We start from the raw sequence: 60948 nt of genomic DNA, 5'->3' as shown, positions 1-60948 counted from the left end.
ACCCTTCCACTGCTACCCTCTGTCTTCATTGACCAAGCCAGTTCTGTATCCAAATTTTGTACGGAGTTGATCTTTCTCTACGCCCTAGCTATTACTGTAACACTACATTCTGAACTCTCCTTTCTTTCCCTCAGAACGGTATGCTTTGTCTGTATAGCGTGCAAGAAGCAATACTTTTCACTGCATACTAATACATGCGTCAATAATAAATCAGATCAAATCAAAGAGTCACACAATGATTACAGCACTGAGGTGACCCTTCAGAATATCAACTCTGGGCTGGCTGTCTGCAAGAATAAGTTAGATTATCCAACTGTCCCCACTTTGTCCCCCATCGCTGTGAAAATGTTCTCCTCCTGGTTTGCTTTTCTGATTTGGAAAGTCACTGATAATATCCTTGTATCCTGTGAATAAAGCCAAAACAATCCATATGCTTTCACAGCTTTCCTGACTTATCCTACAGATCTGTGCATGTAGACTCCTGTTCCTGCACCACATGTACAATTGTACCAATTAGTTTCTAATGTCACTCTTCATTCTTCAATTAAGTGATCACTTCAATTTGTTAAACGGAATCTGGAAAGTCTCTTTCTTTATCAGCAGTCTAAGACCTTCTGGAATCCAATACTATCCTCCTCAGTGTTCGATATATCTCCAAGTGCTGTGACATTGACAAGCTTTGAAATGAGGCCCTGTGTAATATGCCTAATACCAATTCCTGTGGGTCAGAGTCTGCATGCTTCCTATTACTCCAACTGTCTGATTTCTGTCTCTTGGTGAACGTTGAATCCACATTAACCTACTCAGCTTAAACGTTGCTGACAATTTGATTTTGCAGTGTTTCATCAGATGCCTTTATCAGTCCCAATGCTCAAGATTAAAGGTTGGGAATGGGACAAACTGGATTATACTGCAGTGAGCTAACATGAACTCAGTGGGCTGAATGGTCTCCTTCTGTGCCACATTGGCCCCATGGCCAGAGTTTTCCAGCACCCGCCCCAGCCCCCCCCAGTCCATGTTGGGTTTCCTGTCTGTGGTTTTTGTGGTTCGCCAATCTCACTACCAGCAAACCCACAGTGGGAGTTGACAGCAACAGGACTGGAAGATTGCACAGGTGGGGAGGACTGGAAATCCCACCCATTATAACCCTGTGACAACGTGAACTGGGCATCGGTGCCCCAGCAGTCAGTCTCCTGCCGAACATGTTAAGAGTGATCACCTGTGTAAGGTGTGGTACTCCAGCTTGTCCCCACACCTGGAACTGGACAAAGGTGGATAGTGAGATTAATATTCATTTCACTAAACTGTCTGTCACTGTGCAGTCATTCTCAGCAATACCAAGCGTGGGAAGGTAGAATACACATTTCTATAGAAGAGAACTGTACGATATAAATCAGATTTAGCAACTGCAGAGACTTTGAGGTGGGATTAGAATTCAGAAATTCTGATGACATTCAGACAAACACCGTGGGTCAGTGTGAAGGGAGCATTACAGATAGATTTCACTCTGACAGCAAGGTCAAGAAACTTTGAATCATCTTCTTTCCGGAGGCTTGGGTTTATTAAACTTATTCTGATTAAGCTTGGTTTGTTCCTTAATTCTAGAAGAACCCTTTTTATTATTTTCTTTGTAGAAAAAGTCATGGATTTTCACTAAGGTCTCAGTGACAGGCTTGGCAGCCAGAGAACAGCTCGATTCTGGCTCAGCTCTGATTGGTAACCGGGATAAAGTTACACAACTAAAGTGTAATTCCCCTCCTGCTCCTTGTGGAGACGCATTCCCAGAAGTCAGCAACTTGTTATGAGTATCTGCCTATAGACTGTTCCTTCACTGTGAGGACTACTTTCTAAAAGGTAAGTTATACTTTTAGTGAACTGTCCATCATCTTCGATTTGCTTAGAAAGTTCGGAGCTGTGAGCAGAAATGTTCTTAGTCATGTCTCTCCATGTTCAGCTGTTTCTGCTGTGTTTTAGATGAGTTCTGTCTCAGCCAGGCAATTTCAATGCATTTCATTCCCTTATCCTGCTGTAACTTCTACTGCTCTGCGTTTCTCCCTCACACGCTGAAATTATATTACTTAGAAGCATTGGTAATGAAATGGATTTCATTCAATCTATATTTAAACAGTATGAATGAAGTAACTATCAATAATTTACATTAGATTAAAGCTCTCTTTTTACTAAAGCGCGCCAGAAGCAGCCAGAGCATTAGTCTTGTGTATAATTTAACCCCTTATTTAAACTGTTAGAAATCAGTGTAAAGACAAGAAGAGCAGTCAGAATCTGATGATTCAATTCGACAGAATCTTCCTGGATAGAAGTTTGTCATTGCACAGGGTGAGATGTGTGGGTACATGTTACCTGCCCACTGTAATAATGACCCGAGGGTCGGAGGATTAGCAGGCTGAATAAATGGGGTTACAGGGATAGGGCCTGGGTGGGATAGTGCAGGCTCAATGGGCCAAATGGCCTCCTTCTGCACTGTAGGGATTCTATGATTCTATAATATTCAGTGGAGATCAATATTGGGTGTGGCATGTGACAGACAGTTGCATATTTTCCACGACTACTCAAGTCAAATTAACCCTATAAAATCATAGAATTCCCACAGTGCAGAAAATTCATTCGGCCCATTGACTCTGCAGAGTATCTTATCTAGCCCCTGTTTTATTCCCATAATTATGGGAATTTAACCCACCAATCCATTGAACCTACATGCTTTGGTGTACTAGGGGGCAATTTATGTGCAAGAATGTGCAAACTCCACACAAAGTGTCACCCAAGGCCAGAATTGAACCCAGGTCTCTGGCGCTGTGTGGTTTAATGCTAAGCATTGTTCCACCATGTAAGCCCTCACCATCATCAGGTCAGAAGGAGGGGTGTTTGCTGATGTTCCAATCACATTTCCTCAGATATTAATGTCCAAATGCAGCAAATCTGGACAACATCCAGACTTAGATTGATAAAACTAACAAGTAACATTGGTGCCACACAAGTGCCAGTCAATGACCATCTCCCACAAGAGAATCTAATCATCACTAACAGTTTTAGCACTGCTGCCTCACAGTGCCAGGGACTGGGCTCAATTCCAGAATGGGTAACTGACTCCCTGCGTCTGTGTGGGTTTCCTCCCACACTCCAAAGATGTGCAAGTTGGGTGGATTGGCCATGGTAAATGTGTGGGATTGCAGAGACTGGGCAGAGGGGAGGGGAGACCCTGGGTGGGATGTTCTTTTAGAGAGTCAGTGCAACCAAACAGTCTCTTCCAGTGCTGTGGGCTTTCTATGGTTTTATGGTATTACCATCACTGAATCCCCACCATCAACACCCTGGTGGTCACAATTGTCCAGAAACTCAACTGGACCCAGGACCAGGTATGTAAATACTATGGCTTCTAAACAATGGAAATTCCATTGTGAGTTGTTTATCTCTTGACCCCCAAAGTCCATCCACCATCTACAAGGCATAAGTCAGGAGTGTGATGGATTACTCCCCACTTGCCTGGATGGGTACAGCTCCAACACTCAACAAGCTCAACACCATCCAAGACAAAGCAACACCTTTGATCAGCATTCCCTCTATCATCTTAAACATTCACTCCCCCACCTCCAGTGCACAGTGGCAGTAGTGTACACCAGAGATAAGGTGCATTGTAGCAATCACCACAAGCCCTTCAACAGCACCTTCCAGGCCTGTGATCTCTGTCACCAAGAAACACATGATAAGACAATGGGAGGCCACCACATGCAAATTCCTCTCCAATTCATAAATCATTCAAATTGGAATGTTTTTGCCACTGGATCAAAATCCTGGAACTCCGACTTAACAGAGAACATTAACCATATAGAACCCTACAGTGCAGAAAGAGACCCTTTGGCCCATCAAATCCGCAGCAACCACAATCCCACCCAGGCCCTACCCCCATATCCCTACATATTATACACACTAATCCCTCTAACCTACACATCCCTGGACACTAAGGGGCAATTTCTTAGCTTGGCCAATCAACCTAACCCGCACATCTTTGGACTGTGGGAGGAAACCGGAGCACCTGGAGGAAACGCACGCAGACACGAGGAGAATGTGCAAACTCCACACAGTCGGTGACCCGAGCCGGGAATTGAACCCAGGACCCTGGAGCTGTGAAGTAGCAGTGCTAACCCACTGTGCTACCGTGCTGCCCAAACTGTGGACTGTAATAGCTCAGGAGGAAGGCTCACAATCACCTTTTCAAGGACAAGAATGAATGGGCGACAAATGTTTTAGCAATGTTCACATCACATGAAGGAATATTGATAAAAAATCAGGAATCTCCAATTCCACAAGAAATTTAATAAGTATTTTATTTTATTCATGAAACATATTTGTAGTGTGACTTACATCAAAATATTAATACATCAATATATGTCTTTGAATTATTTTGATTGTTGTAAATATTCCCAGACCTGCACACAACCCATGTGTAAAATATTTCACTGCAAAACTGTGTTTTTCCATCACAGAAACAGAAAACGCTGGAAATACTCACAGGTCTGGCTGTATCTGTGGAGAGAGAAATATTAATGTTTCTGATTGATGATCGATAATCAGAACTGGAAAGTATTAGAGCCACAGAAGCAAATACAGAGAAAGAGGGAAGGGGTGAAGACCGGGTCTGTGAGGGGGAGAAGGCAGGTGATAAGGGACAATGAAACAAGACAAACCCGGGTGATAAGGGGTCAGGAAAACCAGGACAGGATTCTCCAGTCTCCAGACAGAGGTCAGAGTGCGAGTGGGGCTGTGATTGGTGACAGAGGGTGAGGGCAGAGGTCAGAGTGCGAGTGGGGCTGTGATTGGTGACAGAGGGTGAGGGCAGAGGTCAGAGTGTGAGTGGGGCTGTGATTGGTGTCAGAGGATGAGGGCAAAGGTCAGAGTGCGAGTGGGGCTGTGAATAGCGTCAGAGGGTGAGGGCAGAGGTCAGAGTGCGAGTGGGGCTGTGATTGGTGTCAGAGGGTGAGGGCAGAGGTCAGAGTGCGAGTGGGGCTGTGATTGGTGTCAGAGGGTGAGGGCAGAGGTCAGAGTGCAAGTGGGGCTGTGATTGGTGTCAGAGGGTGAGGGCAGAGGTCAGAGTGCAAGTGGGGCTGTGATTGGTGTCAGAGGGTGAGGGCAGAGGTCAGAGTGCGAGTGGGGCTGTGAATAGTGTCAGAGGGTGAGGGCAGAGGTCAGAGTGCGAGTGGGGCTGTGATTGGTGTCAGAGGGTGAGGGCAGAGGTCAGAGTGCGAGTGGGGCTGTGAATAGCGTCAGAGGGTGAGGGCAGAGGTCAGAGTGCAAGTGGGGCTGTGAATAGTGTCAGAGGGTGAGGGCAGAGGTCAGAGTGCAAGTGGGGCTGTGATTGGTGTCAGAGGGTGAGGGCAGAGGTCAGAGTGCGAGTGGGGCTGTGAATAGTGTCAGAGGGTGAGGGCAGAGGTCAGAGTGCAAGTGGGGCTGTGAATAGTGTCAGAGGGTGAGGGCAGAGGTCAGAGTGTGAGTGGGGCTGTGATTGGTGTCAGAGGGTGAGGGCAGAGGTCAGAGTGTGAGTGGGGCTGTGATTGGTGTCAGAGGGTGAGGGCAAAGGTCAGAGTGCGAGTGGGGCTGTGAATAGCGTCAGAGGGTGAGGGCAGAGGTCAGAGTGCGAGTGGGGCTGTGAATAGTGTCAGAGGGTGAGGGCAGAGGTCAGAGTGCGAGTGGGGCTGTGAATAGCGTCAGAGGGTGAGGGCAGAGGTCAGAGTGCGAGTGGGGCTGTGACTGGTGTCAGAGGGTGAGGACAGAGGTCAGAGTGCGAGTGGGGCTGTGAATAGCGTCAGAGGGTGAGGGCAGAGGTCAGAGTGCAAGTGGGGCTGTGATTGGTGTCAGAGGGTGAGGGCAGAGGTCAGAGTGCGAGTGGGGCTGTGAATAGTGTCAGAGGGTGAGGGCAGAGGTCAGAGTGCGAGTGGGGCTGTGATTGGTGTCAGAGGGTGAGGGCAGAGGTCAGAGTGCGAGTGGGGCTGTGAATAGTGTCAGAGGGTGAGGGCAGAGGTCAGAGTGCAAGTGGGGCTGTGATTGGTGTCAGAGGGTGAGGGCAGAGGTCAGAGTGCGAGTGGGGCTGTGATTGGTGTCAGAGGGTGAGGGCAGAGGTCAGAGTGCGAGTGGGGCTGTGATTGGTGTCAGAGGGTGAGGGCAGAGGTCAGAGTGCGAGTGGGGCTGTGAATAGCGTCAGAGGGTGAGGGCAGAGGTCAGAGTGCGAGTGGGGCTGTGATTGGTGTCAGAGGGTGAGGGCAGAGGTCAGAGTGTGAGTGGGGCTGTGATTGGTGTCAGAGGGTGAGGGCAAAGGTCAGAGTGCGAGTGGGGCTGTGAATAGCGTCAGAGGGTGAGGGCAGAGGTCAGAGTGCGAGTGGGGCTGTGATTGGTGTCAGAGGGTGAGGGCAGAGGTCAGAGTGCGAGTGGGGCTGTGAATAGTGTCAGAGGGTGAGGGCAGAGGTCAGAGTGCGAGTGGGGCTGTGATTGGTGTCAGAGGGTGAGGGCAGAGGTCAGAGTGCAAGTGGGGCTGTGATTGGTGTCAGAGGGTGAGGGCAGAGGTCAGAGTGCGAGTGGGGCTGTGATTGGTGTCAGAGGGTGAGGGCAGAGGTCAGAGTGCGAGTGGGGCTGTGATTGGTGTCAGAGGGTGAGGGCAGAGGTCAGAGTGCGAGTGGGGCTGTGAATAGCGTCAGAGGGTGAGGGCAGAGGTCAGAGTGCGAGTGGGGCTGTGAATAGTGTCAGAGGGTGAGGGCAGAGGTCAGAGTGCGAGTGGGGCTGTGATTGGTGTCAGAGGGTGAGGTCAGAGTGCGAGTGAGACTGTGAGTAGCGTCAGAGGGTGAGGGCAGAGGTCAGAGTGCGAGTGAGACTGTGAGTAGCGTCAGAGGGTGAGGGCAGAGGTCAGAGTGTGAGTGGGGCTGTGAATAGTGTCAGAGGGTGAGGGCAGAGGTCAGAGTGCGAGTGGGGCTGTGATTGGTGTCAGAGGGTGAGGGCAGAGGTCAGAGTGCGAGTGGGGCTGTGACTGGTGTCAGAGGGTGAGGACAGAGGTCAGAGTGCGAGTGGGGCTGTGATTGGTGTCAGAGGGTGAGGGCAGAGGTCAGAGTGCGAGTGGGGCTGTGATTGGTGTCAGAGGGTGAGGGCAGAGGTCAGAGTGCGAGTGGGGCTGTGAATAGTGTCAGAGGGTGAGGGCAGAGGTCAGAGTGCGAGTGGGGCTGTGAATAGTGTCAGAGGGCAAGGACAGTGAGGTCAGAGTGCGAGTGGGGCTGAGAGTTAAAATTGTAAATGACCAGAAGGTTAAGGAAATGTTGTGCTTGATGGAAAGGTACAATAGGAGGTGGAGGGGGGGGTTTCTCCAGGTGATTGCCGAGTAGATCAGGGTGTTGTGGATGGTATGAGCTCTATCGTCACTCGATACGCTGCTTAAAAATTCTGGATGTCTTTTCTTCCTTTACATTCAGCCGATTGTTCTCTGTGTTTGTATTGGTGGTGCTGTGGAGACAGAGAGGATCAGTTTTGCTCTCTCTGTATATGAGGGTTCTGCTGAGGTTTATCTGACAGCAACACCCTATAGCACAGTCTGTTCTTCACTTCTCCAATCATTTCAGCAAAATATGACTTTCTCAACAAGACCTAATTTCATGTTTGGAAGTGAAACACTAAAATGAACTGAAAGAGCACAGCTAAATATCCATTTCCTGATCATTTATTCAGGGATTTTCAGAGTGTAAGTGCTGAAAGTGACAATTAGGTCAGGGATTCTGTTTGGCCATTTCATTGGCTGGGTCAAGCCCTGAAACTTTAAATACCAGAAAAATCTACAAGACTAAATACATTGGCTTCATATTAAATTATAAAATCATTCATGTCAAAATAATTTCGATAAATATCCTTGTTCTTTGTTTTACAGTAGGTGCCCCTGAGCCATTATTCCTGAGACAGAGAAAGTTGAGGAAAACTTGGGCTGTAAGCTCTGCTAATGTACTGGCATCCGGGACAAAAAAACATTGATATAGTTATAATTATAGTGAAACATCAGGAACATGAAGACAAAACTGTTGAAAGAGGACAACTAGAATGATTCAAATTTTTAACTGTTCATAACTGAGGCAAGTTCTCCTCTTTGTTAATAACTAAACCCAGTAAGAAGTCTCACAACACCAGGTTACAGTCCAACAGGTTTATTTGGCAACACAAGCTTTCGGAGCGCTGTTCCTTCAGCGGGTGAGGAAGGAGTTCCTCACCTGCTGAAGGAGTAGTGCTCCGAAAGCTTGGCTCCTTCTCTCTTACCACGATGTTGCCTGGTATGGAGGGGAGGTCCTATGAGGAGAGACTGAGGGATTTGAGGTTGTTTTCGTTAGAAAGAAGGCGGACCTTATTGAAACATATAAGATGATTAGAGGTTTAGATAGGGTGGATAGTGATAGCCTTTTTCCTCGGATGGAGAAAGCTAGCACGAGGGGGCATGGCTTTAAATTAAGGGGTGGTAGTTATAGGACGGATGTCAGGGGTAGGTTCTTTACCCAGAGGGTGGTGAGGGATTGGAATGCCCTGCCTGCTGCAGTTGTAAATGCGCCTAGTTTGGGGGCGTTTAAGAGATCCGTGGATAGGTTTATGGACGGAAAGGGATTGGTTTAGGCTAGAGGGTCATTGTTTTTTAACTGGTCGGTGCAACATCGTGGGCCGAAGGGCCTGTTCTGCGCTGTAATGTTCTATGTTCTATGTTCCTGATGAAGGAGCGAGACTCCGAAAGCTGCCCAGGTATTGTGAGACTTCTTACTGTGCCCACCCCAGTCCAATACCAGCATCTCCACATCATAGTAACTAAAACCCCAGATTTCATTTTATGAAGGGGTTGATGTTGGATGATCGATAATCCTAGAGGCACAATATGTCTTCCTCAATCAAGTAGCATTTCTCTAATGATTGAACGAGGCCGTTATTCCATTCGTTAATAAATGGGTAAAGTATTGAGCTCGAGGTGTGTCAGAGCGAGAAATCCCCAAAGGTTGTTTTTGCATTATTGCATGGAGCAGAGCCAACACTAGTGCAATGCCCCTGCCTTAATTCTCAGCAAGCACTGGAATCATTGGAGGTGGGTTCCCACATCTACCCCACTGGCTTGAAACTGCCTCAGAACTGCTCCCCTCTCACTCCGAGGAAAGCTAAGGTAAAACCAAAGATTAACTAGCGACACAAAACGAAAGAATGTTGGATACACTCAGCAGGTCTGGCAGTATCTGTGAAGAGAAATAGAGTTAACATTTTGCATCCAGCAGTTGGACAGTCCTGTCGAAGGATTATTTAGACTGGGAACTTTAACGTTCTCCACAGGTGCTGCCGGACTTGCTGAGTTTATCCATCATTTTCTATTTTTATTTCAGATTTCCAGCAGCTGCAGTATTTTGCTTTTATGAAATAGTGGCTGAGTTTCTAAACTTCCCCACTGCTAAGTTCACTCCTGTTAGTTAGAATCATAAGCCCTGACATCAGTTAGAACATGGAACACTACAGCACAAACAGGCCCTTCGGCCCACGAGTTGCGCCGATCACATCAACACCTACCAATCTACAGACCTATCTATAACCCTCAATCTCATTAAACCCCATATACTCATCCAGAAGTCTTTTAAAAGACCCCAGCGAGTTCGCCTCCACCACCACTGACGGCAGCCGATTCCATTCACTCACCACCCTCTGAGTGAAAAACTTACCCCTAACATCACTTCTGTACTTGCCTCCCCGCACCTTAAATCTGTGTCCTCTCGTAGCAACCATTTCAACCCGGGGAAATAGCCTCTGAGAATCCACCCTATCTATTCCTCTCAACATTCTGTAAACTTCTATCAGGTCGCCTCTCAACCTTCGTCTCTCCAGGGAAAAGAGTCCCAGCTCCCTCAACCTAACTTCATAAGGCATGCCTCCCAGTCCAGGCAACATCCTTGTAAATCTCCTCTGTACCCTCTCAATAGCTTCTACATCCTTCCTATAGTGAGGCGACCAGAACTGCGCACAGTACTCTAAATGAGGCCTGACAAGGGTCTTATAAAGTTGCAAAGTTGTTACTCTATTCCACAAACATTGATCAGGAACACATCCATTGTGATTCCCAGGATAACACAGGGAGCACCATCTTCATCTAGACACCCCGCAGAATTCCCGCTGGGATCATGGGGGGATAGAAGGCGTGCAACCTCGGATGTAGATTCCCTGCTTAGTTTAGATTGGATAGAAATCTGTTGGGTCTAAGAAGTGTGCCTAATCCTGAGCTTTGTCCCCGTAAGCCCACCAGAATTCCATGCAGCTTAAGGATTGGAATTCTCAACCTCTCGTGAATAAGTTTGGAAAAGACTTCTTCCGCTGAAATATAATGTACAATCCAATAAGTCAGTTAACATGAGTGCACCGACTGTGTATAGTTACGAAGGGAATAATGAATTTAACATTATGGTGTCACTGTTACCTTGTGGTGTCACTGTTCGTGCTCCCTTGTTCTGTATAGACACAATGATGCACGTGGGGCTGGTGCTGTTTCTCCTGATAACGCGAGCTGCTGCAGGTACACCTGAATGTCGAGCGCCGAATGGAGAGGATGGATTGCCTGGTGAGCCCGGGCAACCAGGAAGAAATGGGAGACCTGGAGAAAATGGTGACACAGGCGATCCAGGTAACACATGGCAGTTTAGTTATCACAAACCTCCAAATGCACTGCCGCGATTAATTGATAAAATATTTAACAAATAGAAGTAAACTAGGAACATAATTTGAATCCATGTCCATAGACATAAGTAAGAACATAAGAAATAGGAGCAGGAGTAGGCCATCTAGCCCTTCGAGCCTGCCCCGCCATTCAATAAGATCATGGCTGATCTGAAGTGGATCAGTTCCACTTTCCCGCTCTCTCCCCATAACCCTTAATTCCCCTGTCTGTCAGAAATCTATCTACCCGTGACTTAAATATATTTAGCGAGGTAGCCTCCACCACTTCAATGGGCAGAGAATTCCAGAGATTCACTATCTTCTGAGAGAAGAAGTTCTTCCTCAACTCTGCACATCAACAATGATGTAACATTGTCTAACTGAGGCAATGTAAAAGATTTTGTGATATTGAACTTCCGTTTTCTGAGCTAACATTGCCCCCACAATGGGGTAGTAGGGAATATGACGTATGGAATTTTACCAACATGTCTGCCCAATTTTACCGGTATGATCCCACCCAAGAGCAACAGAGAATGCCGTTCTCCGAGCCTCCCCCGCCCCCAGAGCTGGGATGGGCGTGCCGGTAAAATTCCAACCAACATATTTTTCAACAGGAGTCCTTCCAGGACTGAGCAGGTATAGGCCACTCAACCCCTTCACCCTTCTCCAGCATTCAATAAAATCACGGCTGATGTTACAGATGGAATTCTTTGCTCTGTTACTGCCTGTAATCAGCATGTTCTCCATTAAAGAGTTATTTTCTTACCCTTGTATTTCAATTGAATAATTCAGTAGCAAGATTTTGTGAGTTTAAAAGTAAAGATGGTTATTTATCCTCAAACATTCACCTAGCAATTAATGCAAAGTCACACACTTTGTTTTTTACATGCATGTGCATATACTCATGTGCACAAACATGTATGCACTCATGGATGTACACACATGGCCATCTAGAGGGACAAGGGCAGCAGGTACATGGAGACATCACACCTGCTAGTTCCCCTCCGAGTCACTCACCATCCTGATGTTGAACTATATCGCTATTCACTCACTGTCACTGGGTCAAAATCCTGCAACTCCTTCCCTAATAGCACAGTGGAGGTACCTATACGATGTGGACTGCACTGGTTCCTGAAGGCAGCTCACCACCACTTTCTCAATTAGGTAGAGATGAGGAAATGGCTGAGGCCTTAAGTAAGTTTTTTGCCTCAGTCTTCATGGAGGAGAATGCGAATAGTTTGCTGGATATTAAAGATAGAAGGATAGCAGGAGTTGAGGGTCTGAATGCGATTACTGTCACTGGAGAGGTAGTGCTTGATCGACTAACGGGACTGATGGTGGACAAGTCCCCAGGACTGGATGGAATGCATCCCAGGGTTCTGAAGGAAATGGCAGAGGTGATAGTGGATGCCTTAGTGATTATTTTCCAAACCTCGCAGGATTCCGGGGAAGTGCCGGAAGATTGGAAAACGGCTAACGTTACGCCACTGTTTAAAAAAAGGTAGCAGACAAAAGGCAGGGAATTATAGGCTGGTTAGTTTAACGTCTGTTGTTGGAAAAATGCTTGAATCCATCATCAAAGAAGAAATAGTGAGGCACCTCCAAAGGATTTGTTTGATAGAGCAGACGCAGCACAGATTTGTTAAGGGGAAGTTGTGTTTGACGAACTTATTGGATTTCTATGAGGACGTGACTAGTGCGGTAGACAGAGGGGAACCGGTGGATGTGGTGTTTTTAGATTTTCAAAAGGCGTTTGATAAGGTGCCTCACAAAAGGTTGCTTCAGAAGGTTAGGGGGCATGGAGTTGGGGGTAAGGTGTTAGCGTGGATAGAGGATTGGCTGTCTAATAGGAGACAGAGAGTTGGTATCAATGGGTGCTATTCTGATTGGCGGTTGGTGACTAGTGGAGTGCCGCAGGGATTGGTGCTGGGGCCTCAGCTATTTACAATTTATAGAGATGATCTGGAGGAGGGGGCTGAGGGTAGGGTGACGAAATTTGCTGATGACACGAAGATGAGTGGAAAAGCAAATTGTGCGGAGGGTGTGGAAAGTCTGCAGAGGGATCTGGATAGGCTGAGCGAGTGGGCAAGGACCTGGCAGATGGAGTACAATGTTAGCAAGTGTGAGGTTATCCACTTTGGCAGGAATAATAGTAGGAGGGATTATTATTTAAAGGGCAAAAAGCTGCAGCATGCTACTGTGCAGAGGGACCTCGGGGTCCTTGCGCATGAGTTGCAAAAACCCAGTCTGCAGGTGCAGCAGGTGATCAAGAAGGCGAATGGGATGTTGGCCTTTATAGCGAGGGGGATAGAATATAAAAGCAGGGAGGCCTTGCTGCAGCTGTATAGGGCATTGGTGAGGCCGCAGCTGGAGTACTGTGTGCAGTTTTGGTTGCCGCACTTGCACAAGGATATTTTGGTCTTGGAGGGAGTGCAGAGGAGGTTCACTAGGCTGATACCGGAGATGAGGGGGTTGGACTATGAAGAGAGACTGAATAGACTGGGTCTGTACTCGTTGGAGTTTAGAAGGATGAGGGGGGATCTTATAGAGACATATAAGTTAATGAAAGGGATGGATAGGGTAGAGGTAGAGAGATTCTTCCCGCTTAGAAAGGACAGCAGGACTAGAGGGCACAGCCTCAAGATAAGGGGGGGGGGCAGTTTAGAACGGAGTTGAGGAGGAACTTCTTCACTCAAAGGGTGGTGAATCTCTGGAATTCTCTGCCCGTTGAAGTGGTGGAGGCTGCCTCGCTAAATATATTTAAGTCACGGGTAGATAGGTTTCTGATAGACAGGGGAATTAAGGGTTATGGGGAGAAAGCGGGAAAGTGGAACTGATCCACTTCAGATCAGCCATGATCTTATTGAATGGCGGGGCAGGCTCGAAGGGCTAGATGGCCTACTCCTGCTCCTATTTCTTACGTTCTTATGTACGGAGAATAAATACTGCCCTAACCAGTGATACCCACATCTCATAAAAGAATAAAATAAACAAAACCCCTGCATTTGTTCAAGCCTAAAACTGGGTGAACTTGGTTCAATTTCCACCAGAGCCCAGGATCCCTTCTGACATAACCCTTTTGTATTAAATTGAATGGGTGGGGAATTAGCACAAATGAAAAGTCTGTTCAAACACGTTCTCCTCCCACCCACCCCCCCAGACCCCCACCACCTCCCCCCCCCAACCCCCCCCCGCCACCCCCGCTCCCCCCACCTCCCACCCCGCCCCCCTGGACAGCCTCCACCTCTCCTGCCACAGGATTTCCCACACTCCAAGCCTCTCCTTCGCTGAAAATCAATAACTTCCTGATTTCAAGTGTCGCTAGTCTTCCTGTTCTCCATCCAACCCCGAAATGAGTGCATTTCTTAGCAGATACCTAGCTGTCAGGGGGCAACAGACCACATCTAAATGCTGATCTGATCATTTGGATTGTCACACACCCCGGACACTCTCTCTTCCACCTTCTTCTGTCATAAGAACATAAGAACATAAGAAATAGGAGCAGGAGTAGGCCATCCAGCCCTTCGAGCCTGCCCCGCCATTCAATAAGATCATGGCTGATCTGTCGCTGCTCAGTTCCACATTCCCGCCCTCTCCCCATAACCCTTAATCCCCCCCTCTTATCAAAAACCCATCAACCCGCGTCTTAAAAATATTTAGCGAGGCAGCCTCCACCACTTCAACGGGCAGAGAATTCCAGAGATTCACCACCCTTTGAGTGAAGAAGTTCCTCCTCAACTCCGTTCTAAACCGCCCCCCTTTTATCTTGAGGCTGTGCCCTCTAGTCCTACTGTCTTTTTTGAGCGGGAAGAGTCTTTCCACCTCTATCCTATCCATCCCATTCATCATCTTGTACGTCTCAATGAGATCTCCCCTCATTCTAACGAGTTTAGATACAAAAGTCTGAGGTCACGTACCAACCAACTCAAGAACAGCTTCTTCCCTGCTGCTGTCAGACTTTCAAATGGATCTATATCGCATTAAGTTGATCTTTTTTCACACCCTAGTAACATTACACTCTGCATTCTCTTGTTTCCTTCCCTGTGAATGTCATGCTTATTTTTTGTATCGCGTGCAAGAAACAATACTTTTCACTGTGTACTAATGTATGTGACAGTCATAAATCAAATCAGTGAGCAGAAACAATGAGAAAAGGCTTTTCTGAGTTATTCTCGCTCATTCCTTTTCTTCACAGGCATGCACACCGGGACCCCTCGTATGGCAGGAGTGAAAGGACAGCAGGGGGATGCAGGACCACCAGGCTCACCTGGCCCCAGAGGGTTTGTTGGCCCAGCAGGGCAAAAAGGTCCACCTGGACCACCTGGACAGAAAGGAGAAAAGGGACAATCTGGACGAGGGAGTGGTCTACATGGCAGAGAGAGACCAGCTTTCTCTGTTGTTAAAGTCACCACTCGCGACCCTGCCCCTGGAAGGCCAGTGATATTTGACAGGGCCATCACCAATGAGGGAAATTGCTTTAATATTGGAGAAGGAAAATTTGAAACTTATAAAGCTGGCTGGTATTTTTTTACCTACAACATGGTGTCAGAAGGGAACCTATGTGTAAGCATAATCAAAAATGGCCAGAAAAAAGCTGGATTCTGTGACACTCATGGTAGCAAAGACGCCTGGCATAAATATCAGGTGAATTCAGGTGGAACAGTATTACAGCTGTATAAAAATGATAAGGTGTGGCTTGAAACCAAACAGGGACACAACAATGTTTTTGGCTCAGATGATCTCAACAGTGTCTTTTCTGGCTTCCTTTTGTTTCCAGCTGAATAATGTTTCAAAAGCCGATCGGAGGGACTCAGTAATGTTTAGTTTATATGATCCACAGTTTATGGGAGATGTGTTCTTTCCCCAGTAATTATCCATCTAGCCCTGTCATAGAAATCATACAAACCCTACAGTGCAGAAAGAGGCCATTCAGCCCATCGAGTCTGCACCGACAACTATCCCATTCCCGTGACCCCACATATTTACCCTGCTACTCCTTCTAACCTAGGCATCCCAGGACGCTCAGGGGCAATTTAGCATGGCCAGTCAACCTAACCCTCACACCTTTGGACTGTGGGAGGAAACTGGAGCACCCGGAGGAAACCCACACAGATATGGGGAGAATGTGCAAACTCCACACAGAGACTGACCCAAGCTGGGAATCGAACCCAGGTCCCTAGGGCTGTAAAGCAGCAGTGCTAACCACTGTGCTGCCCTAACCTGTTGGGTTGCACTTTATCCATCAGCATGGTCCCAAAAGTGACTCCCTCCCAATACCGGTCTCCCTCGAATATCCATCCTTTCCCATACTTTCTTATCCAATATTTCCCAAAGTTCTTCAATTCCAGCCTGCTGATGTTTCTTACACATTGGCACTTGGGTATTGACACAACTCAGTACAAACTCTATGGTCATTTCAATCTATTCTTCCCACAGTTGACATCTAATCGTTGGGGCAATTTTAATCCCCTACTTACCTGTCCAGCCTTTTCATATTGTTAGTTGGACTATTTTGGGAGGAATAAGGGAGAATGCATTGAAGAACCTTATATTATATTCAGAAAACCATGATGCAGTTTCAATAAATAAAATATCCAAACCAGTGATCAAGTGTTAATATGACAGCACACTCTCAAATGGGTCAAAAAATTATATTCTTAAGCCCCGTACACAGGTTTGGCACTGGTGCAGCCTTAGAGCTCAGTGTGGTGCTGAGGGAGTCCTGCACCATGTTTCCAATGAGACCTTAAATTGAGGTACCCTCACTGCCACCACACCCCCACCACCCCCCACCCCGCCCCCCCCCCCCCCCCCAAACAACCCCCATTTGAAGAAGGGGCCTGGAATTCTCCCTGGATCCAAAGACAAGATTTATCGCTCAATCAGCACTGCAGATTCAGATGATCACATTGCCATTTGTGGGATCTTGCTGTGCACAAACAATCTTGCCACGTTTCCTACATTTCAAAAACTTGCAGGTTATGAAGTGCCTGGGATGTCATACAGTTGCGAAACTATATAAATGTCTGGTTTACTTTCTGTAAAGCTCAATGGAAAGCGTAGTTGGAGAAATGCAGGTATAGCATTTCTTCAACGAAATATTATGGTAAAATTTAGAGGAATTTCTGGATATTCTGCTTATTCATCGGTAATCACTGTTGTTATTATGGCTTGTTAACTTGCTAATCACAATGATTTATGAGCAATTAGCTGGACCATCACTTTCAATTCACAGAGACCCCATCCTCCCTACCCCAGAGACCCTGTTCCTCTCCCCCCACCTGAAGACTCCATTATCTTTCCTCCAAGACCCCGTTCCCCTCCCCCCACAGGTCTTGTTCCCTCCCCACTCTGAGGCACTGTTCCCCTCTCCTCCATTCTTCTCTCCTCCCACCTCGAGACCCTGTTCCCCTTTCCTCCGAGATCCTATTCCCTCTTCCCCAGAGACCCCATTCACAAGACCCTATTGCTCTCTCCCACCGTCATTGACACAACATTGTCTCTATCCCTCTTAGTTTTCTCCCTCCCACCGGATTTCTCGTTCACTTTCGGAATGTGTTTTTCTTTTTACAAACAGCCCCCCCCGCCTCTCCGTCAGGGGAGCATCATTCTGGAGTTGACAAACTTTATTCAGTTTATCACTGTTTATCCAGTCTCCTGTGTGATTCCCAGCGTATACACAGATCTATGGCGGATATTGCTGGTAAACTCTGATTTTTGTGTCACGTCTGTCTAATGAACAACAAAAGCATATTCGATCGTGCAGGAAACGGAACAACAATGTAAAACAGCAAACTTTGATTTGACATTATCTCCCGAAGTGTACATTTTTAGATCAACACTTCAAAAATTACAAGTGAATTTACAATGCAGCCAAGGAATTGTGCAGACACAAAGGTTGAGTGGCCTCCTCCCGAGCTATAACAATTCTGTGTTCTCCCTGTTTGTACTTTTCAATCTGTGTTAATGATCCTTGCTGTAAAATGGCTGATATTATTAATATAACCATTCGCTAACATATCCTCATCATTCTTCATCATGCTAAATCACTGGATTAACCTTTCATTGTGTAAAAATCAATAATCAGAACCTCATGTTAATTTCTGTTGGTTATATTGGGCTGTTTGACATGGTTTTATTCATAATGCAATGGAAGCATCAAACTATTGTAATAAATGTGTGTTGCCCCAACAAATTGCAAGCGGATGTCTCTTCCATCACAAAGAACAAACACAAATCCTCACTTTATATCTTTACATTAAAACATGGAATATACATCTCTGCTGCAAGCAATAAGGATCAGCAGTTCAAAGATTCATTCAGTCAGAACAATTATGTCAGATTGAGTCTCCACCCAGATATAAAAAAACATTAAAATAGCCCAGGATTAGACAGGAACAGGAATATACAGACCCTGGAATATACAGACCCTGGAATATACAGACCCGGTGTTTGATAGAAACAGGAATATGCAGACCCAGGAGTATGCAGTCCCAGGGTTATGCAGACCCAGGGATTTACAGACCCAGGAATATGCAGACCCAGGAATATGCAGACCCAGGAATATTCAGACCCAGGGATATACAGACCCAGGAATGTTCAGACCCAGGGATATACAGACCCTGGAATATGCAGACTCAGGGTTAGATAGAAACAGGAATATGCAGACCCAGGAATATGCAGACCCAGGAATATACAGACCTAGGGATATGCAGACCCAGGAATATACAGACCCCGGAATATGCAGACACAGGGTTTGATAGAAACAGGAATATGCAGACCCAGGAATATGCAGTCCCAGGGTTATGCAGACCCAGGAATATACAGACCCAGGAATATTCAGGCCCAGGGATATACAGACCCTGGAATATGCAGACCCAGGGTTAGATAGAAACAGGAATATGCAGACCCAGGAATATACAGACCCAGGAATATACAGACCCTGGAATATGCAGACCCAGGGTTAGATAAAAACAGGAATATACAGACCCGGGATATACAGACCCAGGAATATACAGACCCTGGAATATGCAGACCCAGGGTTAGATAGAAACAGGAATATGCAGACCCAGGAATATGCAGACCCAGGAATATACAGACCCAGGAATATGCAGACCCAGGAATATGCAGACCCAGGGTTAGATAGAAACAGGAATATACAGACCCAGGAATATACAGACCCAGGAATATGCAGACCCAGGAATATACAGACCCTGGAATATGCAGACCCAGGGTTAGATAGAAACAGGAATATACAGACCCAGGAATATGCAGACCCAGGAATATACAGACCCAGGAATATACAGACCCAGGAATATGCAGACCCAGGAATATACAGACCCTGGAATATGCAGACCCAGGGTTAGATGGAAACAGGAATATGCAGACCCAGGACAAACAATCCAGGGTTAGTCAGAGACAGAAACATGCAGATTGAGGAACATGCAGACCCTGGAATGTGTGGACCCAAGGTTAGATAGGTCCAGGAACACGCAGATTAAAGGCAAAATACTGTGCCTGTTGGAAACTGATACCAAACAGAAAACGCTAGAAAATCTCAGCAGGTCTGATAGTGTCTGTGGAGAGAGAATAGAGCCAATGTTTTGAGTCTGGATGACCCTTCAACAGAGCTGAATATAAGGAAAATTGGACAGGGTTCATACCATGGGGGGTGGGGGGGTGGGGGGGGGGGTTGTAATAAAATGTCATGGACAAAGGGAACGCAAATGGTGATGATAAAGAACAAAAACAGCCCTTTGTTCAGAGTACACTTTACAGACGCTTTTCAAATAAATATCGAGCAAATCCAATACATGTTCCCTGTGCTCCTTCACTTGGAGAGAAACCACATCCTTGGTTGCTTCTGCCCTCAGCTGATGGATGGCATCAGAGCACGTCCTCATAAAAATCTGGGCATCGTGATCAATCTGGTCACGTTCTAGAATATTCTGACATTACAAAACAAATCCAAACTGAGCATCAGTAAGCAGGTTATTGCTACGTGCTCCTTGATTACACTATCAACAACTCCTTCCGTCACTTTTTTGATGATTGAGACGAGATCTATGGTGACAGAGCGATAACTATTCTTCTAGATAGAAGTAGTCATGGGTTTGGAAGGTGTTCTCCTTGGAGAACTCTTGGAGAGAAAAACCTAGTGAATCTCCTCTGCACCCCCTCCAGTATATCCTTTCTCAAGTAAGGAGACCAAAACTGTACACAGTACTCCAGGTGTGGCCTCACCAGTACCTTATACAGCTGCAACATAACCTCACTACTGATCCTGCTAACAGGCTGTTCTCCTTATGGAATGGACTGAAATTGCAATATTGGACTTTTTTTCCAGAAATTCCTTGGCTGCATTGTTAGTTTCAGGGTGATTCCCCCTTGTTTTCACCACGTTAAGATTAATGAAAGCAAAAGGCAATCACGGATGTTGAAATATTCAGCCTGTAATACGTAATACGTAAACACTCAGAACACTATCAAGGGCAGAAGTCTGAGTAGTGTTGAGGAGCAGAAGGATCTTGGGGTCCGAGTCCACAGGACTCTTAAATCGGCCTCGCAGGTGGAGGAGGTGGTCAAGAAGGCGTATGGTGTACTGGCCTTCATTAATCGAGGGATTGAGTTTAGGAGTCGGAAGGTAATGCTGGAACTTTATAAGACCCTTGTCAGGCCTCATTTGGAGTATTGTGCACAGTTCTGGTCGCCTCACTATAGGAAGGATGTAGAAGCTATTGAAAGGGTGCAGAGGAGATTTACAAGGATGTTGCCTGGACTGGGAGGCATGCCTTATGAAGTTAGGTTGAGGGAGCTGGGACTCTTTTCCCTGGAGAGACGAAGGTTGAGAGGCGACCTGATAGAAGTTTACAAAATGTTGAGAGGAATAGATAGGGTGGACTCTCAGAGGCTATTTCCCCGGTTTGAAGTGGTCGCTACGAGAGGACACAGATTTAAGGTGCGGGGAGGGAGGTTCAGAAGTGATGTTAGGGGTAAGTTTTTCACTCAGAGGGTGGTGAGTGAATGGAATCGGCTGCCGTCAGTGGTGGTGGAGGCAAACTCGCTGGGGTCTTTTAAAAGACTTCTGGATGAGTATATGGGGTTTAATGAGATTGAGGGTTATAGATAGGTCTGTAGGTTGGTAGGTGATGATGTGATCGGCGCAACTTGTGGGCCGAAGGGCCTGTTTGTGCTGTAGTGTTCTATGTTCTATGTTCTATGTTAACAGATGATAGAGCTGGAAATAACCCTATGTGTGGAGCGGGTGAAAATGACAAGGACAAAGGGTATATAAATGGTGATGATAAAGGCTGAGAATGGTGCTAATAACGTCCATTAAGAGATCGGAATGTGTGAATGGCAGAACCAAGGCGCAGATTGTCAACCTGAGGAATGTGGCAGTCCCTCCACAAGGGCCAACTGCCTCATCCCTCAGGTTGACAATCTGCGCCTTGGTTCAGCCATTCACACATTTCGATCTCTTAATGGACGCTATTAGCACCATTCTCAGTGGCAAGCCGGTCAAAGAGGAGATCCTGAGGAAGGGGAGGAGCAGGACCGAATTCATAACCCGGGTACGAGAAGTGTTTTGCCCCTCGTTGGACAACAAGGAGGACTGACTTAATTAAACAAAATGGGGTGAAGAAACCTCTTCTCCACCGTCACCCCAATTCCATTTATTTAATTTCATTCTTTCTTTTTATCTTATTCATCCATTTCTATTACTTTATATTCTCGCTCCCTCCCTCCCCCTGCCACCACCACCAAAAGTCAACTGCCACATTCCTCAGGTTGACAATCTGCGCCTTGGTTCTGCCATTCACACATTCCGATCTCTTAATGGACGCTATTAGCACCATTCTCAGCCTTTATCATCACCATTTATATACCCCTTGTCCTTGTCATTTTCACCCCCTCCACACATAGGGTTATTTCCAGCTCTATCAGCTGTTCTGAGCGTTTACGTATTACAGGCTGAATATTTCAACATCCGTGATTGCCTTTTGCTTTCATTAATCTTAACGTGGTGAAAACAAGGGGGAATCACCCTGAAAATAACAATGCAGCCAAGGAATTTCTGGAAAAAAAGTCCAATATTGCAATTTCAGTCCATTCCATAAGGAGAACAGTCTGTTAGCAGGATCAGTAGTGAGGTTATGTTGCAGCTGTATAAGGTGCTGGTGAGGCCGCACCTGGAGTACTGTGTACAGTTTTGGTCTCCTGACTTGAGCAAGGATATACTGGAGGGGGTGCAAAGGAGATTCACTAGGTTTTTCTCTCAAGGAGCCGTTATCTTTGGAATCCCTCTTCTACAGAGAGTAGCGGAGGCTGGATCATTGAATATATTCAAGGATGAGTTTGGCAGTACTTTGATCAACCAGAGGGTTAATGGTTATGGGGAACAGGCAGAAAAGTGGCTTTGAGGCTGTAATCAGATCACACTGACTGGCAGTGCAGACCTGCGTGGGGTGGGGAGGGGGTGGTTAATGATCTAATCTTGCTCCTAGTTCTTACATTTCAACATGTGCTTCTACATGGTTCCCCCGCTGCATTTGCAGCTGTGGTGGAGGCAAGCTGCTGACCTTACTGCCCTATAGCATGGGATATCTATGGTGGTGGTCCCCCGGTAGTCTGAGGCCTGGAGGCCCCTGACTTACTGGGGTGTGTTTACACCCTCCTGTGTTGTTAGGGCAACCTGTGACACCGATATCACTGTAAGAAGTCTTACAAAACCAGGTTAAAGTCCAACAGGTTTATTTGGCAGTAAAAGCCACTAGCTTTCGGAGCACTGCCCCTTCATCAGGTGAGAGATGCCCTGATGAAGGGGCAGCCAGTGCTCCAAAAGCTTTTACTACCAAATAAACCTGTTGGACTTTGACCTGGTGTTGTGAGACTTCTTACCACGTTAATCCCAGTCCAACGCCAGCATCTCCATATCATGACCGGTATCACTGGCAGAGGAGCTGAGAAGGTACTGCCCCTACTGAGAGAAAGCCCCCTACTCTGAACCAGAAGCACATTTGAACCTACCTGCTCTCCTGCAAACTCCTGGTTTTCGGTTCCCATTTCACCTGCTCACTGCATATAGAAATCATGGGCAGAGAAATGTGTGTCGGTATACAGTGGATCATCTGTCTGATCTGTCACTCCATTAGGATCACCAATCTCTTGATGGTGGAGGCCACATGTGTAAGAGACCTGGTGGCACTCACAGCCTTGGTGGACGTTGGTAGCAGGATGGCACCATTTCTTGTAACTCCTCCAGATGTTCCCTTGTCTCCTGCTGCCTCTGGAACATCTGCTGCTTTGCTGAACACTCCTAGACAGGACCCTCAGCATCAAATGACCTTATCCCTGTTCTCTGAGCCTTGGCTGCTACAGTCACGCTTGGTGGTACTTATTTTAAACATTAGATGGAAATTAATCTCAGCCGGGTCATTTCAGGCTGGGTGTCTCAGTTACAGATCCAGTTACAGCAATGGCTGTGTGCCCAAAGGTATGGATCTAGAGTATTCTACACAGTGAGAGATCTCTGAACCCACTGCAGCCTCAGGTGGTGAGATGTTTGCTGTTTAATTGGGGAAAGATGCAGGGAATCGTGTCATTCACTTTCTCAGATATTTGTGGCAGTGAGCCATTAGACACAACACAAAGCTAAGCGCTGATTTCCACATCTTATACAGAACCATTCGCACAGGCTTGTTTCCAGCTCGATAGCTGGATTTCCTTAAAGAACTAAGTGGGAACTGAGCAATTCAGGCATCCTTGCTGTCAGGGTCATTCTCAGAGGATAGTCACCTTCTCCACTCAGAATTACAAGCAGTCAGTCCTGCCACATGTTAAATGCTGACCGCTCGTTCACACTGACTGAACGTCAGCCCTTTCTGCTCAGACCCAGACTGGCTTAGCTTGTCAGTGTGCTTGGGCACTCAAACCATCATTCCCACCAGTGAAAGTTCTTCGTCCTGTCCTCACACTTGCCATAAGGAAGTTTGGCATGTCCACTGTGACTCTCACCAACTTTTACAGATGCGCCATAGAAAGCATTCTTCCTGGTTGTATCACAGCTTGGTATGGGCTCCTGCTCTGCCTAAGGCTGCAAGAAACTACAAAGGGCGAGAACGAAGCCCAGTCCATCAGTCAAACCAGCCTCCCATCCACTGACTCTGTCTACAGTTCCCGCTGCCTCAATCCAATAGTGTGCAGATTAGGTACATTGGCCATGCTAAATTATCCCTTCGTGTCCTGGGATGCATAAATTTGAACAAAGAACAGCACAGCACAGGAAACAGGCCCTTTGGCCCGACAAGCCCACACCGCCCATTTTAACACTCAGTGAGTGCCTTATTCAAGTCTTTCATCGACCGATGACGTTTTTGTCTATCGCTAGACTCCACAATAAAGGGGTGCAAATTTAGGGAATTATATATGCGTCAGATTAAGGGAGGCCTAATTTAGGGGCAATTTATTAACACTAATCAGCCTAAAAAGTACGTTTTTGGGATGTGGGAGGAAACCGGAGCACCCGGAGAAAACCCACGCAAGCACGGGGAGAATGTGCAAACTCCCACAGACACCGGCCCAAGTCAGAGATCTGACCCGGGTCCTTATAACTGCACAGCAAACAGTGATAGTCACTGAGCTGTCGTGTTGCCCGTCAGTTGGTCCAGTTTAAGCGTACACTAACGACGTGAAGCAACTCTCAAAGCAACATCCAAGAGCAGCCCTCGCACGACCCACCGCGTGTATGCCCCTTGTTGGCCAACAAGGTGGACTGAAGCACCTTGATTAGGGGGATTAGCAGGATATTTATGGGAGGTTACAGAGATAGGGCCTGCGTGAGATTGTTCTTGGTGCAGACCCAATGGACTAAATGGCCTCCTTCTGCAGTGTTGGGATTCTATGAAAGCAGCTAGGATAATCAAGGACCCCACACACCCCAGACATTCTCTCTTCCACCTTCTTCCATCAGGGAAAAGGTACAAAAGTCTGAGATCACATAACAACCAATTCAAGAACAGCTTTTTCTCTGCTTTCATCAGACTTTTGAATGGACTTATCTTATAGTCAGACAGGCCCTTCCACCCAACCTGTCCATGCTGCCCTTTTTTTAACTGCTAAGCTAGTCCCAATTGCCCAGATTTTGTCCCATATCCCTCTAAAACCATCTTACCCATGTAACTGTCCAAACACTTTTTAAAAAGAAAAAATTGTACTTGCCTCTGTTACTACCTCTGGCAGCTTGTTCCAGACGCTCACACCCTCTGTGTGAAAAAAAATTGTCCTTCTGGACCCTTTCCACCTTAAACCTCTGCTTTCTAGTTTTAGACTCCCCTAACTTTGGGGAAAGATGTTTACTATCTAGCTGATCTGTGCCCCTCATTATTTTATAGACCTCTATAAGGTCACCCCTAAGCTTCCTGTGCTCTAGAGAAAAGTGTCCCAGTCCATCCAGCCTGTCCTTATAACTCAAACCATCAAGTCCCAGTAGCTTCCTAGAAAATCTTTTCTGCACTCTTTCTAGTTTAATAATATCCTTTCTATAATAGGGTGATCAGAACTGGACACAACATTCCAAGTGTGGCCTTATCAACTTAATAAGTTGTACAACTTCAACAAGACGCCCCAACTCCTGTATGCAATATTCTGACCAATGAAACCAAGCATGCAGAATGCCTTCTTCACCACCCAGTCCACCTGTGACTCCACTTTCAAGGAGCTATGAACATGTACCCCGAGATCTCGTGGTTCTATAACTCTCCCCAATGACCTGTCATTAACTGAGTAGATCCTGCTCTGGTTCAATCTATCAAAATGCATCACCTCGCACTTACTGAAATAAACTCCATCTGCCATTCGTCAGCCCACTGGCCCAATTGATCAAGATCGCTATGCAATCCTAAAAATACCTTCTTCATTGCCCACTATGCCACCAATCTTGGTGCCATCTGCAAACTTATTAATCATGCCTCCTAAAGTCTCAAATTATTAATATAAATGTCAAATAACAGTAGACCTAGTGCCGATTCCTGAGGCACACTGCAGTCCATAGGCCTCTGAAAAACAACCCTCTACAACCCCCAAGTCAACCATCACAACCACCACGTCATCAAGCCAATTTTGTATCCATTTGGCTACCTCATCCTGGATCCAGTGAGATTTAACCTTGCACAACAACCTACCATGCGGTACCTTGTCAAAAACCTTGCTAAAGTCCATGTAGACAACATCAACTGCACTACCCTCTTGGTTATGCCTTCAAAAGTTAAATATTAAGTTGATCTTTCTTTGCACTCTAGCTATGACTGTGACACAATATTCTGCACCTTCTCCTTTCCTTCTCCCCTATGTACTCTATGAACGGCATGTTTTGTCTGTATAGTGCACAAGAAACAGTACTTTTCACTGTATCCCAATACATATGACAATAATAAATCAAATCAAAACTAGATTTTTTGGAGCCAGTTGTAAATGCTGCAGTTGTAAATGCGTCTAGTTTGGGGGCGTTTAAGAGATCTCTGGATAGGTTTATGGACGAAAAGGGATTGGTATAGGCTAGTGGGTCATTGTTTTTGTAACTGGTCGGCGCAACATCGTGGGCCGAAGGGCCTGTTCTGCGCTGTAATGTTCTATGTTCTATGTTCTATGTTCTAAAACGAGGCCAATGACAATTTTTTAAAAAGTACTAACACTCTGTATCCCACCCCATTCCCAATCCAGTTGAATTCTGTAAGAATGAATGGAGATCAAGGGAAAGAGGGGGACATGGGGCAGCCGGGAGTGAGGAAAGTTGGGTGAGAATGAAGTTTCTTACATGTGGATAATTAAACAGTTTAAGAACTCACCTTCTAAGGAGGTGAGTTTTCACAGCAGTGGGCAGTCACTGGGAGCTACACAAAGACAAAACCCTCAGCCTATCAGAAATAGGTTAGTCATGTGGAAAAATATCCATTTGATTGAAAATAAATGAAGGTTTAAAAGGTTTATAGCGCAGTAATGATATTTTAATAACATGAACATCTCCCACTCCCCTATCCTGGATTCCAGCTCTCCATCTGCTCCAACCTACTGTGAAGATTGCCATTCTTTCATTCTTTAAAGCTATGTACAGGCACTGGCCACAGGAGTGACCACCAGAACCGGCCAGTACGTGACCATTTCCCTAATGATCCACTTCCATTGCCAGCAAGCCCCCCTCCCCCTGTGCTGGTGACAAACTGGCCACCACCTCTGACCTCTCAACTACCCCCCAAGGAAACAGAAGCTTTGCCTGCTTCCTGCTGGGAGGAATTCCTGAGCTGAAAAAGAACCTGCCTTCCGCATCCGGAATCTCAAATCCCACCTCCTGAGTCAAGTCCTCCTGTCCCCTGCTCGCCACAGGTTGAACAATGATGAGATCACCCCATAAAATGGTGTCACTTGTGATGTGGTAGATGCCCCCAGGGGTAACCTGACCCGAAGTGTGAACAATTCTCTCTGAGGACACCAGGCCTTCCACAGATAGGGTGGTTCCAGTTGCAGCTGTGGTGTTCTGCTGAGGCTTTGACAGATGCTGGAGCTGGACGGCAGACTGGTTTCTGTGGACTGAAGGCGGGTCAGTGATGACAAATGGCTCCCAGAGTCATTAATACAATTTTATCGAAATGTTCTCCTTGCTTCAATTCTCCTCTGTTGACGGCTGGTGTGGATTTGAAAATCAGCCGCAACTTCAGAGAGAGAGTCATCGAATCATAGAATCCCTACAGTGCAGAATGAGGCCATTCAGCCCACTGAGCCCACCAGGCCCTACCCCCAAAGCCCCATTACCCTAGCTAATCCCTCTGACACTATTTTGCATGGCAAATTGACCTAACCCGCACATCTTTGGACTGTGGGAGGAAACCGGAGCACCCAGAGGAAACCCACGCAGACACAGGGACAATGTGCAAACTCCACGCAGATAGTGACCCAAGCCAGGAATGGAAGCGGGGTCCCTGGCACTGCGAGGCGGCAGTGCCAACCACTGTGCCACCATGCTGTTTCATTCGCTAAATCTCAACACCTGCTTTCTATCTATGGACTTGGAGAGAAATATTGCAACACACGGGCTAAGAAATGTGAATTGGTGATGAGGCAGGGGATGGGGTTAGCCCAGTGCACAGCGGGTGTGCTGAGGCCTGTGATGGTGGAATCCACAAGTCTAGGGTAGAGTAAAGGATCAGGACAGCCAATGAGGTTAAACTGAGGCTTTACTGATGCAATTTTTTGTCTTGGCCTTTTAGCATGATAGAAGTGTTAGATCGAGCCTGGGAAGGGGTGCAACGCATCATCCTGTCAGCTTGGGTCTTGTTTGATTGCACCTAAGGTGGATTGTCTTCTCAGCTTGGATCTGGTTTGTCCCTCATGTGGAGACCATGATCAGATTTAATTTCAATTGGCTGTTTTGATTGGAATTAAAGTAGCGAAAGGTAAAAGGCACCAATAAAAAAGAAAGAACTTTCATTTATATAGCGCCTTTCCTATTTTGTCTCATGAATGAAACTCAGCGGTGGTCTCATTCTGACTTGTGAGCAAAGTTAAAGTGTACGGGATAAACAGCATAGTGGCAGCATGAATACATCGTTCGCTAAGCGATGGGAAATGTATTTTGGTGAGCAGTTGTTTTTCAGACTGGAGAAAGTTGGAGTTCCTCTGGGGTCAGTACTGGGACACTGCTTTCTTCATCAACATTAATCATCCAGATCTGAGTGGACAGGGACCAATTTCAACATTTGCAACTACCACAAAGTTCAGAAGTTAACTGTGAGGACGGTAGTGATAAACTATAAACCAGAGAATATATTACTGGAGTTCAGATGAATGAGGAAGGATCTCATACAGACTTACAGAATTCTAAGACGTCTGGACAGGGTAGATGCAGGGGGGATGTTCCCAAGCGGGGGGGGGAGTCCAGAACCAGGGAACAGTCTGAGGATTCAGGGTAGACCATTTAGGGCGGAGGTGTGGAGATATTTCTTCACCCAAAGAGTGGTGAGCCCGTGGAATTCAGTACCAGCCAGGAACTGGCAAATGGAATTTAATGTTGGTAAATGTGAGGTTGTCCACTTTGGTAGGAATAATGGTAGGAAGGACTATTACTTACATGGCGAAAAACTGCAGCAGGCGATGGTGCAGAGGGACCTCGGGGTCCTCGTGCATGAGTCGCAAAAACCCAGCTTGCAGGTGCAGCAGGTGGTCAGGAAGGCGAATGGGATGCTGGCCTTCATAGCGAGGGGGATTGAATATAAAAGTAGGGAGGTCTTGCTGCAGCTATATAGGGCACTGGTGAGGCCGCAGCTGGAGTACTGTGTGCAGTTTTGGGCGCCGTACTTACGCAAGGATATTTTGGCCTTGGAGGGAGTGCAGAGGAGGTTTACTAGGCTCATACCGGAGTTGAGGGGGTTGAGCTATGAGGAGAGGCTGAATAAACTAGGCTTGTACTTGTTATCGTTTAGAAGAATGAGGGGAGATCTCATTGAGACGTATAAGATGATGAATGGGATGGATAGGATAGAGGTGGAGAGGCTCTTCCCGCTCAGAAAGGACAGTAGGACTAGGGGGCACAGCCTCAAGATAAAAGGGGGGCGGTTTAGAACGGAGTTGAGAGGAACTTCTTCACTCAAAGGGTGGTGAATCTCTGGAATTCTCTGCCCGTTGAGGTGGTGGAGGCTGCCTCGCTCAATATATTTAAGACGCGGGTTGATAGGTTTTTGATAGGCAAGGGGATTAAGGGTTATGGGGAGAGGGCGGGAATGTGGAACTGAGACACGACAGATCAGCCATGATCTTATTGAATGGCGGGGCAGGCTTGAGGGGCTAGATGGCCTACTCCTGCTCCTGTTTCTTATGTTCTTATGTTCTCAAGTAGTTGATGCCAAAACATTGAATGTATTCAAGAGGCAGCTGGGTATAGCACCTGGGACGAATGGGATCAAAGGTTATGGGGAGAAAGCAGGATTTGGCTATTGAGTTGGATGATCGTAATGAAGGTAGAAGAAGCTCAAAGGGCCAAATGGCCTCCTCCTGCTCCTATCTTCTATTACAGAATGGCTAGTGGCATGAAATTTAATGTAGAGAAGTATGAAGTAATTGACTTGGGTTGGAAGAATGTGGAGGGAAAATGTTATCTCAAGGATATATGTGCTCCTTGGTGGTCTAGTGGTTAGGATTGGTGCTCTCACCGCTGCGGCCCAGGTTCGATTCCCAGTCAGAGAAGGTATATTTAGGGTGGCATGGTGGCACAGTGGTTAGCACCGCTGCCTCACAGCACCAGATACCCAGGTTTGATTCTGTGTGTCTGTGTGGAGTTTGCATGTTCTCCCCATGTCTGCATGGGTTTTGTCCAGGTGGTCTGGTTTCCTCCCGCGCTCCAAAGATGTGCAGGTTAGCTACTTATTAAAAGTAAGGGGTCTCCATTTAAGACAGAAATAAGGAGAGCTTTTCCCTTCCAAGGTGCATTGGACGATGGAATTTTCCACATCGGGGAGCAGCACAGGCAGTGTCACTGAGGCGGAGTTTGATAAATTCTCCACTGACAAGGAGTATTTGGGTTTTGCGGTTAATGTGGGAACAGGAAAACAACTCCAACCGTATTGTCATAGTACAGAATCCCATGGAGCCTGGACTGACAATAATCCCACTCAGACCCCCATGTCCGTAACTCCATGTATTTACCCTGCCAATCCTCCTGACACTAAGGGGCAATTTAGCACGGCCAATCAATCTAATATATGGGAGGAAACCGGAGCACCGGGATGAAACCCATGCAGACATGGGAAGAATGTGCAAATTCCACACAGACAGTGACCCGAGGCTGGAATTGAACTCGGATCTCTGGCACTGTGAGGCAGCAGTGTTAACCACTGTGGCACCGTGCTGCCCTTTATGATGTAGAAAGCACACGGGGATAAAAGCTGGCATTAGTAGTTCACAGATTCGGGGTTCACAGAAACAGAATTTGAAGTTTTCTCTTCCCTCGCTGCTCCTTAAAGCCGATGCTCCGAAGATTGTGAATGAACAAAACTGGCTGACCAAATGCCCCTGTACGCTCTCCTCCACCATTTCCCAGCTTTCAACTTCCTCCCACAGAGGCTCTATGGATTACTGAACGCATCTGTTCTTCAGCACGGAGCAACATTACAACTATCAAAGTGTTTCACTGTTAATGTTTGACCTCCTGTATGTGAACAATACTCACCTTCCACATTCATAACCAGTCTCAATACTAGGGGTGGCACAGTGGGTTAGCACTGCTGTCTCATGACACCAGGGATCTGGGTTCAATTCCCGGCTTGGATCGTTGTCTGTGTGGAGTTTGCACATTCTCCCCGTGTCTGCGTGGGTTTCCTTTGGGTACTTCTGTTTCTTCCTACAGTCCAAAGATGTGCGGGTTAGGGTGATTGGTCATGATAAATTACCACTTAGTGTCAGGGGAACTAAGTTTGGTAAATACATGGGTTGATGGGGATAGGGTCTGGATGAGATTGTGGTAGGTGCAGACTCGATGGGCCGAATGGACCCCTTCTACACCGTACTACTGGAATCTGACAATTGAATGAACTGTCATCCTGAATGTGAACAAATACGAACTGGAGCGTTAACTCTGGATTTATCATCCTTTCTCATTGCCATTCTCTGCTCCAAATGGAAACCAGGATTGACCATAAACAGAGCAACATAGAACTTAACAGGAGGGTTAGACCATTCAGCCCGTCATCCCTGCTGCTCCATTTGATAGTATCAGGTTGATTTGAGTGTGGTCTCAACTCCACATTCCTGTCTCACCAACACCCCCACCCCCAGCCCACAACCCTGAGTCTATCGAAATTCTACCTGAAGCTACCTTGCGGAGTTTGAGAAAGTCACGTGTTGAATCCTCTGAATTGCCAATCTTGGTGGAGCCATTCACACAGTGCAATGTTTAATATAAAGTCTCTGAATCAAAAAAACAAGGAAAGAGAGTAACAGACATCAAACCTGCGATTATAATAATCACTCAATTTATTCAATGAAGAGTGAAAGCACAATTACAGAATTGTTACAGTGCAGAAAGAGGCCATTCAGCCCATCATATCTGCACCGCCTTTCCAAACAAGCATCATGACTTAGTGCCATTCCCCTGTCTTTCCCTCACACCCCTGAACATTGTTTCAATCGCATCACATCGCTTTCACTTCTTATGCAAATCTGTGCCCTCTCATTGTTGAGAATTTTCCAAGCGGGCTCAGTTTCTCCCAATCTATTTTGAACATCTCTATCAAAGTTCCTCTTAAGTTCCTTCTCTTCAAAGAGAACAGTCCCAAGCTCTCCGATCTATCCTCATGTCTGTCGTTTCTCATCCCTAGAATCACTCTCTCCAATGTGTTCACATCCTTCCTATAGTGTGACACTCAGAACTGTACCCAATATTCCAGCTGAGGTTCAACTAGTGTCTTGTATAACGTCAGCATAATCTCCTTGTTCTTGTACTCTATGGTCCTGTAAATAAAGCCCAGGATAGTAAATACTTTGTTAACTATTCTCTCCACCTGTCCTGTCCCTCAATGGTGCACCAATACACCCAGGTCCCTCAGCTCCTGCATCCCTTTTAGAATTTTACCCCACATTTTATCTTGTCCCTCCATGTTCTCCCTACCAAAATGCATCACCTCACATTCCTCCACAATGAACTTCATCTGCCACCTATTTGAGCAATTACTTCATCCATTTCCACCATGAGTTCCTCATTCCTACTATTTTTTACTGAGGCCTTGTTTGATTTCCCTGACTCTCACTTTTCCTATTCCCCTTTCTGTCTTTTGTTCCTGTCCTTGACTCCCCCTCATCTGATTCCTGGCCTACATTCCCATCCCCCTCCCCAACCACTCTAGCTAATACTCCCCCGAGGACATCAGTCCCAGTTCTGCCCAGGTATAACCCGTCCACTTCATACTGGTCCCACCTCCTCCAGACCGCTCCCAATGTACCAGGAACCTGAAACCCTCCCCCTCACACCATCTCGTCAGCCACATATTCATCCGAGATGTCCTGCTATTTCTGCTCTGACATGTACATGGTGCAAGTAGTAACCCTAACTTTTGAGGATCTATTTTTCAATTTACTTCCTAACTCTCCACATTCAGCTTTTAGGAGCTCATCCCTTTGATTACATATGTTGTTTGTATCAATGTGAACCATGATCACTACCTGTTCACCCTCCCCCTCCAGAATGTCCTGGAACTGTTCTGAGATACCCTTAACCCTAGCATCAGGGAGGCAACATACCATCCTGGAGTCTCATTTGCGACCACAGAAATACCTATCTATTCCCCTCACAATTGAACCCCCTGTAACTATTGCATTCCCACACTTTTTACTCCTCTCACCTGAAGCATGTCTCTCACCAATTTTTCCAGGTGCACCATAGAAAGCATCTTTACCAGATGTGTCATGGCTTGGTATGGGCCCCTGCTCTGACCAAGATCTTAAGAAACTACAAAGGGTTGTGAACATAGCCCACTCCATCACATAAACCAGCCTCCCATCCATTCACTCCGTCTACAGTTCCCGCTGCCTTGGAAAAGCAGGCAGCATAATCGAGGGCCCCACGTACCCCGGACATTCTCACTTCCACCTTCTTCCATCAGGAAAAAGATACAAAAGTCTGAGATCACGGCCAACCAACTCAAGAACAGTTTTTCCCTGCTGCCGTGAAACCTTTTATGTATTAAGTTGATCTTTCTCTTCACCCTGACCGTAACTGTAACTCTACATTCTGCACTCTCTCCTCTCCTTCTCCCCATGTACTCTATGAATGGTATGTTTTGTCTGTATAGCATGTAAGAAACAATACTTTTCACCGTATCCCAACACCTGCACCGATAATAAATCAAATCAAGTCAAGCAGAGCCAGCTATGGTGGAATGAATTTGGTTGTTGCTGCTTTTCCCCGCGAGGTCATTCCTCCTGACTAATTGATCGTCAAACTGGCCCCGAGAACATAACCAAGCTATTGTGTTCTGGGTCACGGGCATGGGGTCACCGTTTTAGGGTCTGTTAGAGAGAGGAATGGAAAAGTGATCATTGCTTGAGGGCTACGTTCCACATCAAGTATAGCTGAAGGAATCTTTCCCACTCTCATTGTGATTATCTGCTCCAAAAGATCTCCTTTCATGGCTATCAACTCTTTGAACCTGAAACATGTGGCTCAGAGGCAGGGATATGAGATTTCCAGACCATTGATTAATGTGCAGCAATTTCTGTTTGTTCTGCACAGCCTCTCCTTATAACTTAAACCATCAACTCCCAGGAGCAACTTAGTAAAATTTTCCTGCACTCTTTCTAGTTTAACACTATCCTTTCTATAATATAATAATAACTTTATGGAACAATTTGAACCATAAAGATTCTGACAGCAGAGACCCGACAGCGTCAGTCAGTGATCTGGGCCGGCTGCTCATCTCTCTCCAGCTTAATGGGTTAGCAATCCTGTACAAGAGAGAGCAGGATTTCAGTAACAATTTAATTTAGATAAATGCGAGGTGATGCATTTTGGTGGATCGAATCAGGGTAGGACATACTCAGTTAATGGTTGGGGAGAGTTACAGAACAAAGAGATCTAGGGGTACACGTTCATAGCTCCTTGAAAGTGCAGTCACAGGTGGACAGAGTGGTGAAGAAGGCATTCGGCATGCTTGGTTTCATCGGTCAGAACACTGAATACAGGAGTTGGAATGTCTTGTTGAAGTTGTACAAGACATTGGTAAGGTCACACTTGGAATACTGTGTACAGTTCTGGTCACCCTATTATAGAAAGGATATTATTAAGCTAGAAAGAGTGCAGAAAAGTTTTACTTGGATGCTTCTGGGACTCAATGGTTTAAGTTATAAGGAGAGAAATTTTACTAGGATGCAATTGGGACTCGATTAATGAAGTTATAAAGGGAGCTGTGCAGAATAAACAGAAAACAGTCAACCAATAATTCAATTTCCAGTTTATGAGCTGTTAGAATCCGAAATAAAAGTGAATCAAATGAAATTCTGGTGTGCAGACCGTGTTTGATTGTTACTGAAATCCTGCTCTCTCTTGTACAGGATTGCTAACTCATTAAGCTGGAGAGAGATGAGCAGCCGGCCCAGATCACTGACTGATGCTGTCGGGTCTCTGCTGTCAGAATCTTTATGGTTTAGGTTGTTCCATAAAGTCAGCCTCACTGATTTTCACTGTTGTAGCTGGGAGACAAATAGATGTCAGAGGTTTGAGAATACAAGCTGGATAAATATACACTGTTAAAGGAAATACTCAAAATTGCTCCTTGAAAATGGAGTCACAGGTGGACAGGATGGTGAAGAAGGCATTCGGCATGCTTGGTTTCACTGGTCAAAACATTGAATACAAGATTTGGAACATCTTGTTGAAGTTGTATAAGACATTGGTAAGGCCACACTTGGAACATTGTGTACAGTTCTGGTCACCCTATTATAGAAAGGATGTTATTAAACTAGAGAGAGTTCAGAAAAAATTTTACTAGGACGCTACCAGGACTCGATGGTTTAAGTTATAAGGAAAGGTTAGATAGACTGGGACTTTTTTCCCTGGGACGTAGGAGACTTAGGGATGATCTTATAGAAACCTATAAAATAATGAGAGGCACAGATGAGGTAGATAGTCAACATCTTTTCCCAAAGGCAGGAGTGTCTAAAACTAAAGGGCATAGGTTTAAACTGACAAGGGAGAGATACAAATGAGCTGCCAGAAGTAGTAGTAGAGGTAAGTACAATTTTGTCTTTTAGAAAGCATTAAGACAGTTACATGGGTAAGATGGGTATAGAAGGATATGGGCCAAATGCAGGTAATTGGGACTAGCTTAGTGGCAAAAACTGGGAGGTACAGACAAGTTGGGCTGAAGGGCCTGTTCCCATGCTGCAAACTTCAATGACTCTATGTCTATGACTCTAGAACAGCTAATGTACATCCACTATTTAAGAATGGTTACAGAATAAACCAGGTAACTACAGAGCAGTGAGTCTCACATCAGTGGTAGGGAAACTATTAGGCAAACTTCTGAAGAAAAGCATCTATCTTCACTTCGAGATGCAATGCTTGATCAGTGATAGTCAGCATGGCTTTGTCAGAGAGAGGTCATACCTAACAAATTTGATTGAATTTTTTGAGATGACCAGGGGTGTAAACGAGCATAGTTCAATCAAAATAGTTTATATGGATTACAACAAAGCATTTGACAAGGCCCAACATGGGAGACTTGTAAAGAAGGTAAGTTCACATGGGACACAGGGTAATTTGACAAAGTTGATTCAAAATTGGCTCAGTTGTAGGACCATAAGAAGTCTCAAAATACCAGGTTAAAGTCCAACGGGTTTATTTGGTAGCACAAGCCACAAGCTTTTGGAGCGCTACCCATTCATCAGGTAAGTGGAATTTCTGTTCACAAACAGAGCATATAAAGACACAAACTCAATTTACAAAATAATAGTTGGAATCCGAGTCTTTACAGGTAATCAAGTCTCAAAGGTACAGACAATGTGAGTGGAGAGAGGGTTAAGCACAGGTTAACAAGATGCGTATTGTCTCCAGACAGGACAGTTAATGAGATTTTGCAAGCCCAGGTAAGTCATGGGGGTTGCAGATAGTGTGACAAGAACGATCCCAGTTAAGGCCATCCTAATGTGTGTGGAATGAGTTCCATTCCCAGCACATTCTCCTTGTACCTGTGTGGGTTTCCTCCGGGTACTCCGGTTTCCTCCCACAGTCCAAAGATGTGCAGGTTACATTGATTGGCCATGCTAAACATTGCCCCTTAGTGTCCTGGGATGTGTAGGTTAGAGGGATTAGTGGGTAAAATATATAGGATATGGCGGTAGGGCCTGGGTGGGATTGTGGTCGGTGAAGACTCAATGGGCCGAATGGCCTCTCTCTATACTGTAGGGTTTCTATGATTTCTATGACTCACATTTCAACTATCATTCTGTAAATTTATGTCTTTATATGTCCTGTTTGTGAACAAAATTCCCACTCACCTGATGAAGGGGCAGTGCTCCGAAAGAACATAAGAACATAAGAAATAGGAGCAAGAGAAGACCATCTAGCCCTTCGAGCCTGCCCCGCCATTCAATAAGATCATGGCTGATCTGTCATGGCTCAGTTCCACATTCCCGCCCTCTCCCCATAACCCTTAATCCCCTCTCTTATCAAAAACCCATCAACCCGCTTCTTAAAAATATTTAGCGAGGCAGCCTCCACCACTTCAACGGGCAGAGAATTCCAGAGATTCACCACCCTTTGAGTGAAGAAGTTCTTCCTCAACTCCGTTCTAAACCGCCCCCCCTTTATCTTGAGGCTGTGCCCCCTAGTCCTACTGTCCTTTCTGAGCGGGAAGTGTCTCTCCACCTCTATCCTATCCATCCCATTCATCATCTTATATGTCTCAATGAGATCTCCCCTCATTCTTCTAAACGATAACAAGTACAAGCCTAGTTTATTCAGCCTCTCCTCATAGCTCAACCCCCTCAACTCCGGTATCAGCCTAGTAAACCTCCTCTGCACTCCCTCCAAAGCCAAAATATCCTTGCATAAGTATGGCGACCAAAACTGCACACAGTAGAACATAGAACATAGAACATAGAACATAGAACATTACAGCGCAGAACAGGCCCTTCGGCCCACGATGTTGCGCCGACCAGTTACAAAAACAATGACCCACTAGCCTATACCAATCCCTTTTCGTCCATAAACCTATCCAGAGATCTCTTAAACGCCCCCAAACTAGACGCATCTACAACTGCAGCAGGCAGGGCATTCCAATCCCTCACCACCCGCTGGGTAAAGAACCTACCCCTGACATCCGTCCTGTAGCTACCCCCCCTTAATTTAAAGTCATGCCCCCTCGTGCTAGCTTTCTCCATCCGAGGAAAAAGGCTATCACTATCCACCCTATCTAAACCTCTAATCATCTTATATGTTTCAATAAGATCCCCTCTTAGCCGCCTTCTTCCCAACGAAAACAACCCTAGATCCCTCAGTCTCTCCTCATAGGACCTCCCCACCATACCAGGCAACATCCTAGTAAACCTCCTCTGCACCCTCTCCAACGCCTCCACATCCTTCTTGTAATGCGGGGACCAGAACTGCACACAGTACTCCAAGTGCAGCCGCACTAGAGTAGTGTACAGTTGCAACATTACACTGCGACTCCTAAATTCAATCCCCCTACCAATAAACGCCAAGACACCGTACGCCTTCTTGACAACCTTATCTACTTGATTCCCAACTTTCAGGGATCTATGTACACACACACCTAGATCCCTCTGTTCATCCACACTATTCAAAGTCCTCCCGTTAGCCCTATACTCGACACATCTGTTGCTCCTACCAAAGTGAATTACCTCACACTTCTCCGCATTAAATTCCATCCGCCACCTCTCGGCCCAGCTCTGCAACCTATCTAAGTCTCCCTGCAGACTATGACACCCTTCCTCACAATCTACCACACCTCCAACTTTGGTGTCATCAGCAAATTTACTAATCCACCCAACTATACCCTCATCCAGATCATTAATAAAAATTACAAACAACAGTGGCCCCAAAACAGATCCCTGAGGCACACCACTCGTAACTGCACTCCATGATGAATATTTACCATCCACCACCACCCTCTGTCTCCTATCTGATAGCCAATTCCTGATCCAACTTCCTAGATTACCCACAATCCCATACATCTGCATTTTCTGCAGAAGCCTACCATGGTGAACCTTATCGAACGCCTTACTAAAATCCATGTATACCACGTCAACTGCCTTACCCCCATCCACCTCTTTGGTCACCTTCTCAAAAAACTCAATAAGGTTAGTAAGGCACGACCTACCTGCTACAGTACTCCAGCTGCGGCCTCACCAGTGCCCTGTACAGTTGCAGCAAGACCTCCCTACTTTTATAATCAATCCCTTGTGGCTTGTCCTACCAAATAAATCTGTTGGACTTTAACCTGGTGTTTGAGACTGTGTTTACCCTGGCATCTTCACATCAGTTGTAGGAGACAGAGGATGACGACAACAGGCTGCTTTAGTAACTGGAAGCCAGTGTCCAGCGATGTACCACAGGGATCTGTGTTGGGCCCCCTAATATTCATCATTTATATAACCAACATTGATGACTAGGAGAGGGGTAGGATTAGTAAGTTGGCGAATGACACAAAGATTGGATGGGTAGTTAACAGTGAGGCGCAGTGTCTCGGGCTACATAGACGGAATGGGGGAACAAGTGACAGGTGGAATTTAATCCTGAAAAGTGATATAGTTTGAATGAATAGGAAGTATTCAATGAATGGTAGGACACTAGGAAGTTCTGTGGAACAAAGAGACTTTGGCGTGTTTGTCCACAGATTTCTGTTAGTAGCGTGGTGAAAAAGACATATGGGACACTTGCCTTTATCAATCGGGGTATAGATTACAAAAGCAGAGAGGTCATGACGGAGTTGATTAGAACTTTGGTGAGACCACAGCAGGAGCACTGTGTGCAGTTCTGGTCACCACATTATAGGGAGGATGTGGACACACTGGAAGGGGTGCAGAGGAGATTCACCAGGATGCTGCCTAAAATGGAACATTTCAATTATGGAAAGAGTTTGGGTCGGCTTGGGCTGCTTTCGTTGGAGCAGAGAAGACTGAGGGGTGACCTGATTGAGGTGCACAAGATTATGAGGGACACGGACAGGCTGGATAGGGAGCAGATGTTCCCCTCAGTTGAAGGGTCAGTCACAAAGGGACATAGGTGCAAGGTGAGGGGCAGGAGAGTTGGGGGGGGACATGATGAAAACCATTCTGCCCGGAAGGTGGTGCAGGACTGGAACATGCTGTCTGGGAGGATGGTAGAGACGGGTTGCCTCACATCCTTTAAAAAGTACCTGGGTCAGCACTAGGCACATCATAACATTCAGGGCTATGGGCCAAGTGCTGGTAAGTGGGATTAGGTTGGAGTTCAGATGTTTCTACTGTGTTGGTGCAGACTCAATGGACCGAAGGACCTTATCCATGCTGTATATATCCTATCACACTCCCCCTACTTAGAATCCAAGATGAGATTTACAAGTTAAACAATGCTTGCAGTTAAATGTTGGATACAAACAATATTACACTTTAAGATATTTAACATTTCCCTTTTCTCCATCCAACTTCCACGCTCTATCCGAAGCTTATTTACACACAACATGAAATATAAATGCAGAATTATTAATTTTTCTCAATACTTTAACACGCACAAACACACACACACACACACACGCATGCACACATACACAGAATGTGGAGATGCTAGCATTGGACTGGGGTGGGCACACTAAGAAATTTCATAACTCCAGGTTAAAGTCCAACAGGTTTATTTGGTAGCACGAGCTTTCAGAGCACTGCCTCTTCATCAGAACTGAGAATTGAGTTCAGAAACAGGGCACACATAGACAGAGACTCAATTGCAAGATAATGGTTGGGATGCGAGTCTTTACAGGTAGTCAAATCTTTCCAGGTACAGATAGTGCAAGTGGAGAGAGGGATAATCACAGGTTAAAGAGGTGTGAATTGTCTCAAGCCAGGACTGTTAGAACATAGAACATTACAGCGCAGTACAGGCCCTTCGGCCCTCGATGTTGCGCCGACCAGTGGAACCAATCTAATGACCCTCTAACCTAAACTATTCCAATGCCTACCTTGGCATCTAAACTGCCTATCTAAACTATTCCAATGCCTATAACTATTCCATATGCCTATCCACTGACCATTTGAACGCCCTTAAAGTTGGCCCTAAAAGTTAGAACATAGAACATAGAACATAGAACACTACAGCACAAACAGGCCCTTCGGCCCACAAGTTGCGCCGACCACATCACCTACCAACCTACAGACCTATCTATAACCCTCAATCTCATTAAACCCCATATACTCATCCAGAAGTCTTTTAAAAGACCCCAGCGAGTTCGCCTCCACCACCACTGACGGCAGCCGATTCCATTCACTCACCACCCTCTGAGTGAAAAACTTACCCCTAACATCACTTCTGAACCTCCCTCCCCGCACCTTAAATCTGTGTCCTCTCGTAGCGACCATTTCAAACCGGGGAAATAGCCTCTGAGAGTCCACCCTATCTATTCCTCTCAACATTTTGTAAACTTCTATCAGGTCGCCTCTCAACCTTCGTCTCTCCAGGGAAAAGAGTCCCAGCTCCCTCAACCTAACTTCATAAGGCATGCCTCCCAGTCCAGGCAACATCCTTGTAAATCTCCTCTGCACCCTTTCAATAGCTTCTACATCTTTCCTATAGTGAGGCGACCAGAACTGCGCACAATACTCCAAATGAGGCCTGACAAGGGTCTTATAAAGTTCCAGCATTACCTCCCGACTCCTAAACTCAATCCCTCGATTAATGAAGGCCAGTACACCATACGCCTTCTTGACCACCTCCTCCACCTGCGAGGCCGATTTAAGAGTCCTGTGGACCCGGACCCCAAGATCCTTCTGCTCCTCAACACTACTCAGACTTCTGCCCTTAATAGTGTACTCGTTCATCCCGTTGGTTCTGCCAAAATGGACGACAACACATTTATCCGCGTTGAAGTCCATCTGCCACTTCTCCACCCAGTCCTGCATCCTATCTATGTCCTGCTGCAACTTTTGCCATCCTTCCAGATCATCCACAACACCACCGACCTTCGTGTCATCAGCGAACTTACTTACCCATCCCTCCACTTCCTCATCCAGGTCATTTATGAAAATGACAAACAACAAGGGTCCCAGAACAGATCCTTGAGGCACTCCGCTGGTGACTGACCTCCATTCAGAAAAAGCCCCATCCACAACCACTCTCTGCCTTCTGCAGGCAAGCCAGTTCTGGATCCACAAGGCCAAAGGCCCTTGGATCCCATGCCCTCTCACCTTCTCAAGAAGTCTTGCATGGGGGACCTTATCAAACGCCTTGCTGAAGTCCATGTACACTACGTCCACGGCACTTCCTTCGTCAATGTGTTCAGTCACATTATCGAAGAACTCAACTAGGCTTGTAAGGCACGACCTGCCCTTGACAAATCCATGCTGACTATTCCTGATCATGTCAAACCTCTCCAAATGTTCGTAAATCTTGTCCCTCAGAAGCCTCTCCATCAGCTTACCAACCACTGAGGTCAGACTCACCGGTCGGTAATTTCCCGGGCTATCTCTGTTCCCTTTCTTAAAAATAGGAACTACATCCGCAATCCTCCAATCCTCTGGAACCTCTCCCGTCTCCATTGACGACGCAAAGATCATCGCCAGTTAGTAGGATTTTGCAAGGTCAGGCCTAATGGTGGGTGTTACATGAAATGTGACATGAACCCAAGATCCCGGTTGAGGCCGTCCTCATGTGTGTAGAACTTGGCTATCAATTTGCTCAGTGATTCTACATTGTCATGTGTCTTGAAGGCTGCCTTGGCGAACGTTTACTTAAAAGTCAGAGGCTCAATGCCTTTGACTGCTGAAGTGTTCCCCAACAGGAAGAGACCAGTCTTGCCTGGTGATTATTGTGCGCCGTCCACTCATCTGTTGTCACAGCGTCCGCACGCTCTCACCGATGTATCATGTCACAGGACATCCTCTCCTGCAGTTTATGAGGTATCGGCTGAGTTGCATAAGACTATTTCCTCAGGTGGATGTAGCTGTTACTGGGGGTATAACTATAAGGGTCATGGTGGGAGATATAGGAGGGATGTCCAAGATAGATTCTTCACCCAGAGAGTGGTTGGGGTGTGGAATAGACTGCCTGCTGTGATAGTGGAGTCGGGCACTTTAGGAACTTTCAAGCGGTTATTGGATAGGCACATGGAGCACACCAGAATGATAGGGAGTGGGATAGCTTGATCTTGGTTTCGGACATAACTCGGCACAACACCGAGGGCTGAAGGGCCTGTACTGTACTGTACTGTTCTGTGTCCTATGTGCTATGTACCGTGTACCTGGTGGATGGTGTTTTCATGGTGAGATGATGGCATCCATGTCAGTGATCTGGCACATCTTACAGAGGTTGCTGTGGCAGGGTTGTGTGGTGTCATGTCGCCGTTCTCCTGAAGGCTGGGTAGTTTGCCTGGAACAATGACCTGTTTGAGGTTGCACGCTTGTTTGAAGGCAGGTAGTGGGGGTGTGAGGATGGCCATGGCAAGATGTTCATCTTCATCAATGACATGTTGAAGGCTCTGAAGAAGATGCCGCTGTGTCTCCGCTCAGAGGAAGTACTAGGTGACAAAGGATACTCTGTTGGCCTTGTCCCACTTTTGCCTTCTGAGGAGGTTGGTGCGGCTTTTCACTGTGGCACGTTGGAATTGATAAGTTGAGCACCATATCCCATTCTTAAGAGGGCATCTTTCAGTATCTGGAGGTGTCTGTCACGATCCTCCTCATCTGAGCAAATCCTGTGTATACAGAGGGCTTGTCCGTAGGGGATGGCTTCTTTAACATGTTTAGGGTGGAAGCTGGAGAAATGAAGCATTGTGAGGTTATCTGTGGGCTTGCGGTACAGTGAGGTGCTGAGGTGACTGCCCTTTATGGAGATGTGAGTATCCAAGAATATAACTGATTCTGAAGAGTGGTCCATGACGTGACGGATGATGGGATGGAACTTATTGATGTCTTCATGTAGTTAGGGGACAGCACAGTGGCAAGCACTGCTGCCTCACTACGCCAGGGAACTGGATTCAATTCCTGGCTTGGGTCACTGTCTGTTTGAAGTGTGCACATCCTCCCCGTATCTGCGTGGGTTTCCTCCGGTTGCTCCAGTTTCCTCCCACAGATGTGCAGGTTAGGTGAATTGGCCATGGTAAATTCTCCCTCGTTTACCCGAACAGGTGCCAGAGTATGGCAACAAGGGGATTTTCATAGCAACTTCATTGCTGTGTTAATGTAAGCCTACCTGTGACTAATAAATAAACTTTATTTTGTTTCAGTAATTCTTTGCCTAAGTCCAAAGGAAGAAAATATCATCGATATATCCTGTGTATAGAGTCAGTTGAAGGTCCTGTGCAGCGTAGAGGTCTTGTTTGAACTTGTGCATGAAGATGTTGGCATAGTGAGGTGCGAATTTGATCCCCATGGCTGTTCCGTGTGTGTGAATGAAGAACTGGTTGTCAAAGGTGGTCCAGGATGAAGCGGATGAGTTGTAGAATTGCATCTGGCAGTTGTTGGTGTTGAATACTGAGGCTGTTGCAGAAATGGGGGATGCTGGTGTAGAGTGCATACAGGCTCACCTGATGAAGGAGCAGTGCTCTGAAAGCACGTGATACCAATAAACCTGTTGGACTTTAATGTGGTGTTGTGAGACTTCTTACCGTACTCACACACTTACAGGCACACACACTCACAGGTAAGCACACGCACTCAGACACACGCACACACTCTCATACACGGACATACATACAGACATGTGCACACACACACATACACACACACACTGACACATGCATACACACACACACACACACACACACACACAGTGGTTAGCACTGTTGCTTCACAATGGACACGGGTTCAATTCCAGCCTCGGGCCACTGTCTGTGTGGAGTTTGCACATTCTCCCTGTGTCTGCGTGGGTTTCCTCCGGCTGCTCCGCTTTCCTCCCACAGTCCAAAGGTGTGCGGGTTAGATGCATTGGCCATGTTAAATTAACCCTGGAGTTAGGGGATTAGCAGGGTAAATATGAGGGAATACGGGAATAGGGCCTGGGTGAGATTCTGGTCACTGCAGACTTGGGCCAAATGGCCTCCTTCCAAAGTGTAGGGATTCTATGACAATCGCACATAAGCACACAGACACAGATATGTACACACACACACACACACACACACACATAGACACAGATATGTACACACACACACAGATATGTACACACACACACACATATGTACACACACACACACAGATATGTACACACAAATACACACACACAGGTATGTACCCACACACACACAGATATGTACACACACACACAGATATGTACACACACACACACACACAGATATGTACACACACACACACACACAGATATGTACACACACACATATGTACACACACACACACACAGATATGTACACACAAATACACACACACAGATATGTACACACACACACAGATATGTACACACACACACAGATATGTACACACACACACACACAGATATGTACACACAAATACACACACAGGTATGTACACACACACACAGATATGTACACACAAATACACACACACACAGGTATGTACACACACACACAGATATGTACACACACACACAGATATGTACACGCACACACACACACACACAGGTATGTACACACACACACACACAGATATGTACACACAAATACACACACACAGATATGTACACACACACACATATGTACACACACACACTCACATGCATAAACACACACATACATGCATTCCCTCAGCACTGGGAACTCCATCAATGTCTCTTGCATGCACAGTGGCTTTGGAACAGCTTCCATTGCCTTTTTAATTTGGACTGGGGGTGCTGCTTCAGGAACCGATTTTTTTTAGCCCCAAGCTTGAGCCTTCTTGTTTTCCCCAATTTTTTATAGAAAAGTAGGTTTTTCTTTCTTGAAGCCTTAAAACAACATGTGATCCAACAGCCCACTGGGGTCAAAGAGGTTATGGTGTGGAGATGTCAGCGTTGAATTGGGATAAACACAGTAAGAAGTCTCACAACACCAGGTTAAAGTCCAACAGGTTTATTGGATAGCAAAAGCCATACAATTAACCTTACATCACGACATAGAGTCACTGAACAGAGACTGATAGCCAAGTTCCGCACACATGAGGACGGCCTCAACCGGGATCTTGGGTTCATGTCACACTATCTGTAACCCTCATGACTTGCCTGGGCGTGTAAAATCTCACTAACTGTCCTGTCTGGAGACAATACACATCTCTTTAACCTGTGCTTAATGCTATTTCCACTCACATTGTCTGTACCTTTAAGACTTGATTAGCTGTAAAGACTCACATTCTAATCAGTATCCTGTAAAATGTGTGTGCCTTTATATGTCCGTTGGTGATCAGAACTCCCACTTACCTGACGGAGGGGCAAACCCTGAAAGCTAGTGATGTTTACTATCAAGTAAACCTGTTGGACTTTAACCTGGTGTTGTGAGACTTCCTACTGTCAAAGAGGTTCCCAGCTTCTTTAAAACTGCTTTATTACCTTTTCTTGCTGAAAGGTGCCTGTTCCAGTAATGATGTGGAGATGCCGGCGTTGGACTTGGGTAAGAACAGTAAGAAGTCTCACAACACCAGGTTAAAGTCCAACAGGTTTATTTGATAGTAAACACCACTAGCTTTCGTAGCACTGCCCCTTCATCAGGTGAGTGGGAGTTCTGTTCACAAACAGGGCAAATAAAGACACAAACTCAATTTACAAAATAATGGTTGGAATGCGAGTCTTTACAGGTAATCAAGTCTTAAAGGTACAGACAATGTAAATGGATAGAGGGTTAAGCACAGGTTAAAGAGATGTGTATTGTCTCCAGACAGGACAGTTAGTGAGATTTTGCAAGCCCAGGCAAGTTGTGGGGGTTACAGATAATGTGACATGAACCCAAGATCCCTGTTGAGGCCGTCCTCATGTGTGTGGAACTTGGCTATCAGTCTCTGCTCAGCGACTCTGCGCTGTTGTATGTTGGGAGGCCGTCTTGGAGAACGCTTCGCCGAAGATCAGTGACCGCTGAAGTGTTCGCCAATAGGAAGTGAGTACTCTTGCATGCTGATAGTCGAGTGGCGTTCATTCATGTGTTGTCGTACCATCTGTACGGTCTCCCCAATGTACCATGCCTAGGGACATCCTTTCCTGCAGCGTATCAGGTAGACAACGTTGGCCGAGTCTCGAGAGTATGTACCGTGTACCTGGTGGATGGTGTTCTCACTTGAGATGATGGCATCCATGGTTGCTCTAGCCGGGTTGTGTTGTGCCGCGGTCACTGTCCTCCTGAAGGCTGGATAGTTTGCTACAGACAATAGTCTGTTTGAGGTTGTGCAGTTGTTTGAAGGCAAGAAGTGACTTTAAGGCAAAAAGTATCTTTAAAGTAAAAAGTACCTTTAAGACTTGATTAGCTGTAAAGGCTCACATTCCAATCATTATTTTGTAAATTGAGTTTGTGTCTTTATATGCCCTGTTTGTGAACACAACTCCCACTCCCTAATGAAGGGGCATTTTCATGCACAGGTTCAAACAAGATCTCTTCACTGCACAGGACCTTCAACCGATGCTATACACTAGATACGTCGATGACATTTTCTTCTTTTGGACTCATGAACGATCACTGAAACAACTATATGATGACATCAACAAGTTCCATCCATTAGACGCACCATGGACTACTCTGCGGAATCGATTGCATTCTTGGACACACGCATCTCCATCAAGGACGGTCACCTCAGCACCTCACTGTACCGCAAGCCCACAGATAACCTCACAATGCTCCACTTCTCCAGCTTCCACCCTAAACATGTTAAAGAAGCCAAGCCCGACGGACAAGCCCTCCGTATACACAGGATCTGTTCAGATGAGGAGGATCGTGACAGACACCTCCAGATGCTGAAAGATGCCCTCATAAGAACAGGATATGGTGCTCAACTCATCGATCGACAGTTCCGACGCGCCACAGCGAAAAACCGCACCGACCTCCTCAAAAGACAAACACGGGACACGGCGGACAGAGTACCCTTCATCATCCAGTACTTCCCCGGAGCGGAGAAGCTACGACATCTTCTCCGGGGTCTTCAGCATGTTATCGATGAAGACGAACACCTCGCCAGGGCCATCCCCACACCCCCACTTCTTACCTTCAAACAACTGCACAACTTCAAACAGACCATTGTTCACAGCAAACTACCCAGCCTTCAGGAGAAGAGTGACCACGACACCACACAACCCTGCCACAGCAACCTCTGCAAGACATGCCGGATCATCGACATGGATGCCATCATCACACGTGAGAACACCATCCACCAGGTACACGGTACATACTCCTGCAACTCGGCCAATGTTGTCTGTAGGAAAGGATGTCCCGAGGCCTGGTACATTGGGGAGACCATGCAGTCACTACGACAACAGATGAATGAAAACCGCCCACACAAAAGGCAAGAGTGTTCCCTCCCTGTTGGCGAACACTTCAGTGGTCACAGGCATTCAGCCTCTGTCCTTCAGGTAAGCATTCTCCAAGGCGGCTTTCACAATACACGACAGCGCAGCGTCACTGAGCAGAGACTAATAGACAAGTTCAGCACACATGAGGACGGTCTCAACCGGGATCTTGGGTTCATGTCGCACTATCTGTAACCCCCACGAGTTGCCTGGACTTGCAAAATCTCACTAACTGTCCTGTCTGGAGACAATACACGTCTCTTTAATCTGTGCTTAACCCTCTCTCCACTCACATTGTCTGTACCTTTAAGACTTGATTACCTGTAAAGACTCGCATTCCAACCATTATTCTGTAAATTGAGTTTGTGTCTGTATATGCCCTGTTTGTGAACAGAAATTCCACTTCCCTGATGAAGGGGCAGCGCTCCGAAAGCTAGTGGCTTTTGCTACCAAATAAACCTGTTGGACTTTAACCTGGTGTTGTGAGACTTCTTACTGTTCCAGGAATAGCAGAGTCCTACATTAACCCTTTCAGGAACAGTATCTTTTAAAATACAGATTGCTCCAGAATGTTCTTGAAGATGAATCATTTTCTCTGATTAAAGCATTGATAACATTGATGCAAGCTAACATTCTATTAATCTTTTTGGATTACTTTTTGTACCTGCGCGTGAACTTATAATGATTTCCGTACACAGGAACTCAAATCTCTTTGTTAGTTTGTTGTGTTTCGGAAGTTATTCCCATTTGTCTCCTCGGATCTAAAATGGATGACTTTACACTGCTGAAGATTGTCCTCTGTCTGACATACTTGTGCTCACTTACGAAATCTGTTGTTTTGTAGCATTCTGCCGTCATCTGGACAACTTAATCTGTCTCTTAATGCCGTCTCATTTACAACTTCTTTGTTCCTTTCTTCCAAGTCATTAATCTATACGCTGGAAAGCTGAGGGCCTCGCACAGATCCCTGGAGAAGCTCACTTGTCACCTCTCATCCATCAAAGTGCTTGTACTTTATCCTCTCTGTCTCTCACCTCCCAATCAGTTTGTAATGTCTATAACCTGCAGGATGAATGCCCAGGTGGCACTTCTAACTCCCCTTTGCTATTTGAAATGGATTGTAACAGAGGTATGGACTGGCAAGTGGGAAATGTCTAACATGTAATCATGGATAAAATCCATGAAAGATTTTTTGACTTCTGTAATTTGTTCTATTTTCAGTTATATACATTGTTGAGTTTGAATGAAAGTTCATTTATATTCTGGCTATCGTTGATTTCAAGTTCCTAACTTTCAAACTGATCTGAAGGAATAAGCATCCGTAGGTTCCTTGTTGTTGTTGATAATTGTGGCTTTTCCTACTTTACAGATATTCAGGAAAATCAGCAATGTTGTGCGATGCACAGGACCACAGACCGACAGAGAAAATCCGGTTATTTAACTTACGCAGGGAAGGTTCAGGGACGATTTTTCAAGCTAAATCAATGCAACCTTTGTGTAAAACTGGAGGAACAGCACCTTATCTTCCGAGTGGGCACTTTACAGCCTTCCGGACTGAAGATCAAAGAACAAAAAGACAAAGAAAATTACAGCGCAGGAACAGGCCCTTCGGCCCTCCAAGCCTGCACTGACCATGCTGCCCGATTTAACAGGCACCTACCCTTCCGGGGACCATATCCCTCTATCCATGTACTTGTCAAGACGCCCCTAAAAAGTCACTACAGTATCCGCTTCCACTACCTCCGCCGGCATCCACTACTCTCTGTGTAAAAAATCTGCCTTTAAACCTTGCCCCCTGCACTTAGATCTATTCCCCCTAATAATTGACTCTTCCACCCTGGGGAAAAAGCTTCTGATTATCCATTCTGTCCGTGCGTCTCATAATCTTGTAGACTTCTATCAGGTCTCCCTTTAACCTCCGTCACTCCAGTGAGAACAAACCAAGTTTCTCCAACCTCTGCTCATAACCAATGCCCTCCATGCCAGGCAACATCCTGGTAAATCTTTTCTGTACCCTCTCCAAAGCCTCCACATCCTCCAGAATTGAACACTACATTCCAAGCGCTCAACATCGAGCTCAACAACTTCAGAGCTGAAACTCTCCTCTTCACCGTCCCCCAATTCCCGTTAATTTTGTTTTATTTCTTCTTTTCATCTCATTTTCTTCACTTTTTATTCTTATTATCCCACTTCTGAAACCTCGCTCTCCATCTTGGCTCAGGATGTGGAAGGAAACTGAAGCACCCGGAGGAAACCCACGCAGACATGGGGAGAACGCGCAGACTCTGCACAGATAGTGACCCAAGCCGGGAATTGAACCCGGGTCCCTAGCGCCGTGAGGCAGCAGTGCTAACCACTGTGTCACCGTGCCACCCATCTTGTCTGATTTTCTTTACCTTCAGCTCTGACAAAGTGTCATCCCGACTTGGCTCTATTCTCTCTCCACAGATGCTGTCAGACTGCTCAGATTTTCCAGCATTTTCTGCTTTTGATTCAGATTCCAGCATCCACAGTATGTTGCCTCGATCTTGAGTATGATATATGTGTTTAATTTGTTACAAGAAAAGAATCTAACATTGTAAATTACACAAATAAATAATTAGATAAGTGGTGAGCTAAATGTTGATACGTCTCTGTACTAAATATGAATAAATGAGCCAATGTGATACAGGATTCATTAGTAATATTCAAACCTATGATCTAACTTAGCTCCTGTTAGAATTCCAAAGACTAGAAATGACTCTGCTTTGCCCCCTCCTCACCTAATAAACCTGCTTATAGACATGGACATAGAACATCGAACATTCCAGCGCAGTACAGGCCCTTCAGCCCTCGATGTTGCACCGACCAGTGGGACCAATCTAATGACCCTCTAACCTAAACTATTCCAACGTTATCCATATGCCTATCCACTGACCATTTAAAGTTGATGAGTCCACAACTGCTGCAGGCAGGGCATTCCACGCCCTTACTACCCTCTGAGTAAAGAACCTACCTCTGACACCCGTCCTATAATTACCACCCCTTAATTTAAAGCTATGTCCCCTCATACATAAGAACATAAGAAATAGGAGCAGGAGTCGGCCATCTAGCCCTTCGAGCCTGCCCCGCCATTCAATAAAATCATGGCTGATCTGAAGTGGATCAGTTCCACTTTCCCGCTTTCTCCCCATAACCCTTAATCCCCTTGCCTACCAAAAACCTATCTACCCACGTCTTAAATATATTTAGCGAGGTAGCCTCCACCACTTCAACGGGCAGAGAATTCCAGAGAGTCACCACACTTTGAGTGAAGAAGTTCCTCCTCAACTCCATTCTAAACTGTGCCCCCCTTATCTTGAGGCTGTGCCCTCTAGTCCTGCTGTCCTTTCTGAGCGGGAAGAATCTCTCTGCCTCTACCCCATCCATCTCCTTCATAAGGAATTCAGATTAGATAAAAAGCATAGTTTTCTGTTCAGTTAAGTTCCAGGTGAGAAAGATTATTTTACAAATTACCTAGCGACCAGGGATTTTAGAAGGTCTCACCAGGTTAACACCAGGTTAAAGTCCAACAGGTTTATCTGGAATCCCGAGATTTCACAGCACAGTTCCTCAGGATTCACCTGATCAAGGAGCAGCGCTCCGAAAGCTCGTGATTCCAAATAAGCCTGTTGGATTTTAACCTGGTGTTGTGAGATTTCTTATTGTGCCCATCCTGGGTTCAACACCGGCATCTCCACATCAAGGATTTTAGAAGGAAACTTATTCAAGAGGTATTTTAACATTTTGGAAATATATTTTTCAATAACGTGCTGGGAATTTCTATTCCACAATTCTGTTTTTCAGTTTAGTCCAGCACACAATCGCTGGAAACAGGCGTGAGATTTGGATGGAGGGATAGATATTATCCAAAAGTCTAAAACATGATGTTGATCAGTCACTGAAACTTTCCACACAAACAAGCCAATTGGCTTAACCGTTCATCATTATTGGGAAATCTAGACTGTGGGCCAAAGATTTACTGTAAAAAGCTCCCCATTGTTTACCGTTTATGATTTGAAACATTGCTTCTGGACATGCAACCATTCTCTCGGGGTGCGAAAGGCACCAAACAAGAAGGCACATTGCTTCACCAATTGTGCAGGCCAGGAATAAACAGCAAACATCTGCTCTCTAATCCATGGTGAGATTCTTCCCCACATGTAACCTCCGTGTTGCCGGAGGTTAGCTTTCAAAGAACAAAGAAAATTACAGCACAGGAACAGGCCCTTCGGCCCTCCAAGCCTGCACCCACCATGCTGCCCAACTTAATGAAAACCCCCTCTGCTTCCGGGCACCATATCTCTCTATTCCCATTCTGTTCATGTATTCGTCAAGACACCCCTTAATAGTCACTACCTTATCCGCTTCCACTCCCTCCCCCGGCAGTGAGTTCCAGGCACCCACCACCCTCTGTGTAAAAAATCTGCCTCGTACATCTCCTTTAAACCTTGCCCCTCGCACCTTAAACCTGTTCCCCCCAGTAATTAACTCTCCCACCCTGGTAGACTTCTATCAGGTCTCTCCTCAACCTCCATCGTTCCAGTGAGAACAAACCAAGTTTCTCCAACCTCTCCTCATAGCTAATGCCCTCCATACCAGGGCAATATCCTGGTAAATCTTTTCTGTACCCTCTCCAAAGCCTCCACATCCTTCTGGTAGTGTGGCGACCAGAATTGAACACTATATTCCAAGTGTGGCCTAACTAAGGTTCAATAAAGCTGCAACATGACTTGCCAATTTTTAAACTCAATGCCCCAGCTGATGAAGGCAAGCATGCTGTATGCCTTCTTGATTACCTTGTCCACCTGTATTGCCACTTTCAGTGACCTGTGTACCTGTACACCCAGATCCCTCTGCCTATCAATACTCTGAAGGGTTCTGCCATTTACTGTATATTTCCTATCTGTATTAGACCTTCCAAAATACATTACCTCACATTTGTCTGGATTAAACTCCATCTGCCGTCTCTCTGCCCAATTCTTGGACCAATCCTGACAGAAGATTATGAGGAGCATGGACAGAGTGGATAGTCAGAAGCTTTTTCCCAGGGTGGAAGAGTCAATTACTAGGGAGCGCAAGTGAGGGGCAAGGTTTAAAGGAGATATATGAGGCAGATTTTTTACACAGAGGGTGGTGGGTGCCTGGAACTCACTGCCAGGAGAGGTAGTGAAAGTGGATACGGTGATGACTTTTAAGGGTCTTGACAAATATATGAATAGGATGGGAATAGAGGGATATTACCCGGAAGGGTAGGGGGTTTTAGTTCAGTCGGGCAGCATGGTCAATGCAGGCCGAAGGGCCTGTTTCTGTGCTGTAATTTTCTTCATTCTTTGATGATTAGGAGATACACCTTAAGGAGATGCTAGCTGACAACGTCATAATATCCGTATGGAACATAAGAACATAAGAAATAGGAGCAGGAGTAGGCCATCTAGCCCTTCGAGCCTGCCCCGCCATTCAATAAGATCATGGCTGATCTGTCGTGTCTCAGTTCCACATTCCCGCCCTCTCCCCATAACCCTTAATCCCCTCGCTTATCAAAAACCTATCAACCCGTGTCTTAAAAATATTTAGCGAGGTAGCCTCCACCACTTCAATGGGCAGAGAATTCCAGAGATTCACCACCCTTTGAGTGAAGAAGTTCCTCCTCAACTCCGTTCTAAACCGCCCCCCCTTTATCTTGAGGCTGTGCCCCCTAGTCCTACTGTCCTTTCTGAGCGGGAAGAGTCTCTCCACCTCTATCCTATCCATCCCATTCATCATCTTATATGTCTCAATGAGATCTCCCCTCATTCTTCTAAACTCTAACGAGTACAAGCCTAGTTTATTCAGCCTCTCCTCATAGTTCAACCCCCTCAACTCCGGAATCAGCCTAGTAAACCTCCTCTGCACTCCCTCCAAGGCCAAAATATCCTTGCGTAAGTACGGCGACCAAAACTGCACACAGTACTCCAGCTGTGGCCTCACCAGTGCCCTGTACAGCTGCAGCAAGACCTCCCTACTTTTATATTCAATCCCCCTCGCTATGAAGGCCAGCATCCCATTCGCCTTCCTGACCACCTGCTGCACCTGCAGGCTGGGATTTTGCGACTCATGCACAAGGACCCCGAGGTCCCTCTGCACCGTCGCCTGCTGCAGTTTTTCGCCACGTAAGTAATAGTCCTTCCTACCATTATTCCTACCAAAGTGGACCACCTCACACTTGCCAACATTAAATTCCATTTGCCATTTCCTGGCCCATTTGCCCAGCCTATCTAGATCCTTCTGCAGACTCTCCACACCCTCCGCACAATTTGCCGTTCCACCAATCTTGGTGTCATCAGCAAATTTTGACACCATTGAAAATCCCTCTCCTTGGGCTGGGATCTCTTAGCTGGTTTCCACCTGGACTCCTGGCACGATCCTGAATCAGGAACCCGGGAGTCATTCCATATGACCTTCCTGGAGGTGGCGAATTAAGAATCATAGAATAGAATAGATTCATAGATTCATAGAATCCCCATGGTGCAGAAGGAACATAGAATATTACAGCGCAGAACAGGCCCTTCGGCCCACGAAGGAGGCCATTCAGCCCATCGCGTCTACACCACACAATCCCACACATTCCCGTAACACTACACATTTACCCTGCTAACCCCCTGGCACTAAGGGAAAATTTAGCATGACCAATGCACATCTTTAGACTGTGGGAGGAAACCAGAGCACCCGGAAGAAACACACGCAGACACGGGACAAATTCCACACAGACGGTGTCCCGAAGCCAGAATTAAACCCGGGTCCCTGGCGCTGTGAGGCAGCAGTGCCAACCACTGTGCCACCGTGGGACATCCCAGGGGGACACCCAATTCAGGGCACTGGGTGGACCTGAGCAGCAGGAGATCCAATCAGAGGGATGGGTGAGGAGGTTGTCTTTCAGTCAGAAAGGAGGCCATGAGGGTCCCTCAAAATGGAGGGGCTTCCGGGAGCATTCCGAACATTAAAAATTCGGACATGGCTTCAGCTGGCACGTCATCCAGCGGCTCTGTATGGGGACAATGGGAAGGTGGTGTCAATGACAACCCTGCTCCCACCCACCCGCCTCCCCCCCACACACTGCCTCTGCCCCTCCCACCCCTCCCCCAGGAGGGTTACTCAGAAGTGGGAACGCATCAATATTTCAAACATTCTCCAGGTCCTGCTGCCTAATCCCCAACACCCACCTCTCATCCCCGAGGGATCCGGAACATTCTGCTCCTTCTTTCTGAATCTAAACTGAAGTGACTCATTACTGTGGCTGCAGGTAAGGTACATTCTGATATGTCTGAGGCCTTGACAACAAATGATGGAAAAGCCACAAACCTGGGCTATTCTGTATTCTGTTGCTTCTGTATCGAATTAATACCAGCAGAGAAAAACTACTGGAGAAACTTAATGGAACAAAATTGGGCATATCCCAAAGCTCTGGTGGCCTACACCTTTGATTGTAAAATAGACAGCTGCAGAGACAGCTACCGAGATAATGGATGAATGGGCTATGATTTTTCAAAATTCCAGGGATTCTGGACCGACCCTCACAGATTAGAAATGAGCAAATGTAACACAACTGGTCAAGAAAGGAGGCTGAGAGAAAACAGGGACTGGAAATCAGTTGACCTCACATCATTCATCACGGAAGTTCTGGAATCTAATATTGAGAAAGTCTTAACAATGTACTTGGAGAATAATAGCATGGTCAGATAAAGTCAATATACTTTTACCGAAGGGGAGTTATCTCTAAAAAAAATCCGCCCAAGCTTTTTATGGATTTAACTACTCAGGTAGACAAAGGGTAAACAATAGATGTAGCATATCTGGATTTCCAAAAAGCATAATATGGGCGGCATGGTAGCACAGTGGTTAGCACTGCTGCTTCACAGCTCCAGGGTCCTGGGTTCGATTCCTGGCTCGGGTCACTGTCTGTGTGCAGTTTGCACATTCTCCTCGTGTCTGCGTGGGTTTCCTCCAGGTGCTCCAGTTTCCTCCCACAGGCCAAAGATGTGCGGGTTAGGTTGATTGGCCGTGCTAAGAAATTGCCCCTTAGTGTCCAGGGATGTGTAGGTTAGAGGGATTAGTGGGTATAATATGTAGGGATATGGGGGTAGGGCCTGTGTGGGATTGTGTTCGGTGCAGACTCGATGGGCTGAAGGGCCTCTTTCTGCACTGTAGGGTTCTATGATTCATTGGATACAGTGTCACACAAAACATTACCAGGCAAGATAAGAGTTCATGCTGTTGGGTATAAGATATTAGCATGACTCGAGGTTTAGTTACAAAGCTGTCAGTAAAGAGTGTGTATAAATGGGACATTTTCAAATTGGCAAGCTGTGATTCGTGGACAAGGGTCATGCTGGGGCCTTTCTATTTAAGACCTGTATTAATGACTTAGCCAAAGAGGCAGGGAGTAATCTATCTAAGTTTGTTGTAACAAAACTGGGTGGAAATGTCGGCTGTGGGGACGATAAAGTGAGACTGCAAAGAGATATAGACTGGTTAGGGTCTATATGGGGGGGGGGGTGCAGTTTAGATCAGAGTTGAGGAGGAACTTCTTCACTCAAAGGATGGTGAATCTCTGGAATTCTCTGCCCGTTGAAGTGGTGGAGGCTACCTTGATAAATATATTTAAGTCACGGGTAGATAGGTTTCTGATCGATAAGGGAATTAAGGGTTATGGGGGGAAAGCGGGAAAGTGGAACTGATCCACTTCAGATCAGCCATGATCTTATTGAATGGCGGGGCAGGCTCGAAGGGCTAGATGGCCTACTCCTGCTCCTATTTCTTATGTTCTTATGTTCTTATGTGGTTAGGTGGATGGGCAACAAGTTGATAACTGGGGTGCAATGTGGGGTAACGTCTTCGTAAGAATAGAAAAGCAGAATATGTTTTTAAAGGCTTGAAACTTGTAAAATGTTGATGCTCGAAGAGATGAGTGTTTGTGCAAGGAGCTCAGAAAGTTAGCATGGAAGTGCAGAAAGAGACTAAGAAAGAACGTGGCACGTTGGCCATTATCATGAGTGAGTTCGAATACAAGGAGAACCTTGCTACAATTGTATGGTGTATTTCTGAGCTACATATGGAATAATGTATTGGTCTCCGTATTGGAGACAGTACAGCAAATGTTCACCAGTTTGGTCCCTGGGACAAATTGTCCAATGATGAGTTGCTGAGTAAATTGGGTCTATATTCTGTGGAGTTTAGAAGAATGAGAGATAATCTCATAGAAACCGATGAGATTCGGAACAGCCTGTCCAGGTGGAAACTGAGTGATTGTTTCCATTAGTTGGGGAATCTGAAATATGGAGGCACAGTCTCAGGATGAGGGGCTGACCATTTCAGACTGAGATAAGCAGAAATATCTTCACTCAAAGGGTTGTCAATCTTCTGAATTCTCCCTTCCTCAGAGGGTTGTGGATGTTCCATCACTGAATAGATTTCAGGCAGAGATTGATAGACTCTTGTACTCGCAGAATCCAGGGATTATGGCGGAATGTGCAGTCGAGTGAAGTTGAAACCTAAGCTTTGACACAATTGTATAGTGTGACAGGCCATATGATGAATTCCTGATCCTATTTCTTATGTTTTAAATTTTTTTTTACAATTGATTTAACTGTGTTGATCTCTGTTTGAAATCCAGGTCATGGATGTGATGGAAACTTACAGAGTATCTTTTATGTGTGGGGTGTGGCACAAGTCTCTTAAACAGAGGAAAGAGAAAGTTGCTTATGCATGTTTCTTCTTCTGGAGTTCTCTATCCAACCCATAGTACCGCGATCTCCCAGGGCAAGGGGGCAGGTCCCAATCCCCAGCCAGAAAGGGGATCAAATTCACATCAGCATGATCCACATCAGGTGTCCTTTTCATTCCACACCACCCCCCTGACTATACCCCCCCGACACACACACACACACACACGCACACACAACACACACACACACACACAACACACACACACACAATGAGTCAAATTGCTGTGGAAATACACAGACATTGTGGAGTTATGGACAGTGTTAGTAGAGTCTTCAGTTTCTCTCCATCACACCACTTATCAGGAATCTGTCCCACTCTGATGGCCTGCCATTGGCACGTGTTAGAAGGATTTGGCAGGTTTGACCATGTTATGAAGGCACCTTTGTTGGCTGGCATGTTCTGCGTTGGCACACAAACCATAGCTTCTGATTCAAAGGTAGCAACAGTGGCCCCTGCACCACAAGACTCTTCCAGTGACATCATTATCAGTACAGCCTTCTGCTTGATAGAAGGTGTAAATCATTTGCTGAGTTCTGACAATTCTTTAAATTATAAAGGACAACTTAGATGGTCAGAGATGATACACTGATTTATTGAAGTGTTGATGTATTCTCCTTGTCACTGTGTAAGGAAATGCAATGGAATCAGGAATCAGTATCTCACATAGCTCACAGCAAAGCCCATCAGTAGTTGATTGAATATATTGGAGCGAACTGGTTATATAATTTTGCCACAGCTTAACCTCAAAATGAAAATATGAGGAAGTGATTGGTTCATTGTTACGATGCAGAGGTCCATGGGAAGGGAGGTGTCCATCATTAGGTTACTCATGGCACAAATCAATTCCAGCCTCCAGGGCTACCTGGATCCACTACAGTCTCCCTACCGCTGCAACAGGTCCATGGCAGATGCCATCTCCCTGGCCCTGTATTCAACCCTGGAACACCTAGATAACAAGGACACCGATGTCAGACTCCTATTTATTGACTACAGCTCAGCTTTCAACACCATTATTCCCACAAAACTCATCTCCAAATTCTGTGGTCTGGGCCTCGGCTCCTCCCTCTGTGACTGGATCCTGACCTTCCTAACCCACAAACCACAGTCAGTGAGGATAGGCACCAACACCTCCTCCACGATCATCCTCAGCACCGCTGCCCCACAAGGCTGTGTTCTCAGCCCCCTACTATACTCCTTATACATATGACTGTGTGGCCAAATTCCCCTCCAGTTCGATTTTCAAGTTTGCTGACAACACTGTCATAGTGGGTCGGATCTCAAACAATGACAAGACAGAGTACAGGAATGAGATAGAGAATCTGGTGAACTGATGCGGCAATAATAATCTCTCCCTCAATGTCAACAAAACCAAGGAGATTGATATCGACTTGAGAACATGCCCCTGTCTACATCAACAGGGATGAAGTAGAAAGAGTCGAGAGCTTCAAGTTTTTAAGTGTCCAAATCACCAACAACCTGTCCTGATCTCCCCATGCCGACACTATAGTTAAGAAAGCCCACCAACACCTCAATTTTCTCAGAAGAAAAGGCAATTTGCCATGTCAACTATGACTCTCACCAACTTTTACAGATACACCATAGAAAGTATTCTTTCTGGTTGTATCACAGCTTGGTATGGCTCCTGCTCTGCCCAAGACTGCAAGGAATCACAAAAGGTCATGAATGTAACCCAATCCAGCACGCAAACCAGCCTCCCATCCATTGATCCTGTCTACACTTCCCACTGCCTCAGCAAACCAGCCAGTATAATTAAGGACCCCATGCACCCCGGACATTCTCTCTTCCACCTTCTTCTATTGGGAAAAAGATAGAAAAGGACCCACTAACTCAAGAAAAGCTTCTTCCCTGCCGTTGTCAAGCTTTTGAATGGACTTACCTTGCATTAAGTTGATCTTTCTCTACACCTAACTATCACTAACACTACATTCTGCACTCTCGCGTTTCCTTCTCTATGAACGGTATGTTTTGTCTGTATAGTGCGTGTTATCGGACAACAAATTTTATGAAATTGGGCACACAAAATGGAAGGAAACTAAAGTTATCGTCAGAGCCCTCCACTAAAAATCACAAAGTAACAGACACTGATCAGTAGGCAAGAGCTTGCTTTTAGAATGCAAATGAGGGCTAGCACATAAGGGAAATTGGACAGGATGGCACCTACAGGAACTACATTAAAGAACACATCCCCACCCCATCAAAATCAGCACTTCTAAACCAGTCAAACAACCCATGGAGACACCTAAAATTAGCATCGTTAAGGAAACGTCTCTGGCCCCTCAAACCTCTTTTGAGATCAATAACACACTTATGGGTTCAAACCCCAGAGATTCTAGACCATTAATAACTAATCAGACAAAAACGATTAACACGCACTCAAAACAATTGCTCCAACACTCGAAAACATCGAAACACGATGGCTGAAGTCAAATACTGTAAATAAAGGATTAGCATTTGAAATGCGATGTTCAGGTATAACCGTAGCCCGTTGTGGGGGAGTCTTTAGAACACTTTCGGGACAGTCCGATTGTATGTCCTGACTGTGCTACTCCGTCGACGTAAAGAAAATAAAACTGTGCCATTACTGAACTTCACCCTGAGTCCATAGTGGTCGTTTCGCCCACTCGCGCTAACAGTGCGCAACAATCAATACTTTTCACTTTATGTTAATACATGTGACAATAATAAATTAAACCAAATCAATGTGACTGATGCAGTAACAAATGGCTGTAATATAGGGATCATAAATGTGAAACTACCAAAGTGTGTCCCGGGAACATGATCAAACAACATTGACAGCTAAAAAGATATTAGGAAAATCAACAACAAGCTTGATCAAAGAGACATTCCTTAAAACAGAAGATAGAGGTGAAGATGTTAAAGAAGCTTTGAGCGAGTTAGCTGAAGGCACGGCCACAGATAGTGTAACGAAGAATATTGGAAATATGACAGCAATGCAGATAACTCAGAGGGACAGGGGTGGGGACAGTGCAGGGTTAAGAAGGGAAAAGACCATGGAGGAATTTGAAAGGCAGCGTGAGAATTTTTAAATCAATTGATTGTCAGACCAGCAGCCAAGATAGACAGGAAGTACGAGGGGAATGGGTGAAAGGGTCCGCAACAGAACTCAGTTTTACAGAGGTGGGAGGGAGGCGGGCGGGGGGTGGCCTGTCATGAAAGCTTTTCAATATTTAAGTTTGGAGGTAATAAAGGCATGAATAAAAGTTGGTGAGCTGTGGAAGGAGTAGAGGAAATGTTACAGGGGG

General features: G+C 46.0%; 1 protein-coding gene across 1 annotated transcript; it reads left to right on the top strand.

The window, feature by feature from the left end:
- Window positions 1–1758: 1758 nt before the first annotated feature.
- Window positions 1759–16245, top strand: LOC145335788 (complement C1q subcomponent subunit A-like). Its single transcript, XM_080181520.1, has 3 exons — window positions 1759–1854; window positions 10508–10672; window positions 14900–16245. The coding sequence occupies exons 2-3, from the start codon at window positions 10513–10515 to the stop codon at window positions 15487–15489; spliced, it is 750 nt and encodes a 249-aa protein (XP_080037646.1). The 5' UTR covers window positions 1759–1854; window positions 10508–10512; the 3' UTR covers window positions 15490–16245.
- Window positions 16246–60948: the final 44703 nt, after the last annotated feature.

This window comes from Carcharhinus amblyrhynchos, unplaced genomic scaffold (assembly GCF_965287045.1).
Source record: "Carcharhinus amblyrhynchos unplaced genomic scaffold, sCarAmb.v2.hapA scaffold_41, whole genome shotgun sequence".
Lineage (NCBI taxonomy): Eukaryota > Metazoa > Chordata > Chondrichthyes > Carcharhiniformes > Carcharhinidae > Carcharhinus > Carcharhinus amblyrhynchos.
This window is presented reverse-complemented; position numbering and strand designations above follow the sequence as displayed.

What these genes read in the sequence shown, in the direction of transcription:
- LOC145335788 (XM_080181520.1), top strand. Translation starts at nt 10,513, where the DNA reads ATGATGCACGTGGGGCTGGTGCTGTTTCTCCTGATAACGCGAGCTGCT. An exon ending in TGGTGACACAGGCGATCCAG is followed by an intron (nt 10,673 to 14,899) that starts GTAACACATGGC and finishes TTTTCTTCACAG; the next exon opens with GCATGCACACCGGGACCCCT.